This window comes from Zingiber officinale, chromosome 5B, assembly GCF_018446385.1.
Source record: "Zingiber officinale cultivar Zhangliang chromosome 5B, Zo_v1.1, whole genome shotgun sequence".
NCBI classification, from domain to species: Eukaryota; Viridiplantae; Streptophyta; class Magnoliopsida; order Zingiberales; family Zingiberaceae; genus Zingiber; species Zingiber officinale.
This window is the reverse complement of record NC_055995.1, coordinates 21,460,046-21,532,134: the sequence shown is the minus strand read 5'-3', so window position 1 is coordinate 21,532,134 and position 72,089 is coordinate 21,460,046. Positions and strand designations below refer to the sequence as shown.

The 72,089-nt window shown below is 40.9% G+C and overlaps 1 protein-coding gene and 1 pseudogene across 1 annotated transcript; both read left to right on the top strand.

The window, feature by feature from the left end:
• Positions 1–12,031: 12,031 nt before the first annotated feature.
• Positions 12,032–48,602, top strand: LOC121984229 (annotated as a pseudogene).
• A 4,926-nt stretch (positions 48,603–53,528) lies between these two features.
• Positions 53,529–55,988, top strand: LOC121987284 (dehydration-responsive element-binding protein 3-like). The gene has a single exon (XM_042541158.1). The coding sequence runs from the start codon at positions 54,106–54,108 to the stop codon at positions 54,688–54,690; it is 585 nt and encodes a 194-aa protein (XP_042397092.1). The 5' UTR covers positions 53,529–54,105; the 3' UTR covers positions 54,691–55,988.
• Positions 55,989–72,089: the final 16,101 nt, after the last annotated feature.

The following is a 72,089-nucleotide window of genomic DNA, read 5'->3' as shown; positions in this document are numbered from 1 at the left end:
ATTATCCAAGACTAATAATATTTGTTTTCATGTCGGGCACTAACAAACATTGGTGATGTATGTGTGAGCTTCATCTTTAAGTTTGATGAGAATATTACAAATGCCTCTTACTTGGATTTTGGATGCATCTCCAAACGAGACTTGCCCATTCACCGTTTCATCCAACTATTCAAACATATCTTTACGCCCGCACATATGATTGCTTGCCCCAGAGTCTAAGTACCACAAATTCTTGTTTGTGAAATCTCCATCCTTTCTTGCTAGCAAAACTACATCATTGTCATTGCCTTCTTTTGATGTGTAATTAGCATTTCCTTGCACATTGTTAGAGCGGCATTCCGTTGTATAATGTCCAAATTTGTTGCAAGTTTAACATCTTACATTTCTTTTGTCATACCTTTGGTCTCTACCTTGATTGTTGTCTTTACTTCTTCCTTGGCCTCGAACAAAGACCCTGCCACAACCTCTACCTTGGCCACATCCACGAAAGTCACCACAACCACCGCCATTTTCTTGCGAACCTTCGGTCTTTGACTCTTCTTTCTGGTCAATAATCGTGAGCTTGGTTTGTAGAGCCTGCTCCATAGGCTCTCTTTGTCTTCTTTGCATTCTTGCTTCATGAGCTTGTAGAGAGCTTAATAGTTCTTACACCTTCATTTCTTTCATATCTTTTGATTCTTCTATGACCGCAACTACATAGTCATACCTTGGCTCCAACAAGCGTAGAATTTTCTCTACGACGCAACTATCTTCAATGTCATCGCCATTTCTTTTCAATTGGTTGACAATAACCAATACCCTTGTAAAGTAATCTGATACACTTTCAGAATCTTTCATCTCCAACGATTCAAATTCCCCTCTCAGGATTTGAAGGCAAATACTTTTTGCTCTTTCATGACCTTTGTATGCTACTTGTAGGATCTCCCATGTCTTATTGGAAGTTGTAGCTTCGGCTACTTTCTCAAAAGTAGCTTCATCAAGAGCTTTATAGATAAATAAAAGAGCTTTCTTATCTTTTCTCTTTTGTTCCGCCATTGCCGTCCTCTGTGCCTCCGTTTGGTCAACTCCTTCTTGAGGCCCTTTATAGCCTCTTTCAACAATATCCCACAAGCCTTCGCTCGCTAGTAAGACACTCATTTGGATACTCCAATTACCATACTTCAAATCTGCAAGATGAGGGATAGGAAGTATCGACATGGCTCTGATACCACTTTATTGGAAAACAAATTATTGGAGAAGAAATAAAGGAAATTATGGAAGAAAAATATGGAAGAGGAGGAGAATCTCTACGTAGAAGAACAGGAGAATAAAACAAAATTTCAACTTACTTCATTCATTGAAAAAGGTACATATTTATAGGTTTATTGGATAAGCACTAATAATCTAGATTTTTTTTAATTCTATCACCACGAGACTCTTTTCCTTATCATGACACCTCATCAAATTATATCCTATCACAAACTCTCATCAATAATTGCCACCTCATCATTTCTATCTTCATAAACTTGTATTTGTTGGATCGTGAATTCAATAGAGGGGAGTGAATATCGATCGGAAAGTTGTAGAGTAAGCAGTGGAAAAATCAAGAACAAAAAAGTACAATGCTAACACGAACCTTTTTACTTGGTTCGGAGTCTTGGTCGACTCCTACTCCAAGGCTCGCACTCGTTGAGTGCTTTCGTTGGGTAATCCACTAGCAATTCGAATAATTATTTTACAATTGAAAGTACAGTTGCTTTTAAAAAAAATTACCGACAACCAGAAAGAAATAAGAACGAGGCGCGTTGTCGGAGGAGCTTTCACAGCGTCACAGGAGCGTAGCCCGGCAGAGCAAACGTTCGAAGATCTTGATGTTCGTTGTTCTTTGCTTCAGGCCTCATCCTCCTTATATAGGAGGCTCGGGGTGCCCTAATCCCTTCCGGGTGCCTGGAGTGTGATGTAGCCTATCCACACATGAAGCTTCACATGACGACGCGACTGGGGATAATTTTTGCATCCCGGGCGCCCGGACCTTTGTTTTTTCAGCAACCTGCAAAAAATATTAGTCCGAGGTAAAATGTAAAACTACTCTGCAAAACAAAGTGTTAGCACAGTTAAGTTATAAGAGTAATAAAAGTAGTAGTTAGATTTCGTCTTCTCGAGACCGGAATCTAGTCATGATCTCAACTTAGATTTCCGAAATGGTTCTAAGTTAGATCGACGCCTAATGCTCCCTTTCCGGGAACGCGCCCTCACAGTCACTCCCCTCCAGTGACTTATCTCAACTTACCTGCCAGACGTTCGGTCAGCCCTTCGACCCATCTGGACTTCGTGTCAGTTATCCGGTCGGCCCTTTGACCTAGCTGTACTTCGTGCCAAACGTTTGATCAGTCCGTCGACTCGTCTGGACTTCGTGCCAGCTATTTGGTCGGCCCGTCGACCTAGATGGACTTCGTGCCAGACGTTAGGTTAGCCCATCGACCCGTCTGGGCTTCTCCTGTACACTTCGTAGAAGTGTTAGATCAATATGAAACTAACTTAACCTACTTTATCATTCATCAAAACTGAGTTAGACCGTTAGTGTTAACCGCACCAACAGTATCAACAACTTTTATCTCTAAAAATAAAGTTTAATTCCCAACACAATTCATGTAAATAAAAACACATCAGAAACTTCTTAAACGAGTCATGTAATACATGAATTTGCCATGAATGAAAGCCATCATTATTCTTGCTCATCGGAGATATAGGGAACATGATCAGACATCTATGATCTTATCCCTTTATAGTTTTCCAAACGCAAAGATAAGTAAAAGCCTTGAGAAGTCATAATCCAATGACTCACATTACAAACACTACGATAATGGTTCATTTAGCAACTCAAAGGAATTGAAGAAAATAAAATGTATAAACAGAAACAGACACCAGGGTAGTTCAAACTAGAGGAAATTTCTTGTTCAGTCCCAAATGTTTGGACACTTTTTCGGTTCAATTCTAATTATTTTAACATTTTTAGTTACATCCCAAATGTTTTTTTTTAATTTCTGGTTCAATTATTCCATCTATTTCATTGTTAAAAGTAACGGAATATGCTTAGGTGCAACTCACATAATAAAAGACCGAAAATCCCAAATGTGAAAACCTAATTTTTTTTTCTTCCCATCTTCCCATCATTCTTTCTTTCTTCCCATTATTCTTTCCCAAACGCATACATCGTTCTTCCCATCGCTTTTTCTCCAAGTTATGATAATTTATCAATTAATTTATTATGCCAAAATCATACTAATTAATGTATGTTGGCGTTACTAAATATCATCTAAAACAAATATTATGAAATATGAATGTGGTAGTGTCGTAAATTTACTGCTCAAATATTGAGGTCTCACCATTTTATTGGAATCGAAAATTCTAAATTCTACTTGAAAAATAAACCAAGCTAAACTTAAATAATCATTTCAAAAATTTGATTCACTTTAAGTTCCGCTCGACTTCGCTCACCCCAAAACTGGACTGCCCTAGATCGAGCAACGCAAGCCAATCAGCGAGGATGAGTTACCCAACAGAGTATGAAGCTCTCACCCAGACTGGAGAAGGAAGGGAAGGAACACAAAATATCCTATCCCAAATGAGAAGAGTATGTTCTGCAGAAGATCCTACTCAAGGATCCACCATTATCCAAGATACCACATACAGAGATCTTGAGAAACTTTAATGCGATAATGTGAAAAATATTATTCAATATATCAAGGACTACATGAGACTAGCTACCAAAATAGGAAGACTCTATGCAGGACCAGAACTCTCGTAGAAATTCTGGTTCAAAATGCCAAGAGATCTAGGCAATCGAATTAAAAAGGCATTTGATGAAAAATATCCCGGCTTGACAGTGGGAGTATTCCCCAGAATTTTTTTCGCGCATAAATTCCTGGAGCAGGAGTGCAAAGATGTAACCTTTAAAAGGTCACTCAAAAATCTTTCTTTTTATAGTCAAATTCCTATACCCGGCTATTATAAAAATCAGGGAAAGAAAAGGTTGGGGCTAAGACAATCAAAAACATACAAAGGAAAGCCACATGACACACATGTAAGGATCGAGAAGAGAAAACACTTAATCATAAACAAAAAATGTAAGTGCTACCTGTTAGCAATTCGAGCCGCAAAAATCGCTTTTTGCGTTGTGGAAACCCCGAAGCTAGCCACGGATCCGTGCGAAGATAAATAAAATTGTACATGTACTTGTTTGTCTACACTAGATCTACCTTAGATCTACATGAAAAAGAAGTATACCCTTGTAGCGATGCCCTTCACTTATCCCGCTAGTCCAAACGGTTGTCGGATCTCGTAGAGTGTCAAGTGTACACTTCTCTACACGTATCCACACGGACAAAAGGTGGAGAAAACCACTTAGAGTGTGCTGGCACCCTTGAGTGGTTTCGGCAATGGAGGAGAGAGAGAGCAAGAGAAGAGAGGAAGAGGAAGAGGAAGAGGAAGAAGAAGCCATGAATGAGAATTCACTCACCACTAATGTGGCCGACCACTAAATGAGAGGTTTTAAACCTCCATGTAATACCAAGAGTCATGGCTCTTGTTCTCCCTCATGAGGTGACACTCATTGATGTAACCTTGATGATGTGGAACACCATCATTGGCCGACCCATACCAAGTCACCATGACGTGGCATTTGGTCAAGTCAAACTTGACCCTTCATCTTCCCTCTCAAGTCAAGTCAAACTTGACCTCTTATCTCCCATGGTTGATCAAATCTAACCTTTGATTCAAGTCAATTTAATTTAATGAATCTCTATTCATTGAATTAAATTGATTCAATGAATCATAGTTTAAATTAGACTCATTCAACACATGAATCAAATTGAGTCCAACTCAATTAGTCTAATTTGGATTACTCTTAATCCAATTTGGTTTATCATATGAACCTAATCCTCTTGGTCCATCATATGAATCTAATTTCCATCTAATTGCCCTTTGTGTGTGACCCTATAGGTTCTTGTAATGTTGACAATGCTTCTAAACTCATTTAGAAACATAAGTAATGAGCGGTATCTAGCAACACATCATTACTACCCAAGTTACAAGAATGTTGAGATCCAACATCACCATTGTGACTACTAATTGTGACTCTCACAATATGTGACAATGTCCTTCTATACATGACATCTAGATTGATCAATTGAGGCATAGACCGTGTCATCCTTTGATCAATCTATATCTTGAACTCCAAGTAGACTCACTCTAATCAAATGAGCTCAATATCTCATATTGACTTATTTGGACATGACCATGCACTTAGTGGTCTCTCTCTATCAAGAATCATGATGTCACTCCCTTCATATAGGAGGGATAGATCTCATCTACATCACTCACATCCCTCCGCATAATTTGTTACATATCCAGTAATCGCCTTTATAGTCCACCCATTTACGGGTGACGTTTGACGAAGCCAAAGTATGCAACTCCTTATGTAGGGAACCATGGTGACTTCAGGTCCAAGGAATGATAGTCATACTAATAGTCACATGAGAAAGTATATGACACTCATATAACGATCCATAATACTTTCTCATGACGGGTCATTCAGTATACATTCTCCAATGCATATCTATGTGTCAACTTGACATCTAATATCCATGACTTGTGAGATCAAGTAATCGAGTTGACCTACATGATAGTCTCATCGCATTAACATTGTCCCTGAATGTTAATACTTGACTAAGAATGATTAAGAGTAGTGTTCTCTATATCATCTCACTATCAATTCAACCAATTGATTGATATAGATAAGAACCTTCTACTCAAGGACGCTATTATACTCAGTTATTTGGCACCAATATAAGTAAGTATAATAACCATAAAGAAATATCTTATATATATATAGGAATATGAAACAATGAGTCCATACAACAATCATCACATGATCGGCTCTAGGGCTCTCACTAACACTACCTATGTGGGCAGGAAGGACATTTTGTTCGAGAATGCCCCAACGAGAAAAAAAATATCAAAAGAGTGGCAATATTTGAACAACTGGATATACCAGAAGATTGTGATATTCTATTTGTCCAAGAAGGAGAAAACCAAAGTGACACTATCTATAACATATCTGAAGGAGAGGATGATATGAACGACTTAAACAGGTCTATTTAAACCCTTCACCTTAATTCCATTTATATGTTGGGACAGATAGATGGTGGTTATAGGTCACAGGTAAAGGTCTCTGATCAACAATCAAGCTGCCTACATAATTGGAGGTTGAATGAAAGGATACTACCCCCACAATCTACAACATGTACCTGTTGTAAAAGGAGTACTCTTCAAAGAGTGAGAATACATTGCCTTGAGTGTTCTATCACAGCGTGCAACTTATGTGAACCATACTATTTCAACAAGGAGGTACCAGTAGCACCATCCCCTCCAACCCCCTTCTTTCCACAAAACTTGATACAAGAACAAAGGTATTACATCACCTGGTGTGAAGGAGAGATAGAACGCTTACAAAAGGAAATGACCTATTACAAAAAGCAGCTCGAAGAATTATTATTAGAAGAAAAGGACCTAAGGGAAGAATTCCATGCCTTAGAAGAAGAAGAAGAAGAAGAAGAGGAAGTTGCGAATATGCTCCTCGAAACAACAACCAGCAAGACTATAGTAGCCGCTCCAAGCCCAAGGTTAGTAAAAAATATGCTATATAACCTCATAGTGGAAATCGATATTCCAGGAATTCCAAAATTTTCTTTAAAGGTGATATTAGACACTGGAGCTACAACCTGTTGCGTTGACCAAAAGTCAGTACCAAAGGAAGCACTAGAATGGAATACCTTTAAAGTCAGCTTTAGCAGGATTAATTCTCAACAAAAGGCTAATATGAAGCTGAAGCAAGGGAGGATGACTATAGGAGACAATTTCTTCAGAATACCATACACTTATAGCTTTCCCATGGTACTGGGCGACAATATTCAGCTCATAATTGGCTGCAACTTTATACGAGCTATGCATGGAGGACTCCGAATTAAAGGAAATACGGTAACATTCTACAAAAATTTGACAACTATAAATACCTTACCCTCCATTAATGCAGCAGCAATAGAAGAACTGGAACTGGAAGAAGAAGAATACATACAAATCAAAGAAATAGTCAATTTTTCAATTGGGAAGACCAGCTTTGACTTTCAGCAAAAATTTAGCTCATTATTAAAGGAGCTAACTGATCAAGGATATATTGAAGAAAATCCCTTACAATATTAGGAGAAGAATAAAATACTTTGCCAACTGGATATAAAAAATTCAGACTTTATTATTGAAGACAAACCTCTTAAACATCTGATGCCCCAACAAAAGGAGACTTTCAATAAGCATATAAAGGCATTACTAAAACTTGGCGTAATTCGGCCAAGTAAAAGCAAGTATCGAACTACAGCGATCATTGTCAACTCCGGAACAACAATTGACCCAAAGACAGACAAAGAGGTAAAAGGCAAAGAAATGATGGTGTTCAACTATAAACACCTAAATGACATCATACACAAAGACCAATATAGCCTCTCAGGCATAAACACTATCCTAAAGAAGGTCACTAATAGTTGTATTTCTCTAAATTTGATTTGAAGAATATATGGCTTCCATCAGGTAGCCATGCACCCCGACTCAATTGAATGGACAACATTCTAGGTTCCAGACGACCTTTATGAATGGCTAGTGATGTCATTAGGACTTAAAAATGCCCCTGCTATTTTTCAAAGAAAAATGGATAATTGCTTCAGAGGTATAGAAGAATATATTGCTATATATATTGATGATATATTGGTATTTTCTCCTGATAAGCAAAGTCATGCACAACACCTCAGAAGTATGCTAAGTACATGCAAAGAGCATGGACTGGTGCTAAGCCCAACTAAGATGAAAATCGTCGTATTTGAAATTGAATTTTTGGGAGCAGTAATAGGCAATTACAGAATTAAGCTACAACCGCATATTATTACAAAGGTTGCTGATTTTAAAAATGAGGATTTAAAGACCACAAAAGGTATGAGATCTTGGCTTGGGCTATTAAACTACGCCCGAATTTATATCCCAAACCTAGGAAAGTTACTAAGCCCCCTCTACGCCAAGACAAGCCCCAATGGAGATAAAAGGCTTAACAAGTAAAATTGGGATTTAATCAGGCAAATTAAGGAGAAAATCTAAAAGTTACCAGAGCTAGAAATTCCACCCGAAAACTGCTTCATCATTCTCGAGGTTGATGGATGCATGGATGGTTGGGGAAGGATATGTAAATGGAAAAAGGCCAAATACGACTCAAAGAATACTAAAAAGATATGCGCGTATGCAAGCGAAAAATTCAACCCTCCTAAGTCTATAATTGATGCAGAAATCCATGCAGTCATAAATTTCCTAGAAGCTCTAAAGATTTATTTCTTAGACAAGCCCGAGTTGCTTATTAGAACAGACTGCCAAGCAATAATAAGCTTCTTCGAAAAAACTTCAGTAACAAGCCCTCGTGTGTTCACTGGATGACCTTTGTTGATTATATAACTGGAACAGGCATTCAAGTTCAGTTCGAGCATATCAAGGGCAAAGACAATCGAGTAGCTGATGCCCTCTCACGACTAATCAATTTACTTATTTTGGCAGAATAACCGATCCAGGAAATGGGCTGACTAGGACTGGTAGCACCAATCCTACAGGAGCTAGAAGAACGACCCAACCCAGAGGCCCAAGCACACCTGATGATGACCCTCCAAGCCCTATCCACTTCGCTGAGCAATATCAACAACTCAACAAGCTACGTGTCTATCCAGTCATATTTGAAAGAGATCAACAGATACGACAAAACTTGCACAACCTACAACAAAGAGTGGCTATCCAAGCCACTAACGCGCTCCAACAACTCCGTTTACTCCGCTCCCTGAAGAAACAAGAATGCCAACGACTATGTTCCAAAAATAATTGGTGGCATGACTGGTAACTTGTCACCAAACAAATCGATGAACAAATTGTAAAATACCGAAAATAGGCGAATATTAATAAGGGAATTTTCCGGAATTTTTGGAAATTTTTCGGGAATTTTTCGGAGCTCGTACGAACAAGTTAATGGGGATAAAAACGGGATCCGGAAAAGCCTGTTTAGGCTACCCCATTTAAGTGAGGAAATGTTTATAATTACATTTCCTTTTTCTTTTATTTTCCTTTATTTTTTCATTTTTATTCTCCTCGTCGAAGCCTTGCGCCCGAGCCCTCTTCTCCCCGTGCGCTGTTCCTTCCCTCGCACACCCGAGCCGCCGGCGTGCCCTAACCGCCTGCCCGGCGGTTTCTTCCTCGCCGAAGCCTTAAACCCCTCGGCCACTTCTTCATCTTTTCCTTCTCTTCTCTTCCGAGCCGAACCCCTCTCCTCCTCTGCCCTAGCCATATTGCTCCACCATTTCCGCCGAGTGACAGCGCCGCTACAGCCGACGACCGAGGCCTAGCGCCGGCCACCCCGAGCCCTAGCCTCCAGCCGTGTGCTCTAGTATTGGGTTCACAGCCGTCGACGCCGATCGCCACCTTGTTGCCGGATTTCACCTTCGTTCTCCACCCGACGGTGCCGCCCGATTTCCCCTCTTTTCCTCGGTCACCTCCGCACAGACGCATCTCGGCAGAGCATTTCCTCACCGGTTTCTCTTGGTCTGCCAAGGTGCAGTCGACAGGGACACTGTGCAGACCATCCATGCCATTTTCCTCTGTGCTCTAGTGTCAGTGGCCGATCCTTATTTGTCTTACTCTCTGATCTCCGGCGATCTTGTAGGTAAGGGAGTGCTGGATTGAATTTGGGATCTGATACTATATTTAGTTAGATTCTTGATCCCCTCATGTTCTGTTCAGTGAAGATTTCAGCCGGAAAGAGTTATTCCGTGGATTTTTCTTGACTTCCAGCAGTAACCTTATCCAGTAGCCTTGTTCCAGCAGCAACAGCAACGGTGAAACTTGAGGTAAGGTACTGGTTTTTGGTCTTAGTTGTAGATCATAGTGTAATTTGATTATTTTAGATCGTGATACATGCGGAAGAGAATTTGGATTTACATGGTTAGGTATTAGTTCATGTATTTATTTGATACAGTTTGATTGTAGATAATTGGGGATACCTAATCCATTGTAATTGTGAAATGGGTTAGATTAAACCTAGTTGGCTTTGGATTAATGGTTGGTCAGCTAAATAAATATACAAGGGAATTAGCTAAATCCATATATGTGTGATATTACAGGATTTAGACGCGAGACGAGTATCTCGGAGTCAGATTTGGACCATTTTATCGGAGGCGGGTACTTTTGACTTATTGTTTTTTATATGCATAGTAATGAAATTAACAAGTTGCATTAATTATGTTCCTCATTTGTTTCGGTTAATCACTACCCGATTACCTGTTACCTGCTTGATGATTGTTTGTTTTGCATTTCGTGTTGTTATGTACCTGATTACACATGCTTGTAGGGGTAGTGATATAACCATGTTTCACCATGTTCAGGACCTAGGTTTGATACCTTATTTGATCAGTGTACTTTGATATAATTTGTTTACTATGGTGCACATCATTATATGTCCATAGATTGGTTTAGTATATTACCATGCTTAGTAACATGCACCATCCACATGATTGCATGCTGTGTGATAGATTGCTCTATTATTGTCGAGCACATTGCCAGTTTTCATTACTGTTCGGTGCTCCGTTGTGACGCTCATGGGTAGCGTGATGCAGCGTGGTAGCACGTCAGTTTGCTCTTCCGGTGCTCCGTTAGAGATCCCTCCCGTACCGGGAGGGAGGCGTTCAAGCTCCCCATTTATGATTTGGGGTAGGAGTATGTGTGTACTCCGACCGCATCCCGTCCACTCGGTCACTGAGTGCACGGTTGTCACAGCCCTACCCACTCGGTCCCACTTTTGTTGTGAGTCGTCGGGGGTGACCATGACATTGGCATCATATGCATGATGCATTTATTGTTTGTGTATATGCTGCATATTGTTTGGATACCTATGTTTGACATCGTGATTTCTATACCACTTGGTGTTTGTCCTTATACGTGTTCGTTAGTACAATTTCTCTCCTGCTTACTTGGTTTGCATTTACCTTTATTTTATCGTGCATGATTAGTGCTAGGTGTTATTTCCTTACTTTGAATTTGCTGAGTGTTGGACTCACCCGCCTCCATTGTTGTTATATTTCGGGATGATGTTGTCAGGAGAGGTTGTTGGTCCCCTGAAGACCCCGAAGACTTATGGATCTTTTGGTTTTGTTTTGCTTCTTATTTGACCATGTTTACACTTGGTTTTGTTTGATACCTGGATATTGTATGGATTGTCCTTGTTGATGGATTTTTATTCGATATGTTTTACTACATGCCTGCCTGGATGGCAGAAGAGGTGCGTTTGTTGGATTTGTGTTTTATGAGTGCAGTGGAGTAGGAAAAATCGGATTTGAACTTTACGAGTGTAGTTGAGTATGGTTGATTTCGAGTCAGAGTATTATTGTTCTGTTTACTTGTTATATAAACTGCGTGGAATGTCTGTGATTGTATTTTTTTTCTGTTATTATTCCAGCCGCATGTGGCTGAGGTATGTGGATATGTAGAAAGTTTCAGATTGTCCGCCGTACAGGGGAGATGCTGCCGAAATTTCTTCGGACAGAGACTCCTCCGGGGCGTGACACAAATAGCACAAACTTCCTATATGCTTCAAGACGTTGTTAACAGAATGAATTTCTTCCAAGTGTAACATTCGAGGAAGTGGTGGACCCTACTACCTATTAGATAAGATGCCCGTGATCTGTAAAGAGACATTTGTGTGTTGTAAAGCAAGATGTCTGTGATCTATAAAGAGGCATCCTTGTGTTGTAAAATAAGATGCCCGTAATCTGTAAAGAGGCATATGTGTGTTGTAAAGTATCTAAAGTAAGATGCCCTTAACTGTAAAGAGACATCTGATGCGTTCTTATTTAGATAAGATATGACGATGAGACCCCTTGTGCACTCGACATCTTCTCTATAAATAAAGATGCTCACTACCCGCTCAAAGCATTCAAACACACCTTAAACTTTACTTGGAAAAATTGCAAGAGCATATCCTATTTGAAATAATATTATTTGTGAGTTCTCACATCCTTATTTCTATTATTTCGCTTGTTTTTATTTATTCTCACCCGCAATCCTGCGCATAAATTCCTCCTTGGGCGTAGGAACTCCTTCCATTCTTTAAACAACGGATCATCCTGTGTTCGCAATCAATGAAAGGATACTGTCTTCAACCTTCTAACACTTCCCATCTACAGGCTGCAATGGCTCTCGTCAATTTCTGCAGCCTTCTCAGCCACTTCCGCCCACTTGGGATGAGACAAATTCAATCCATATATCTTGAATTTGATCTCGCCTTTCCTCTCCGGCAAAGAGGTCACCTTTGATGCTGCACCATTTTCCGTTGCGAGAGAGGTATGCTGTTCATCACTCCCAGATGTCAAAAGTGCTCTTTTCTCTAGCTCTTCTTGTTCTTGAGCTTGTTCGTATCCAGGCTCTGGTAGAACTTGACCTCCTCCAGCTTTTCCCTCGCCCACTTGAAACGGAGCTCGCGGAGCATTGGTCCGCGGATGCCAATGTCCGCTGCAAACCGGCGCATCTCCTTGACCTCCTCGGAGTGGATATACCTTTTGAGGCCCTCCGTCATCCGGTCCCTCTACATGGCCTGTTGCACCAAGTTACTCACCTCCATGACGGTCTTCCAGAGGTCCTTGCTGAGCTTGATGGGGGAGCCCTCAACGGCTGCAGAAGAATCCATCAAGGCAACAACTTTCTGGCAGATAACAAGTAGCATGGAGTTGACAGTCGCCTTGGGGAGGTCCGGGTAGGCGTCTTTGATCTCAGGGCGGATGCCCCAGACAAAGCGGGAAAGGAACTCGTTCAAGGTACTGTCTTCCTCGTCCTCTGCCTGGGAGGGCTGGCCAATTGGATGATGCGAGATTGATCCGGTTCGACCGGTTGGGAGCTTCCGGCGAATAAAGAGTGGCCATGGAGGGAACGAGTCGGGGTCCGTGGAAGAAGAGGAGGACGGGTTGATTGTCTAAAGGAGACGAAAGCAATCCGAGAGAGCAGGAGCCGCGCGTTAGGACGGAGGCGGCAGAAGACGAGGGATCGCATCGTGGAATGTGGATTGCGAGAACCTCAGGAGCAAAACCTGCTCTCGAACCCTAATCTGAGCGAAGACAAGAGAATGGCAGCCCGCATCCGTAATTCTTTTTGTTTTTTTATGGGCCGCGTCGGATAAGGAGTTTTTTCTTTTTGCAAAGCCCAATGCGGCGGCCGCTCTGCGATCTCCTCTCTTTTGGCGTTGCCGATCGCAGCTAGAGGTGGTCTGCTTGTCCCAGCCAGCCATGGCGATGGTATCGGCCCGTGAGGATGTGGAAGATCAGAAGACTCAACCTCAGATCCCCAACAGCAAAGTGTTGGTAATCGGGCCAACCGGGAGGCTAGGACAACAGCTGGTGAAGGCCAGCCCACCTTCGTCCTCGTGCTAGAGATCGCCTCTCCCCGCGTCGAACGATCTCTCCTCCTCCGATCCTTCGCCAAAAGCGGCGTCACTGCTCTGAAGGTTGCTCCTGACCATCTTCCCCCCTCTCTGTCGCTTTGATTCGATTCTGTGCAAGCTTAAAGTTGTGTTTTTTCTTTTGCGATGATCGTTCACTTCTAGATATCTGGGACAGTCATGATGGTAACCAAATTGCAGTGAAACATTGATTCCTGTGTGAAGAACAAACAAAGCAACCTTCAATTGTGCTGATTACCTCAACTTCTTGAGGTCGAAATGGCCAAATCATGCAATTTCTCTCTTCATACATCCAAAATATCCCTAGTTCGATAAGCTAAACTTCGTCTTTCCTAATTATTTAGATGGCCCAAACTTGTTCATTTTGGAGAATAATCATACTAGTGAATGGTGGATTGAGAGGCACATCCACTGTTTTTTTATTTTGTTTAAATGTGCCATCAACGAGTTTTAGTCAAACCGCTCAAAGAATGTCTTTTTTGGCTAGATTGTCTTAGTGAAGACTTCCTAGGAGTCTCAGATGGAATATTCATGTGCTTTGGAGTTGAGATAGGCCATCAAGAAGTTTCAGCTTGCCAAAAAATACCTGGCAGTCGAAAAACATATCATCTTGACTAGAAAAATATACCACACCCTCTTGCAAATCTCGGATGAAGTTGTTGTGTTTTTGAGTTGGGTCTTTTAGTTGAAATGATGCTCTTTTCAACTAAAAATTCTTGAACACTCCATTCAAAACTCTTAACATGCCTTTGGCCTCCCTTTTTAGTCAAAAATTGTATGTTTTGTGCCATCAAGTGATTTATTGGCAAACCAAAACTCCTTGATGGTGCATTTCAACTCAAAAATACTTGAACATCACTTGGGACTCCTAGGAAACCTTTAGGATGATATTCTAGCCAAAATGGCATAGTTCGGGTCACCAAAAGTTTTGACCAACAATTCCTTTATGACTCGTTTCATCTCAAAATAAATTTTGGTATACTTCTCACTCTCATAAATCCATTGGTTTTTTTTTTTTCCAAATTAACTAGTTTAGGGCTTCAAAATAATATAGGGTGCAAAAGTTGGAAGACGTGTATACTTTAGGGAATTTTCCATGCTAATTTGATAATAGATCAAATCATGACAGTTTCTAATGAACTTAAATTTGATATATTAAACACTGACCTATTGTCTTCAATCACATTTTCATAATAACTTTGTTTGCAATTTTAGATATATTTCAGTTTCCCTGAATTCCACTGCTCGTCTTAGGGTTCTTTACAAGACTACACAAGTCTTCTTGAAGCTGTCAAGCAAGTTGATGTGATTTATGTGCAGTACCATCAAGTGAAGTTCTTCAACAAAGGCTTCTAATCCAGGTTATAAATGAAGCAATATACATCAAGGTAATTATTAGATTTAAATGGATTGTTTTTTTGGTTAAGTGTCACCTTGAATATTTTTCTTGTATGAAATGATGTATACTAATTTCTTGGTTACATATTGATTATTATTGTTGGCATATGCATACAGAAAATATTTATGATTGCTAAGTTTAGATAAATGAGCAAACAGTATTTAAATGTCATTTTTCATTTTGTTTTGGAAGTGTTATTCCTTATTAGGGGTGGAAAAAATACCGAAAATTTTGGTATACTGCATATACCATACCAGAGGTGAAACGTAAGAGGGGGCTAGCCTGGGCTTTAGCCCAAGCTACCCCTTATACGTGTCAAGAATCCATTAAGTTTTTTTTTGAAATTTAAAAGGATGACATTGGAAGAAAACTTAAAAATAATCACCATTAATAATCTTTATAATTTTAAAATATCAATTTTTTTAAGTTAAAAGAAATAAAAAATGAAATGGATTTGTGAAAGAAAATTTATTTTCTTACTGCAAAGTTCGGTTGACTTAGAGGCGAAACAAAAGAGGCTAGTCCCCTCCTTATAGAGGTATATTATCTAATTCAAATACTAAATCCTATTATAAATTTTTTAACTAGCTCCATATATCCTCATCTCTATACCAAGACTTCAAATTTAACCCAAATTTTAAAAGTCCAAATATTTTCTAACTAGCCCAGATGTTGAATCCATAATAGATGAGTTTTATGAGAAGTCTCATAGAATAAAACATAGTATCAATAAACTTAATTTATTATATTTTTAGTGTCTTGTAGGGTTATTCTCTTTATACTCTTTTAATCTATTTTTATTTTTTGAATTATTTATTTATATTTTGTTGAAATATTATCATTATGATATGAAAGACTTATTATATAATACGATACATTAATTTTTGTATGAATAAAATTTTTTCATATAAAAAATGATAATTTATTTTAAATTTAGCCCATTCCAGAATAAAATCTTATTTCGCCCCTGTACCATACCGATATATATCGTTCATACCGAAAGTTTCAGTATCAATATCGGTATAAATTTATTATTTTTTGGTATTTTGGTATATACCGAAATATTGAATAAATTATTTTATAAATATTTATTTTTTAAATTAGGGTTTGGGCTTTAATAGGTCTTAGTTTGTTTAAATTTTCTTTTTTCCCAACCCCATTCTCCACTGACCCACATGCCACAACCCACTTCATCGCTAATCCAAACCTTTCCTTCTCCCCACCTTGTCAATACGTATATACGCTTCTGTCGACTTGTATAGTCATATTTCTCCTTTCCTCTTCTAAAAAACGCATAGTTATTTTCTCTTTAAACCCTAACCCAAAAGTGAAAATCATCCTCTCATCGCTCTTCATTCTGATTTCTCTTCGTGAAGTCTTTGTCCTAATCTGAATTTAGATACACTTCTTGATTTACTTGAAGTATTTGTTGAAGGCTTCATCGCCTCCTTTCCTCTTCTAAAAAACGCATAGTTATTTTCTCTTTAAACCCTAACCCAAAAGTGAAAATCATCCTCTCATCGCTCTTCATTCTGATTTCTCTTCGTGAAGTCTTTGTCCTAATCTGAATTTAGATACACTTCTTGATTTACTTGAAGTATTTGTTGAAGGCTTCATCGCCTCCACTCTCCACTAGGGCTATAAATGAACCAAGCGTTCATGAACAAGTTTGGTGTTCGACTTGGTAAGAGCTTGTTTATGTTCATTCAATATACACAAGATTAATTAAATAAACAAGCTTGAACAACTCGTTAAACTAAATAAAAAAGTTTGAACACATATGTGTTCAGCTCGTTAACGTTCGTGAACAATGTTCATAAACAAAGTTCGTGAACAATGTTCATGAACCATATTCATTAATAAAACTCTTTTCAATATGCTAAATAAATAATAAAATAAAATAAAATAAACAAATAAGTTTAAATTATCAAGCTCAACAACCAATCAAACAACTAAAGTTTTCAAACAATCAAACAAGCTTGAATTGGGAGCTCGATAACATCTAAACAAACAAAGCTTGAACCAAGCTCAAGCCAAGCTTGAATTGAGAGCTCGATAACATCTAAAAAAGTCAAGCTCAAGTCAAGCTTCAAACAAGCTCAAGCTTATAAAAAATAAACCAAGCCAAGCTTGAACAATCATTTCAAAAACTTGGTTCATTTTAAGCTCGGCTCGGCTCGGTTACCTTATCAAACAAGTTTGAACACTCCAAAGCTCGGCTCGGCTCGGCTCGGCTTGTTTACAACCCTACTCTCCACCAAGTTTATTCTTGAATTTCGGCAAGAAAGCCAAAGATTTGATTCCTCTTATATAACTTTAATTTTTCAACTTTTTCCTCTTTTTTTTTAGATTTGGCATTGTATTTACAAATTATATTTCAGATTGTATAGAAAATCATATGAATTATTATCCTTTTTAAGGATGGAGTCTAACACGCTACCATGTTCATCCCAAACATCAAATGCAATAGAATCTGAAATACAGGAGTCTACGGGTTGGAATTGATTAAGAAAATCTTCAAAATCAAAGCCTCCTATAGCTCCTAAACGGTCCAGAAGTAAGTTTTGGGAGCATTGTGAAAAGGGAAAAAGGAAGTTGCATGATGGAAACAAACAACGAATAGGGATATGCAAATATTGTAAAGCTGAAATCCCAACAGTTTACGGAAGTACCAGTGGATTAAAAAATCACCTAGGAAAGACGTGTAAGTTAAGTCCACTCTACGAAGCAAGTGGAATGATAAAAATCAACCTACATTGACGAATGAGATTATGGGACAACGAAGTACCTTAGTTCCTGATACTTTTAATCGGAAAAGTTGTGAATTGAAATTAGCAAGGTATGTGATTCTCGATGAAGTGTCTTTTAGAGCTGCTGAAGGGAAGGGATTTGTAGAATTATGGCATGAATTACAACCGAGATTCAAAATTCCTGATTGAAAGAAAGTTGCAAGTATGATTGATGAGATATTCTTAGTTGAGAAAGTTAAGATACAAAGTGTGATCAGCGATCAAAGGGTAAGTATCACAGCTAATACTTGGACATCCATTCAAAACATAAATTACATGGTAATGACAACTCACTTTCTGGATAGTGATTGAAAGTTACATAAAAGAATAATTAACTTCACAAAAATCACTAGTCATATAGGGGAAGAAATTGGTAAGATGGTTGAGGTTTGTCTCAGAGAGTGGGGGATAGAAAAAGTTTTTTCAATTGTAGTTGACAATGCTTCCTTTAATAACATTGTAATTGATTATTTGTAAAGAAAATTAAAAAGTAAAAATTCATTGTTGTTTGAAGGGAAATACTTGCACTTAAGGTGTGCGTATCATATACTTAACTTAGTTGTTAAGGATGACTTGAAGGAGTTTAATGTTTTAATTAAAGCTATAAGGAATGCAGTTGTTTTTATTCATTTTTCCCCATCAAGGTTGAATAAATTTAGGGAGTTTGCCATGCTAGCCAAGTTTTCTAGTATGTCAACAATACCTATGGATGTCAAAAGAAGGTGGAATGCAACTTATAAAATGTTTGAAGTTACATACTTATAGAAGGGTGTTCGAAAGGATGGCCGAAGAATGAGTGCCTTTTATTAATTACTTTCGTGAAAAAGATGAAAAGGGCAAAGTAAGGATGGGGCCTCCAATTGCTGATGATCCTGTCCGAGTGTTGAGTCGATGAACGCTGGATACTTGGCGCTCCCGGTGATGACGTATAGCCCTTCGACTGCTGTGAACCTCCGGCGAGAACCTGCAAGCACAAAATCGAGCTGGGAAGGGGTTCCCGGCAACGACCCTCCGACGCTCAAGTCAACTCCGGCCGAAAGAGAGAAAGACGAGAATGAATACTGTAGCTACAGTAACGTAGAATGCGTACCTCCGTCGAAGCCCGGGGGTCCTTATATAGGGCTCCCGGGGGGATGCGTGCACACATCCCAAAGCGTGCAAGCTCCTCAAAGCATACTTGGAATGACCGTATCAGAAAAGCGTGTCTAGCGCCATGCCGCAATCATCCGGGCATATCTCTGACGTGACAGTGGAAACTTCCACCGTATGATTCTCTGTCCGGTCCAACCGCCAACCATTCTGTCTGTCGGCGACACACGTCTCGAGAAGGATATTCTAAGCTGCTCCCTTTGTCCCCTTCCGCACCTTGTCCGTTTCGGGCCGAGCGGAAGAGCCACTCGTCCCCGTAGGGCTCGGACTTGAAGGCGTGGCGGACCGAGCGAGAATGCTTCCTTGGTTGAGATGCAGTTCAGCCGAGTGGACATGTCGCTCGGTTCAGCAATTTCTCTGTACTTGGTAGCTTGTGAGCGTCGGAAACCCGACTCGTGGTCGAGCTGTCTTCGCACTACCCTTGGCGCGATCCTGGCCGAGCGGCCATAAGACTTCTCTAGGCCGGGCGGCCATAAGGTCTCTCTGATCAGCCGAACTCGTAGGTTGACCCCTCTGACCTTAACCTCCACGTGTCGTTGATCCTTGCCCACGCGGGTCCCCCTGTGCTTACCGCCAGATCATGTGCCTCCCCCTCAAGTCTAGTCGAAGGAGGCCTCAAGTTCGACTGACTGGACCATTAGCCTGGTGATCTGACAGCCGCTCTGCCGAAAATGCTTAACCGCTCGGGGACCCTAGAAGGGAATCCTGCCGCTCGGCAGCACATTCTCTGGAACTTAGGCGAGTTTTGGTTTTCCACCATTTTCCTCGCCGATCAAACGACGATCAATGCTGACGTCTTTAAGATTTCCTCGGGATTCACATAAATCCTCACCATTGAGGGCGAGCATGCGACCACGCCTTAGTAATGGAGCCCATTAAATGTGCCCCTATGAGCGAGCGACGCGTGGCGATGCCGGCGACACCACGCGATCGGGTTGTCAGGTCTGATGCGACCCTTGCCCTTTTGAATTCCAAGGCCGAATTCGGTCCTCAGGCCCTGTGCCCTGAATCCAACGGCTCGGAGCACTCGAGCCCAACCTTTATAATGCTCTTATCGCCTTCTCTCGCCGCTGCTTGCGTTTTCTGACGACCCCTCGTTTCCTTCTTCGATCACCTTCTTCTATGTAAGGCTTCTTTGCCCCTCGCCTTTCCGTTCTTTTGCGTTTTTCTTCGCACTCTCGCAGTTTTTGCCACTTTTGGCACTGTTCCAGTCATCTTTCCCGTCGACCCTGCTATTTCTCCTTTGCTTCGCCCCTTGTCTCGGTAATGGCCAGTTCCTCTCGCCAGTCTGACCCCACCCCCGGCGTCTGGTATGCTACCATGGAGAGCCGGTTTGATGAAAGGGACGCGCTGAGCCTTGTCCGAACCTTCGAACTCCCTTCTGACCACGAACTAATATTAGCTACCCCCTTCGATCGGCCACATGACCCGCCAACCGGCACCATTTGTTTCTTCTGCGACCAGTTTGTAGCCGGTCTGCGCTTTCCCCTACATCCGTTCGTCCATGAAGTGTGCAATTACTTCCGCCTCCCGCTCGACCAGCTCGTCCCAAATTCCTTCAGGCTGTTGTGCGGAGTGATTGTCCTATTTAGGCTGCACGGCATCCCCTTAGTCCCCAAGATCTTCCATTATTTCTACTACCCCAAACAGTCCGAGTGGGGCACCTTCCTCTTCCAGTCGCGGATCGGCCTTGTTTTCTTTGATAAAATGCCGACCTCGAACAAACACTGGAAAGAGTACTTCTTTTACTTGCGTCTCCCCGAGCTGCCATCTTTCCGAACCAAATGGCAGACCGCCGTACCGCTTCCACCAGATCTCGGAAAATATAGGAGCCAGCCGGACTACCTTCATGCAGCCAACATGCTGCCCGGCCAAAAGTTCAACATCAACAAGCTGCTTTGCGAAGGCGTGTTGTACGTGTTCGGGTTGAGTCCGATCCGCTCAAAGCTTCTGAGCAGCATGGGTAAGAGCATTCTTGATCCTTCTTCCCTTTTAATCTAACTGATTTGTTTTCATTTTCTGTAGCTGACATCATGATGCGTGCTCGCGCTACCGAGCGTATGAGGTTGAGAGCGGCTGAGATTGAAGCGGCGGCAGCTAAGGAGATGGCCGACCTGGGCATTGCGTCGGTCGGCTCACACGAGGGTGAGAGCGAAGAAGCTACACCCGTCGTAGGAGAGTCGGTCGATCGGGTCCCTGTAACCGAAGCGGTCGGCGATGCTACCTCGTCTGCTGGACATCCTACGCCGGAGGACCTGGGGTACTCGGCCGATGACGCTCCGCTGGTGACACGCAAGCGGCGCAGAACAGATCCTCCTGCCCATTTGGCTACATCTGTGGAACTAGTGTCAGAGGCGGTCGGCGCTCCTTCTACAACAGTCGACCCAGCCCCCGTTTTGGTCGAGGCAATTCCCTCGGATCGGACTCCCTCACAACTCGATTTGCTAGCGGCTTCCCTCGAGGCGCAGCCCGTCATTTCTCCGCCATGAGTCCATCGTCGGCTTAGGCGCTCGGGCGTAATCTCCGCTCCGCTTGGCGAGTCGTCCGGTCGCTCACCTTCAGCCCAGTCTGATCCGAGCGGCCGTCGAGTGATTAAGGCTGTCCTGCATCTCCCAACTGAAGAATTCCTTCTGACGGTTGATCGACCAACTGCCCCTGAACATCAGATCACCATCCGCGGACCACTTGCCAAAATATGGGAGGATGCGAGGGCTCGTGTTGCCCTAATGACTCCCGGTCAGTTCGGCGACAGCCACTTGCAGCAGGCTACTGGGGTATGCCTCTCAGACTCTTATATGATTATTTTTCTTGGTTCTTGATATTATTTCATCTGAGCGCAGAACTGGGTGGAGAACATCACGGTCAGCAATCGCCTAGCGGCGCTAGAGGAAGAGTTGAAGAAACTTCAGATTTCTGGAGGGGCGCTAGCTCAGGGGCCTTCGTACTCCATGCTTCGGGCCGAGCTGAACAAAACTGAAAAACTGCTGGCGGCCGAGCGGCATAAATCTTCTGGATTGGAAACCAGGGTAGCTGGGCTCAAAGCCCAGGTTAAGTCTCACGACCAGGAGATCAAGCTGGCGACTAACAAGAAGAATAGGGTCGTTTCTTATCTAGAGGCAAAGAATGTGCAGGCCCGAGCACAGGAGCAACGCGTCCAAGAATTGACTGGCTTGCTATCCACCGAGCGGGAAAACCGATCGGTAGACCAAGCTAAATTTCAAGGAGATAAGAAGGATCTCCAGGACGCCCTCGAAGCCGCCCGAGCCGCTCTCAAGGAGTACCAAGATGGCGAATCAGGTCGCTTCGCGGTGATGAGGCAAAACTATGTCCGTTCAGAAGAATTTGGCAATAAGCTCAGCGATCGGCTTGTCCTGGCCTTTGAGGAAGCCATCCATGCTACGACTGCCTATCTGAAAGCCAAGGGCCATCTTCCGGAGACGACGTCCGTCCCCCCCAGAGACCTGGCCGGACTACTGGAAACCATCTCCGAGCCAATCTTCGATGTTCTGGAGTGAGGAGTGCCTTTACATTTTGAAGTTTCATCTGAATACTCGCTGTTCGGCGAGTTAGTATTATCTGAATTTATCCGAATCTTATCCGACTTTTGTCTATGTATTGGTCATGCGACGAATCAACATAACCTTTCAATTTTATTCTTGTTTACTTCTCAAACCACATTCTTTCCGAGCGACACTCGGCGGTGTTCGAGCCGTGGGGTTTATAGTTGCCGGTTCGACTCTGGGTTTTAACGTCGCCGCTCGACCGTCTTCATGCCGGGGTGTTTATAGTCGCCGGTTCCGACTCCAGAGTTTAACGTCGCCCTCGACGGTCTTCAAGCCGGGGGTTTTATAGTCGCCGGTTCGACTCTAGAGTTTAACGTCGCCGCTCGACGGTCTTCGGCCTGGAGGGTTTATAGTCGCCGGTTCGACTCTAGAGTTTAACGTCGTCGCTCGACGGTCTTTAAGCCGGGGGGGGGGGGGGTTTATAATCGCCGGTTTAACTCTAGAGTTTAACGTCGCTGCAGGGTTTATAGTCGCCGGTTCAACTCTAGAGTTTAACGTCGCCGCTCGACGGTGTTCGGGCCGGGGGGTTTATAGTCGCCGGTTCGACTCTAGAGTTTAACGTCGCCGCTCGACGGTCTTCGGGCCGGGGGGTTTATAGTCGCCGGTTTGACTCTAGAGTTTAACGTCGCCGCTCGACGGTGATTTTGCAAAAACCCTTTTGTTTTTACTTCCTGCGGTTGAAGGGGACAAAGGGTGACAAATATATGTCGTGTATTACATTGACGCACCTTTTTTCCAGCTCGGTACGGCTGGAGGTGGCTCGCACTCCAAGGTCGCTCTAGCTTTCGCCCGTCTTCATCCTCGAGGTAATAGGCGCCCGAACGGAGCTTTTCTACAATCTTGAACGGTCCAACCCAAGGAGCTCCCAGCTTGGCCACATCGCCGACCGGCTTGACTTTCTTCCAGACGAGGTCGTCGACCTGAAAAGATCTGGGAATTACCCGTTTGTTGTAATTTTGCTTCATCCTCTGTCGGTACGCCATCAACCGGACGGCGGCCTTGGCTCGCATCTCGTCCACCAGGTCCAGCTCCAAATGCCTCCGCTCAGCATTGTTCTCGTCGTAGACTCGGATCCGATCGGATTCTACCCCGACTTCTACTGGGACGATGACCTCTCCCCCATACACCAGGTGGAAGGGGGTCGCTCTTGTTCCCTCCTTGGACGTTGTTCGGAGTGCCCATAATACCCCGGGCAGCATGTCTACCCAACTTCCACCTTCATGGTCGAGCCGAGCCTGCAGAACTCGCAAGATCTCTCGATTGGCGACTTCAGCTTTGCCCATTGCTTTAGGGATAGCAACGAAGGTAAAAGCCTGCTGGATGCCGTACCCCTCACACCACTCCTTGAGTTGTTGGCCCGAGAATTGTCTTCCGTTGTCTGATATGAGTCGCCGCGGGATGCCGAATCGACAAATGATGTGCTGCCAGATGAATTTTTTGACCATCTGCTCGGTTATTTTAGCCATTGGTTCGGTCTCGATCCACTTAGAGAAATAGTCGACCGCCACTAGTAAGAACTTCCGCTGTCCGGTCGCCATTGGAAATTGTCCCACAATGTCCATGTCCCATTGATCGAACGGCCAGGACACTGTGGATGTCTTTAATTCTTCCGCGGGACGATGTGAGAAATTGTGGTACCTTTGGCAGGATAGGCACGTGGCGACTGCATGTCAAGGTTATGAAAGCATTTCTAGTAGCAGGGGGCTTATGGAGACATGAGCCTCGTGGTATGGCTATGCAGAATATAGTCCACATCCTCCACCGGGCACAGTTCCAACTTTGAGGCACGAGAATCAGTTATACACATCCCAACATCACCTTCCAAGCCAGATGTTTCCAACCGACCGCTGCCTACAAAGCTCCATACACCAGCCAAAATCCTAGTTCCAAAGTGAATAGGTCTACATCTACTGCGACGATGTCGCTCCGATCGGCGATATCGAGCTGGCTAGCTTAGCCAGCTCATCTGCAGCCTGATTCTCCGCTCGGGGGATCTTCTGTATCAGCACCTCTCGGAAACCGGCTTTCAGTTTTGCAAAGACTTCCGCATAAAGCTTGAATCGGACGTTGCTGATCTTAAATGCTCCCGAAAGTTGCTGAGCAGCCAACTGTGAATTTGAATGAATCAAAACATTGCTAGCTCCCACATGTCGAGCGGCCTGCAAACTCGCTATAAGCGCCTCATACTCTACTTCATTGTTGGTTGCTCTATAGTCCAGCCATGCGGACAAGTGCATCCGTTCTCCGTGGGGGAAACCAGCAGCACGCCAACCCCACTTCCCTGCCGAGTGGACGATCCATCTACGTACACCTTCCAGGTGGCTTCGGGCTTGGGATTTTGTACCTCAGTGACGAATTCTGCTTGTCACGCCCCAGAGGAGTCCCTGTCCGAAGAAATTTGGTTGGGTCACTACCTAAAGCATATATATCACATAAACAATATGCAGTGCAAAATAACAATAAATAAAACAATCACCACGCGGTTTATATAGATATTCACCATTGTCACAACCACGCAGCTTAATAATAGTAATCATAAACAATAGTACTCAGACTGAAATCCACCTACTCAACTACACTCGTAAAGCTCAAATCAAGCGAACTCACCTCTTTCCAGGCGTATAGTAGAATAAAATCAAATCATACCAAAAGTCCATCAAACGGAAGGATTCCATACAATATCCATATGTAAAATCCAAAACAAGACTAAAACAAAGTCCGAGAGAAAAGTTAAAATAAAATAACAACTCAAAACTAGAGAACTAGACTACGTCGTGGGAACCAATGACTGGAACGCTTCAACCGAAAATATATCAACAATGGGCGGGGTGAGTCCAACACTCCAGGCTAGTGATATGCATAATAAAATAAATAATGATAACACTAATCACGGTCTCACGAATACGAGAAGGATAAATGCAATCAAACAAAATCGAGATAAACTGCAGGAATCAAAGTACTAATGGTCGCCGATCGGAAGTCATAATCCCGTATGCACGCCAATCATATCGCATCCATAAACGCAAAAGTAAATGCGCAAGATCAACAAAAATCTGATAAATCGTATGGTGAGTGCGCTCGACATCACCTCACGATGGCGACGAGTGGACGGGATGCCGTTGGAGTACTGTCCTCGACCCCAAATCATAAATGGGGAGCTCAACGCTCTCATCTCCGATACGATGACGGAGGATATCTCTGCGCTACCACGTTGAGTCATCGACCAACGGAGCCAAACAGTCCACCATCTGCCACCACGCGCTACACTAAATGCCAACGGACCCAAACAGAGCGGAACTGACTGCCGGCTACCACGCTGAGTCACAGGACAGAACCGCCACACACGATATACCACTAATCCATGTGGTGGTGTGCGATCATGGCGGCGATGGGCTCAACCATAGTGGCCGACAATCGCACGCAATCATAATGCATGACACTAAGCATAAATCTCATGAATAACATAGTAATGACGAATAAATAATACAAAGTGTGTACCACTGGAAGATGTATCGGATAGAAGGTACACCAAATCGGATAGGCATCAAATAAACCCTAGATCGAAGATAACATAGCGTGTGGTTGTGTCACTACCTAAAGCATATATGATCGTGTAAATAATATGCGGTCAGGAATAAATAAACAAGCAACCATGTAACTATCGTAGTGACAAACCGAACAAAATGATTACACAATCAACGTTATATGTTAAACATATTATTATGCATATCAAAGACATAAGTCAAAGTACGCCTCAATAGGAAAATAAGATCGATCCGGTCCAACTCGGACTTGAGATGCTAAATCTCGAATCAAAGTCCTATAATAAACCGTATAGTTTAGCTAAATTTAAGTATAAGCAAATAGCCAAACTAATTTCTAATCCACTGACCAGTTAGGGTTAGTTTCATTAACCCCAATTACACCGTTATATACCTTCTAAACCTAAATCAATAATTATTGCTAACACACTAGCAATAATCTACCACAAAGATCAAAACCCTAAATCTTACCTCAATTCACAGTCAAAGCTGATTGCTACAGGATGAGGTAGCTGTTGGAAACCCTCCACTGAGGTGATCAAAAACCTAACAAAATGTATAAAATCAGATCCCAATTTCACACTAGCAGCTTACCCTTGACCGGAAATGGAAGAAACCCACCGTATAGGGGTGAACCAGGGTATCAACAACGACTTTGGGTCGAATCTGATGGCCAACTACAGTGCCAGGGCTCGGCTGTACTGGCTTCGTGCGGAAAGTAGGAACTCGGCCGGCGGCAGATTAGGGTAAAGAGGAACAGCCGGCGCTAGACTCGGTTGCCGGCACAAAGTAGGCGACCGTCGGCACTACTCCGACAGCGTTGGCTAGGGCTGAGGAGGGTCGCTGGCAGCACAGAGGGGAGAAAGCTCGGCACTGTACTGCAAGGTGACACCGTGGAGATGGGTGTCGCTGGAGTCGGGGCAGAGGCTAGGGCACCGGCGATTAGGGTCGGCGTCGACTTCTGTGGTGAAGAAAAGGAAGAAAGCTTGGGAGAGAAGAGGAAGAAGGGATCGGGAAGAAAGAGATCAGTAGAGGGAGAGGAGAGGCTCTAATCGCGGCGGAGAGGGCGGCAGTTAGGGCACAGGTTGCGGCGGGGAGAGAAGAAAAATGAAAAGAAATAAAGAAAATAAAAGGAAAAGGATATATAAATATAATCTTTTCCTCGCTTAAATGGGGTAGCCTAAACAGGCTTTTTCCCGGCCCCGTTCTTGTCCCCGTTAACTCGTCCATACGAGCTCCGAAAAATTCCCAAAAAATTTTCAAAAATTCTGGAAAATTCCCTTATTAATATTCGTATATTTTCGGTATTTTACATTTTCCCCCACTAAAAAAAAAATTTGGTCCCCAAATTTCCTTATCTACCATCAGCAAATACTAACAACAGGTAAAGCGTATAAATGCTGAACGGTAAACTAAATCACATACCTCAAGTGAAAAGATGAGGATATCGAGCTTGGATTGTATCCTCAAGCTTAAGTAACTGCTATCGAATGATCTTTCCGACTTTAACTAGCGGATGGTCTTGTTCATATCGACGCTCTTCCGAGAATTCGTCTGGAACCTCCTCTTATAAGTAATGTCGGGCTGAAATATCTGCCGGCGGGTGAATCTCCGTAGATCGTGGAATACATCGTGAGCGCTCCAGGCGGTGGTAGTGCTGGCTACCGCCCGATCCTCTCAAGATCTCGAAGGGCGATATCTGCCAGGCTTACCTCACGGGCAATCTCTTCACTTCGAACTCGTGAAATCATGACGAGAAAACTCCGGTGGTTTGCGTCTCAATCAGCATAACTCTTACGGCGGTCCTGCGCCTCGACATCCTCCGTCTGAGGGCCAACTCTGCGTTCTGCTGAACTCTATGAGGTCCCAACAACTGGGCCTCTCAACCTCATCCTGGAGGGCGGGTGTCAAGCAAGGTCTACAGCTGGCCATGCCATCCGAATAGCCGAACGAACATTGTAGCCAAACTCTACTAACGGATGGTCCTCCCATGCCTCCAAAATCCATAAACATGACCTCAGCGGGTCCTCTAGAGTGAATGGTCCGCCTGTCCCCATGCATGGATGGAAGATCTTGAAAGCAGGCTGTGTGCCCAAGGCTGCTGCAGACTCTGCCAGAGGCAAGACGTGAACCGTGGATCTCTATCCAAATGATACTCAACGGAACACCATGTAGTCCGATAATCTCTCGACAATACAGATCGCAATCGATCCAGAGGATCCCTCCCGGATCACTAAGAAAGCGCGGTTTGGTTAATCGATCCACGATTACCCAAATCGCGTCGTGGCCTCGTCGCCTCGGCAACCCTACCACAAAGTCCATGGTAATGTGATCCCACTTCCACTCGTGAATAGGAATCCAGCAGGTCCCTGGTGCTCAGCCTTCACCGCTGACAAACAAGACATCTAGCTACGAAATCCATGATGTCTTTCTTCATACCGTTCCACTAAGAATGCCTCAAGTCTCGATACATACGGGTCCCGCTGGATGGATCGCCAATCAGGCGGTGTGCCTCTGAAGTAGCTCTGTAAGACCGGATGAGGCGAGTACACATAATCCGCCTCGGAGTATATAATACCCTCCTCGTCTCGTATAAACTCGATCGCTTGCCGGGCTCGACTATCTGCAAATCTTGATCACCACTGTGCCTCTCGGATCCTCGTCCCGATCGACGGTGAGCAACCATGGTAACGAATACTGTCCGGTTCCTTCTCCTCAAGATCTAACTCGGAGAAAACTACAATCAAGTCCGTGTTGAAGTCAAAGTCCCTCTGGACTTCTGTGAGTCGGGTAACCACATTAGCTTTCCCGGTGGTAGCTAATGGTACAATCATAGTCCTTCAGAACTCCATCCTCTGTCGGAGATTAAGCTCCTTCGGTAAAGATGTATTTGAGACTCTTATGATCGGTGAGAATCTCAAATGTAATATCGTATAAATGATGCCAAATCTTCAAAGCATAAATGATGACGACTAACTCTAGGTCATGAACTGGTAGTTCTTCTCATGCTCCGTGAGAAGCATAAGAGACTACTCTGCCGTGTTGCATCGAACAACACCCAGACGAGAAGCGTCGATGTACATCCGTCCTCTCCGTTGTAGAACCAAACTGAGCCGACACTAATCTCCGCTTCTCCACGAAGGGTCTGTGATCCTCGGTCACGTAAACTTCACGCCTTTCCCGGTAGCGGCATAGCAATACGCGAGAAACCCTCGACAAAACGTCGGTAATATCAAGCCTGATCGAGCTGCGGATCTCTGTCTTACGACTTGTTGCTCCCCGGATGACCTCGATCTTCGAGGGTCTCATGAAATACCGCTAGAAACCATGTGTCCCGAAAACCGATGAGGATAACCAATGCACTTCTTGAACTTAGCGTCATGTACCTAAGAATCTCCAAGACTATACGAAGATGCTGTGCATGCTCCTCCTCGGAATGTGAGTAGACCTATATCATCGATGAAAATGATAACAAACTGATCCAGATACTCCAGAAAGATGCGGTTCATCAAGTCCATAAACACCGCTGGAACATTGGTAAGCCCAAATGACATTACCAAAAACTCATAATGTATCTAGATGCGGAAGGCATCTCGGATATCTGAGTCTCTAACCCTCAACTGATGATATCCAGATCGCAGATCAATCTTAGAATACACAGATGTACCTCTGAGTTGATCAAACAAATCCTCGATCCGCGGTAAAGGATATTTATTTCTGACGGTAACTGCATTCAGCTGTCTATAGTCAATACATAGCCTCATAGTGCCGTCCTTTTTTTTGACAAACAATACTGGAGAACCCATGGAGAAACACTAGGGCGAATAAATCCCCTGTCTAGAAGCTCCTGGAGTTGAACCTTCAGCTCGTTCAACTCTTTTGGTGCTATACGATACGGAGCTTTCGATGTCGACGCGGTTCCCGGAATCAGCTCAATAGTGAACTCCACTGCCTTCTGGGAGGCAAACCAGGTAGCTCCTCAGGAAACACATCCGGGTACTCACGGACCACAGGAACGTCGGAGAGCTTCGAATTACTGCTGTCTTCAGTACTAATCAGAGATAATAGGAAACCGTGACAGCCGTGAGACAGCAGCTTCTACGCCTGGATCACTGAAATAATCGAGATGCCGTCGTCTCTGATGCCAGTGAAACTCCACGAGGGTTGGTTCGGAGGCTAGAAGGTGACCACCCTCGTCTGGCAATCAACGGTAGCATGATATACTGACAGCCAATCCATGCCAAGTATGATATCAAACTCGACCATTTCCAATACTAAAAGATCCATCGTAAGTACTAGGTTGCCAAAATCTAACGGCAACCTCTGACCTCTTGGGTGACTTCCATGGTGTCACCGGAGGGTAGAGAGACGGTCAGTCGCTGCGATCTGAATGTGGGTAATCTACCAATCTCCCGTATAAAAGTACGAGATATAAAAGAATGCGAACTACCAGTATCTATCAGCATATCAGCAGATAATGCATAATAGAAGGTGAACACATATTAGTTTTAATTTATGCATTAGTTACTCTTTAAAATGATAAATGTATCGCCACTGTGCACCCTATGCATTCTTAAAGATTTGGCTTATTTTGTCATGCCCTCATTGTCTGAGAAGATTTCCGGGTTCTTTTGAAGATCCGCCTTGAAAACAAAACATGAAGTGGAGAGAATTAGTCTTTTATCATGAGGGACATATATGTATCTCTTGTGAATGAACATTTGGTAAAAATTAAAATTTATAATGTTAGACTACTGAGACATCTCATTCGTTATTGGCAAATATTGATAAGTTATTCATGATAGAGAAGAAAATGTAAGGAGATGGTCAATTCGCTAAGGAGAAAATGTAAGGGACTACCAATCTTTTCCTCGTTAAATCCTATTATAACTTGCATCCTTTGCATCCTCGGAGGAATCTAATCTGATTGTTCAATTCGATTCTGCTAGTGATAAATGTAGGTCAACAGAGTCAGAATATGTTGGGTTTTGTAAAGCAAAGTACATTCAGTAGCAATCCAAAGATAGAAATTGCAAGTACATCAGGTTTCAGAATGTAAAAAAAAATGCTAGATATGGAATCTATCATTCAATAAGAGTTTCTTTTGATGAAGATGCTATTTATGGAGTAAATCTGGATAACTATTAATTTGCATGTTTATTATTGTGTGGTTGTAGAGTAGTACTCAACGACCAACGTCATGAATTATGTTAGACTTTCATTCATAACCACTTATGGAGTTTCTTGAAATCCTTTTCATTATACAGTGATCCTTTATCATTCTTTGTTGTAGAAAGGAATTTAATAATGGGAGATTAGATGCTAGCTACTCTTTGGGTGTATTTGATGCTAATTGAAATTCCACTCACCATAGAATTTTAATTGCATGTCCAGCTAGGAATTGCCACTAAGAATCTGCTAGTGTGGTTTCTGTTAAATGTCCAACACAACTGATGTCGTGTTTCATTGAATACAATTGGTGGTCTGTATAAAAGAAAATTGCAAATTTCCAGGTCAACTTGGAAAGAAAATGAAACACTAAAAAGAGCCCGGATAGGAAATGCAAACGCATCAATTAGAACAGAAGAGCTCCTAGAGTTGGTGAAGCCCAGATATATACACCTTACGTCTATGCCTAAAAATCAATTTTAGTTTCACTTGAATTTATGTAAAGTGTGTCGAGTGCGGCATGCCACGATATTGAATTTGTAGTATTCTGACTCGAGAGTGATACTCTAACATAGAATTAGGAGGGAATTATGAGTATGCAACGCACAATGCTCATCTTTAAAGTAGGCGGCTATACCATTGACCATTGTATTGCTCATTCATATCGAACAATAACCCTAGATTACCCAGCATATTACTACCTATATGCTGTCCGGATATGTTCCGTCGCTGTCCAGTCCCCAAATTGACCTCGAAATTCCGTACGAGAAAAACCACCGAAATCCATATAAATCCGAAACGAAAGTCCAAAACATACACATAATGGAAAAATCCGTTCAATCCAAATAGATATCCGAAACATAACCATAACGAAAATCCAGAAATGCCCAGTTTGACTCGCAAACCTGGGCTAGCACAATATATCCAGAATACTAAAAGCAGGTATCACACCCTGCTCTGATACCAATAAATTGGTATCAGATAAATCTCAAAAATCCAACACACGGAACCCAACAAGTATCGCCAAACTTTGGCGCTCTGATACCATATAAATTGGTATCAGGTTATCCCAAATATCCAAAATACGAAAACAAAGATCGCAAAACTTAAGCTCTGATACCAAATAAATTGTCACGCCCCAGAGGAGTCCCTGTCCGAAGAAATTTCAGCAGCATCTCCCCTGTACGACGGACAATCTGAAACTCAACCACAGGCGGCTGGAATTATAACAATAAATAAAAATAATCACCACGCAGTTTATATAGATATTCAGCCTCTGGCTGTCACAACCACGCAGTTAATAATAGTAATCACAAACAATAGTACTCCGACTCGAAATCCACCCTACTCAACTGCACTCGTAAAGCTCAAATCCGACGAACTCACCTCTTCTGCCGTCCAGGCAGGCATGTAGTAGAATAAAATCCAAATCATACCAAAAGTCCATCAAACGGAAGGATTCCATACAATATCCATATGTAAAATCCAAAACAAGACTAAAACAAAGTCTGATAGAGAAAAGCTAAAATAAAATAACAACTCAAAACTAGCAGAGAACTAGCACTACGTGCTGTGGGAACCAATGAGCCTCAACCTGAAAATATATCAACAATGGAGCGGGGTGAGTCCAACACTAACTGATATGCATAATAAAACAAATAACAGACAACAATAATCATGCGGTCTCACGAATACGAGAAGGATAAATCTGTTGAAACAAAATCGGGAGATAAGCATACTAGGAATCAGTCAAAGGTAGCAGGTGGTGAATGGGAAGTCATAATCCGATGCATGTCAATCATATGCATCCATATAAATCGTGATAAATCGCAAGAATTACAAACAATAAATCTGATAAATCGTATGGTGACCACGCTCGACATCATTGCTCCCGATGAGCGGCAAGTGGACGGGATCTTTGTCGGAGTACTCGTCCTCGACCCCAAATCATAAATGGGGAGCTCAATGCTCTCATCTCGACACGATGACGGGAGGATATCTCTGCTACCACCGGAGTCATCGACCAGCGAGCCAAACAGAGTCCACCATCTGCCGGCTACGCTACACTAAATGCCAACGGACCAAACAGAAGCGATCACGGCTACCACTACCGAGTCACGACTAACTGAGCACCGCCACACACCGCCTCGATATACCACTAATCCATGGTTGGTGGTGTATGCGATCGATATGGCGATGAGCTCAACCATAGTGGGAGCCGATTAATCGCACAACACGCAATCGTAATGCATGACACTAAGCATGATCTCATGAATAACATAGTAATGACGAATAAATAATCAAAGTGTGTACTTGGAAGATGTATCGATAGAAGGTAATCGGATAGCATCAAATAAACCCTAGATCCAGAAGATAACATAGCATGTGGTTGTGTCACTACCTAAAGCATATATGATCAGGTAAATAATATGCAGTGCAGAATAAATAAACAAGCAACCATGTAACTATCATGTAGTGACCAACCGAACAAAATGATTACACAATCACTGTTATATGTTAAACATATTATTATGCATATCAAAGACATAAGTCAAAGTACCCGCCTCCAATAGGAAAATAAGATCAGTCCGGTCCAACTCGGACGTCGAGATGCTCGTTTCGAATCAAAGTCCTATAATAAACCGTATAGTTTAGCTAAATTTAAGTATAAGCAAATAGCCAAACTAATTTCTAATCCACTGACCAGTTAGGGTTAGTTTCATTAACCCCAATTACACCGTTATATACCTTCTAAACCTAAATCAATAATTATTGCTAACACACTAGCAATAATCTACCACAAAGATCAAAACCCTAAATCTTACCTCAATTCACAGTCAAAGCTGATTGCTACAAGATGAGGTAGCTGTTGGAAACCCTCCACTGAGGTGATCAAAAACCTAACAAAATGTATAAAATCAGATCCCAATTTCACACTAGCAGCTTACCCTTGACCGGAAATGGAAGAAACCCACCGTATAGGGGTGAACCAGGGTATCAACAACGACTTTGGGTCGAATCTGATGGCCAACTACATTGCCAGGGCTCGGCTGTACTGGCTTCGTGCGGAAAGTAGGAACTCGGCCGGCGACAGATTAGGGTAAAGAGGAACAGCCGGCGCTAGACTCGGTTGCCGGCACAAAGTAGGCGACCGTCGGCACTACTCCGGCAGCGTTGGCTAGGGCTGAGGAGAAGCGGCAGAAAAGTAGAAGGGCAGCACGAAACTGTCGGCTGTGAGGGTCGCTGGCAGCACAGAGGGGAGAAAGCTCGGCACTGTACTGCAAGGTGACACCGTGGAGATGGGTGTCGCTGGAGTCGGGGCAGAGGCTAGGGCACCGGCGATTAGGGTCGGCGTCGACTTCTGTGGTGAAGAAAAGGAAGAAAGCTTGGGAGAGAAGAGGAAGAAGGGATCGGGAAGAAAGAGATCAGTAGAGGGAGAGGAGAGGCTTTAATCGCGGCAGTTAGGGCACAGGTTGCGACGGGGAGAGAAGAGGGGCGCGCGGGGTGGCTCGGCAAGGAAGAAACGGCGACAAAAGAAAATGAAAAGAAATAAAGAAAATAAAAGGAAAAGGATATATAAATATAATCTTTTCCTCGCTTAAATGGGGTAGCCTAAACAGGCTTTTTCCCGGCCCCGTTCTTGTCCCCGTTAACTCGTCCATACGAGCTCCGAAAAATACTATATGTCGAACTCGCTAAGCTCCATGGTCCATTTGATCAGTCGCTCGGACGCCTCGGGATTCAGTAGAACTCGGCCTAAAGGGCTGTTTGTCATGACGATGATCGTATGCCCCAGGAAATAGGGCCGGAGCCTCCGAGCGGCGAGAACTAGGGCGAAGGCAAGCTTCTCAAGACCAGTGTAGCGAGACTCAACATCCTTTAGAATGTGGCTAAGGAAATACACAGGCTGCTCTTCGCCGTTCTGCCGGACTAGCGCCGAACCGACAGCGTGCTCGGTCGAAGACAAATAAATGCGGAGAGGCTCGCCGACAGATAGCTAAGCTAATACAGGTAAAGAGTTTAGGTAGACCTTCAATTCTTCGAACGCTCGGTCACATTCCTCATTCCACTGGAATTTGGTTGCTCGGCGTAGAATCCTGAAGAAGGGCATGCTCCGATCGGCTGTCCTGAAGATGAACCGGGATAGTGCTGTTATGCGATCCTTAAGGCGTTGGACTTCCTTCAAGTTTCTGGGCGGCGGAATATCTTGTAGCGCTTTGACCTTGCCAGGGTTGGCTTATGCCTCGCTCGGTGACTATGTAGCCTAGGAAACGACCACTTTTTGCTCTTAACAGACACTTCTGTGGGTTCAGCTTGACCCCGTATGTCCGCAGTGTCCGGAAGGTTTCTTCTATATCTGCACAAAGGTCGGCCGCTCGGAGTGATTTAATGAGTATATCATCAACATATACCTCTAGGTTTCGCCCGATCTGCTTCCGGAACACCTTGTTCATGAGTCGCTGGTACGTAGCCCCTTCGTTCTTCAGTCCGAACGACATTACGTTGTAGCAGTAGGTGTCGTCCGCCGTAATGAAACTCACCTTCTCCTGGTCTTCCCGAGCGAGCGGCACTTGGTGGTAACCCTGATAAGCATCCAACATGCATATCAACTCACATCCAGCGGTCGAGTCCACCATCTGGTCAATTCGGGGCAGAGGGTAGAAGTCCTTTGGGCACGCCTTGTTTAGATCACGGAAATCGATGCAAACCCGCCATTTGTTGCCAGGCTTGGAGACCAGTACCACGTTTGCTAACCAGCTAGGGAACTGTACCTCACGTATGTGGCCGGCCTCTAGGAGCTTCTCTTCCTCCGCCCGTATTATGGCGTTCTGCTCGGCACTGAAATCCAGCTTCCTTTGCTTGACGGGTCGAGCGTCTGGCCGGACGTGAAGCTCGTGCTGCGCGGCGTTTGGCGAAATCCCTTGCAACTCGTGCGTTGACCACGCGAAGACGTCGTGATTCTACTGAAGGCATCTGACCAACTTTTCCTTCCGTTCTTCTTCCAGATCGGACGCAATGAAGTTGGTGGCATTCGGTCGGCCTTTCCGAATCTGTACTTCCTCATTTTCTTCATAAACTAAGGTGGGAGGCTTTTCAGTTATAGCATGTACCTCGATACGGGGGGCCTTCCGAGCGGACCTCGACTCGGCTCGCACCATCTCCACATAGCAACGCCGTGCCGCCAACTGATCGCCTCTAACTTCTCCCACTTGGTTTTCCACGGGGAACTTGATCTTTTGATGGAAAGTAGAGACGACAACCCGGAATTCGTTGAGGGGCGAAATGGCCAACTTCATCTGACCGACTGGTTGAACCTCGTTACCAGTGAATCCGAACAAGGGCGTGGTCATTGGTAGCAGCTCCGCCCTGTCGATCTGAAGCTGGTCGAACGCCTTTTTGAAGATGATGTTGACCGAACTTCCTGTGTCAATAAAGATGCGATGAATAGTGTAGTTTGCTATAACCGCTCGGATGATGAGGACGTCGTCGTGCGGCACTTCGACTCCCTCGAGGTCGCCAGGACCAAAGCTGATCGCCGGCTCGTTCGCCTTCTCTTGGCTGCATCCCACAGCATGTATTTCTAGTCGTCGGGCGTACGACTTGCGGGCTCGGTTGGAGTCACCACTTGTTGGTCTACCAGCGATGATATTGATTTCCCCCTGAGCGGCGTTACTTCTATTTTCTTCCTCCCGAGCAGACGGTCTGGCTCGCTCATGGGAGACCCGAGGGCTGCTTCTTGGTTGATGCTGGTGTCGTTGCTTGGGCGACTGTCTGGTTGTTCGTCGTCCGACATTTTGATGATTATGCCGCTGGTCGGGCGAAGGCGATCGGCGGCAATAGCTCCTTGGTTGAGTGACCGGGGCGAGACTTCGGCAGTCCCGGGTGTTGTGAGTCGCCGACTGATGAAGCGAGCAAAACATGGGAGTCCATATCTTTCCCTTCGGCTTAGGCCGTTCGGCCGCCACATGCTGGACAACGTGCTGCCTTGACTCCTGGTGAGGCCTCATCCCCTCAGCTCGGGGTCCTCGCGGTGGTTGATGGCTGATGGGAAACCTCCGCTCGGCCGCTGTCGCTGACTTTGATGGCGCTTCCTTCTTCCGGGCCGCTTGTGCTTCCTCCACGTTGATGTATTCGCTGACCTTCTTCAGCATATGATCGTAGTCACGCGGTGGCTTCCTGATGAGCGAGCGGAAGAAGTCTCCATCCACCAGCCCTTGTGTGAAGGCATGCATCATCGTCTCGGATGAGACAGCGGTGATATCCAGGGTGGCCTGGTTGAATCGCTGGATGTAGGCTTGGAGAGTTTCCCTGGCCCCTGCTTCATGGAGAATAAACTGACACTGGTCTTTTGGTAGCGTCTACTGCTTGCGAAGTGGTGGAGGAAAACCGTTCGGAAATCCTTGAAGCTTCGGATGGATCCGTCCGGCAGCCTCCGGAACCAACGTTGTGCGGAGCCGGACAGGGTCGTGAGGAAGACCCTGCATTTGACTCCGTCGGTGTATTGATAGAGAGTAGCGGCATTATCGAACATACCGAGGTGGTCATCCGGGTCGGTTGTGCCGTTGTACTCTCCAATTGCCAAGGGGGCGTAATGCTTCGGGAGCGGATCCTGAAGAATGGCCTCGAAAAACTGTCGGTTGATCCGCTCGGGTGACGACTCAGCCCGAGGCGCCTTCCCCTTCTTAGCATCCCGTACGGGCGCTTCATCTGATGACCCCTGATTGGCTTGGGCCAGCTCGGACGGAGTTTGGAACAAGGCCCGATGGAAGGGAATGGGGGCGGGCGGCGCTTCTCCCGGTGTGCCGGTCTGTCCTCTATTCTGCGCCCATGTAGAAAATTGCTTCGGCCGATCTTCTAGCACCGCTCGGCCACCCGACACCGAGGTGGCCTGCTGTGCCAGCCGCTCGGCGTTAGCCTTTTGTTGTTGTTCCACTATTTTCGCGGCTCGCACCTGGATGAGCGCGTCAAGTTCTTCCTGGGAGAGCGTCACGGTGTGTTGATGTAACGACCTGGCCCCTCGGCCCCATTGGACGCCCCAAGGCGGCCCCTCGGCCATGCCATTACTCACTAGGACTTCCCACCCCTGGCCAGTGAATTTTTACCTTCTACCAGGATTCATAAACTCTAGTAAATAAATTGTCACGCCCCGAGAGTAAGGTTGTCCGATGAAAATCGGACAACACCTCCCCTGCAACAGTGACATATAAACCAATATACATAGCCAGCAGATATACACATGCAAAATATAGCCAACACGACAAGAACTAAACACAACCACGCAGATAATAAGCAACCCACTCGGTTGGTAACTCAAACACAGCGGAAAACGAAATAACAAGTACCAAAATACCAAAAGAACTCACCGCGGGCCGGCCCGGCTTGACTCCTCGACAAAGCAAAACCAATCACAGAATAACATCAAGTCCCCAAAAGGGTTATTACAACACCAAGTTCAAAAGTTCAACTCACAACCAGAAAGATAAACACGTGGGACTGGCAGTCGGGATCCCCCAAGTGTACTGGCATCACTATCGGCCACCGTGAAATTACCAATGTACGAGGTGGTGAGTATAAAACTCAACGAGTAAAGAATGAAGAAATATGAAATAACATGTCAGGATAACAAGAACCGTTATCGGAGATAAATATAACTGAGAACTGCTAAAGGTAACAAAACATATAGCGTTTACCAAACCTTGATTCCAGAAAATAAATGAGTAACACCAGTCTGGGACCAATCCATACCAACTAAAGGCATAAACTGTCCAAGAACATCTGATCTGAAAAGTACATAAAGAATAATAGAGAAATTAACTCATTATAAAGCACACATCAAAAGATCAAAAATCAATTCAATCTGTATAAACAGAATAAGAATTTCCTTTAAAGGACAGTTGCATAGTAGCTGAATAGCCACGTCTGCGATGAGGTCCTGCGCCCTCGACTCGCTATCACTACCCAATAAGTGTGTGAGTGGGGGCAGACAATGACGCGCTACCCATGAGTGGCCGAGCGTGCGGCTCAGGCCAATGACCGTCTCAACCACAAGGGAGCCAAGGTCATCGGTGATGCATGCAATGACATGATGCGAACAATGCAACAGTCATCATATATACAAAATCAGGTATGCTACATGAAGCCGCATGCTTAATACAAAGCATAAATAAACAGTAGTCCAGACAGGTAGCATGGTATCTAGTATCTGCTAATTATCAGGAATAATAACGGGAGACTGTATAGATACGAATGTGAGCATCTCGAAGATTGAGTGGATAAAGTATCAAGCACAAGACATAATACGAGTGGAGTCAAGGTAAAACTCTACTTTATCCGAACTACTCATGCACCAAGAGCAATAACTAAAGAATCAAGTCAAGAAATACTCGCCTCTATATGTAGGCTGAATCCAACATCAATCTCGTCACGACGCTCGTCCTGATCAAAGTCCTGTATCAACGTATCAATTTTAACTATATACATATGCAACTGATTAACTATACTACTGTACAAGACAAGCGACTTTAATTCGAGTTCCATTCATTAACCAAATAAAGCCACACGGATCTACCCAAAACCAGTCCACATATCCAATTTACATACTCCATTCCCACAATTCTAGCACCCACTATGACAATTACAATCCCAAATCATGCATTTGTTCCCCAACCAATGCATAAATACGTATTCAATTAAACTAAGTATCCAAAATCTATAGCTTACCTTACAGTAGTCTCCCCCACTGATAACTCACTGTCGGAAGGTGAGATCCTCGGCACAATCTCACTGGTGCTGCCTGCTATCGCAGCTCCACAGATCAGAGCTCCTATAGAGCTACAAGCCATTGAAGTCACACCATTCATCACACAATACCACTTGAATCCTACACCTAGGTCAACCGGTTAAACATCTGGAACAATAGAGACCTTACCTACTGCTTCCCAGGTGAAGAACAGCTGCTGGAGGTTGTGGTCGTGCCCCTCCCAGTGTGACACTGCCAGGAACGAAACCACAATCATCTCAATCTCGCATACCAGAATCAATCCCAGACCTCCACAGCCAAAGAACCCTAAATCAATCAGCATACCTCAACCTACCTCAAGGACAGGAACCCTCCACGATCGGAGAAGAGAAACCCGACAAGATCGGCTCGACTCTAGGTGCGGTGATACGAGGCAGCTGCCGGGAGTACAAGTCCTCGCCACTATCAAGCTCGGGAACAGGCGATGCCACCCTCGGTGTCACCGGAGCTCGGATCCGCTCCTCCCGACCGGAGATTCCTCGCGCGAAGCAGCAATCCGAGGAGAAGGGCCTCCGGAAACGCTGTAGACAAGGGGTAGAGGCTAAGAAGCTTTGGAGATCGGCGGACCAACCATTGCCGTGATCTCGCGTGCGGAGATGCCGTCGCGGCGCTGGTCGGCGATTTCGGGAGAAGAAGACACGAAGAAAGGAAGGGTCGGCGCTTTAGGGCTTTGGTGGGGATACTGTAGCTTCTTATAGAGGTAGGATTTAAGTTCTCCCCAGCCCTTAATTAGCCGTCCTCTAATGATGATTTCCAATACCATCTTAAGCCCAATAATTTATCCACTTAAATATTGTCATACGCCCTCCAAATAAATCCAGAAAAATGTCTAAATATTCCCGTAAATTATTATAGGTTATTCACTTTGTCGTATCTCACAATTGACGTCCAACCTCTTCCATCGTCTCGGCTACGGATTTAGGTGCGTTCCCACAGACGACGCCAATTTGATCCTGTCTGAGTGCTGAGTCGATGAACGCTGGGTACGTGGCGCTCCCGGTGATGACGTATAGCCCTTCGACTGCTGTGAACCTCCGGCGAGAACCTGCAAGCACAAAATCGAGCCAGGAAGGGGTTCCTGGCAACGGTCCTCCGACGCTCAAGTCAACTCCGGCGGAAAGAGAGAAAGACGAGAATGAATACTGTAGCTACAGTAACGTAGAATGCGTACCTCCGTCGAAGCCTGGGGGTCCTTATATAGGGCTCCTGGGGGGATGTGTGCACGTATCCCAAAGTGTGCACGCTCCTCAAAGCATACCTGGAATGGCCGTGTCAGAAAAACGTTCCTGGCGCCATGCCGCAATTGTCCGGGCATATCTCTGACGTGACAGTGGAAACTTCCATCGTATGATTCTCTGTCCGGTCCAACCGTCAACCATGCTGTCTGTCGGCGACACACGTCTCGAGAAGGATATCCTAAGCTGCTCCCTTTGTCCCCTTCCGCTCCTTGTCCGTTTCGGGCCGAGCGGAAGAGCCACTCAGCCCCGTAGGGCTCGGACCTGAAGGCGTGGCGGACCGAGCGAGAATGCTTCCTTGGTTGAGCTGCAGTTCAGCTGAGCGGACATGCCGCTCGGTTCGGCAATTTCTCTGTACTTGGCAGCTTGTGAACGTGGTCGAGCTGTCTTCGCACCACCCTTGGCACGATCCTGGTCGAGCGGCCATAAGACTTCTCCAGGTCGGGCGTCCATAAGGCCTCTCTGATCGTCCGAACCCGTAGGTTGACCCCTCTGACCTTAACCTCCACGTGTCGTTGATCCTTGCCCACGCGGGTCCCCCTGTGCTTACCACCAGATCAGCTGATGATTGGGAGAATGCAAGGGCTTTTGTACACTTTCTGAAAAAGTTTTATGATGCGACTTTGGAGCTAAGTGCATCAAAAACTTCTACATCCCAATTGATTTATCAATCAATGATTGCACTACAAATTGAGATTGAGAGAAAGAGAATTGATGATTCCGATCCCACTCTTCAAAAGGTAGCATGTGCAATGAAGGCAAAGTTTGACAAGTATTGGGGGAATTGGGATAATATTAACCCTTTGATATTTATTTGAAATATTTTGGACCCAAGGAACAAACTTCAGATGATCAAAGTGAGTGTCAAAAAATTTAGAGGTACTCCTACAAGAATCCAAGAGTTCATTGATAAGATCAAACAAAACTTGGTAACTTTATAAATGGAGTACAAAAGAATAAGTGATATAATGAATGTTGACAGTCAGACTATGCAAATAGAGTGTGATGGTGGAGATGGCGGTACTAGTGGTGGTGGTGGTCTTTGTGATGAATTGTTTAATGATGTGGAAGCATAAAATGAAGAAGAGCAATATCCAATGAAGTGGAAAAGTACCTAGCTGATGAAATTGAAAAACGATCTAATCAATCTTTTAATCTTTTGGAGTGGTGGAAAGGAAGTGAAACTAGGTACCCAATCCTTTCGGTTATTGCCAAGGATATTTTTGCAATTTCATCCTCAACTGTTGCTAGTGAGTCCTCTTTTAGCTTGGGCAAAAGGGTTGTGGATCCTTTTAGGAGCAGTTTGAGTCCAAAAATGATAGAGGTATTAGTGTGTACTAGTGATTGGCTAAGAGCAGAGGAGTTTAGTTTTTGGAAAGATCCAACGGATGATGACCTTGAATTATATAAGGAAATTGAAGAAATTGAAAAGAGTAAGAGTTTTTATATAATTAAGTTTAAATTTAAATAATATTTATCATCATTAATCTAACATGAGTATAATACTTCTTTTTACAGCTGCAAATGCCACACTCAAGCCCAAGTTATTTGTTCTACTTCCACCTCCATTTTGATTTAACTTGAAATGTAAGATTATATTTATATTGCCAGCTGTATGTATTATTCTTTTAGAAGTTGACTCAATCTGATCTAATGCAAATTACTTAAGTGATGGATTTATATTGCTATCACTTTCTTTTATAATTAATACCTATGTTGCATGGATACGGATAAGGGTATCATATCGGACACGACATAGATACGACGATATGGAACATTTTGAAAATATAAGACACGATACGACTAGGATATAATGATTATTAAAAAATATAAAAATATTATATTTTGCGTCTTATGATATATTGTGCATCTTATGATTCAATTCGGTAGGGCTGTAAACGAGCCGAGCTGAGCCAAGCTTTAGGGTGTTCAAGCTTGTTTGATAAGGTAACGGAGCCAAGCCGAGCCGAGCTTAAAATGAACAAAGCTTTTGAAATAATTGTTCAAGCTCGACTTGGTTTATTTTTTATGAGCTTGAGCTTGTTTGAAGCTTGACTTAAGCTTGGTTTGTTTAAATGCTATCAAACTCTCAATTTAAGCTTGGCTTGAACTTAGTTTGAGCTTAGTTCGTTTAGATGTTATCGAGCTCTCAATTCAAGCTTGTTTGATTGTTTGAAACTTTTAGTTGTTTGATTTATTATTGAGCTTGATAATTTAAACTTATTTATTTATTTTATTTTATTATTTATTTAGCATATTGATAAGAGTTTTATTAATGAATATGGTTCATAAACATTGTTCATGAACGTTGTTCACGAACGTTGTTTACGAACGTTAATGAGATGAACACATATGTGTTCAAGTTTATTTGTTTAGTTTAATGAACTGTTCAAGCTTGTTTGTTTAATTGATTTTGTGTATATTGAACGAATATAAACAAACTCTTACCAAGCCGAACACCAAGCTTGTTCACAAATGCTTGGTTTATTTACAACCCTAAATCCAAGTCAAAAGTTATGACATTTCAAAATTCACTCGGCAAACACGTTGTAGCAGCTATTGGTTAGTAGCTGCTACAACACAATTTTCTCTGTTATAGCGGCTACTAGTTTGTAGATGCTATAACAACACAGGAAAAACTATGTTGTAGCAACTACTTGTTAGTAGCTATTATAACAGAGAAAATTATGTTGTAGCAGCTACTGTTAGTAGCTGCTACAATGTACTTATTGAGTAAATTTTGAGAGGTCATAATTTTTTATTCTTGGTTCAACGATAAAGTTGCTTTGCGATCTAAAGGCCACGGGTTCGTGGAAACAATCTCTTGTAAAAAGCAGGGTAAGCCTATGTAAAATGAATTATTCCTCGGACCTCGCATAGCGGGAACTTCATACATCGGGCTGCCCTTTTTTCATGACTTTTGATTCTGGATGAACCATATAATGCACAATATATCAAATCGAAGATCTTTGAACGAGTTTCGATTTGCTATGTTGTGCATCTCATGGTTTAATTTGAGTCAAAAGTTATGACCTCTCAAAGTTCACTTAGCAAATACATTGTAGCAGCTACTAACCAATAGCTGCTACAACACAATTTTCTCTGTTGTAGCTACAATGTGTTTGTCGAGTAAACTTTGAGAGGTCATAATTTTTATTTCTGGATGAACCATATAATGCACAATATATCAATCGAAGATTTCTGAACGAGGTTCGATTTGATATATTGTGCGTCTCATGGTTAAATTTGAGTCAAAAGTTATGACCTCTTAAAGTTCACTTAACAAATACATTATGGCAGCTACTAACCAATAGCTGCTACAACATAATTTTCTTCATTGTAGCAGCTACTAACTAATAATTGCTACAACATAGTTTCTTGCTATAACATACTGTACCAAATTTTGGTATACCAAAATTTTTGGTATGAAACTTATACTATACCGAAAATTCAATATACCGAAACTTCAATATATTGAATTTTCGGTACGGTATCAGTATAAATTTTTTTATACTGAATTTTTTGGTACAGTATATGATATGGGAATTTGGTATCGATATACCGTACCAACCTAGCCCTATTCCTTATAAAACCTTCTGAAGTTTCACGGTGTAACTCAAGGCTTGCATACTATCATCCACACAATGAAACTTTGAAGAATTATCATTAATGAGCGGTTAAATTAGTGGATTATATTTTCTGAAGATTTAGGGTTTAGGGAAACTTGATCTAATTCGGCAATGATTATCTGGATTAGGGATGAAATCCAATAGTGGTCCTTTAAGGTTATACTTGTTTGTGATTGATGCAAAAAATGGAAATACCGAATACTTCATTAGTTGTCACGTCTACAAAGAAGCTGATCATATTTCCTACATTTTGTAAAAACATTTGTATATTCAAGGAGTGTACAAATTTGGAGAAAAATTATTAGCGGTTGTTGGAGAAACATTTGTATATTAATACAGCTTGGTGAAACTCGTAATCATAATACTATATATGTTTTTGCGTAAATTGTTAGCTTTCTGTTCTTATGTATTTCTTGAGTACGACAAGGAAAGAAGAAAGAGATCATTTATTTCTATGAAACATCAAATATAGTCATATATATTTGTTGTGCCGGTCGAGTCATTTTCAAGATATCCTCGATACAAGTTGTGCTATTCTCCATGCTCCAGTACTTCTCTCCTTTGACCTTTTTATGAGCTAGCTAGCACACCCTTTGTCTCAATATTATGGCATTAAGAATTATGTTTAGCATGTGAATAAAATAGTTAAGGTAATTTTATCGTTGACCTTAGCTAGCTTCAATTTTCTGCACAGAGGTTTATCCCATGTGAATTTGGTGCTGACCCTGACAAGATTTAGATTCTTGGGATGGATTATGATTTTTACGAGAAGAAAGTTGAAATTCGACAGTTGTATAGAGAAAGAAGATCTTCCTTACACCTATGTTTGTTGTAACTTCTTCCAGAGGTATTTACTTCCATCGCTTGTACAGCCAGCTCTAAAGGCTCCTCCAAGAGACAAAGTACACATTTTTGAAGGAAACATTAAAGGTCAGTTGCCATACATCAAAGTCAAGTAGTATCGAGAAATTTCAGAATATTATTTCTTCATGCCATTTACTTCAGCTCAAGCTTAGTGTTGATATGTTAGTTTCTCTGATTATGTCATTTCCTCTTTGCAGCTATGTTGATGAGAAAGATGTTGCTACATGAGAAAGATGTTGCTAGTTGCTACATTCACAATTTGTGCGATAGATGACACAAGAACTTATAAATAAGGTAGTATATCTATGACCGCCAAGCAATGTCTATTCAACTGGTCGAGATTTGGGAGGTTAAAATTGGAAAGAAGCTTGAAAAAAAGTTATATAACTGAGGAGCAACTTCTTGGAAGTAGGTATAAATATTCATTTGTACTTCGCTTTGGTTCCTCTTATCGATTAATTTCCTAGTGTAAAATGCTTCCAATTTCAGAGACCCCATGCCCGAGCATCATGGATATGATCTTCATATATTCCACTTTTGTAAAAGGCGATCATACTTCGGCATCAACTCATCCGGCTTGGATGGGAGCAAGCTATATCCACATGTGAGATGCAAAACCGCCAACAAATATCTGGGTATTCTCTTGGATAATATTGCAAATCCTGCGATCCAGTTAAGTGATTCATTTCTGTTTCTCATGCTCTATAGTTCGAAATCATCATTCTTTCTGATTACTGCTAGACCTATTGACTATGCTTGTATCAAATTTCTGTATCTTGTTTAGAGCAATCTTTCCATCTTTTAATCAAGTGTTTGAGTTGTGAAAAACGCATAGCGAGCGTAAGACTGAGTTCGAATGGCGAATATAAACAATATACTGTTAGTATCAGAGTAAGCGGCATTCTGTCACGATAGTAATCTGTTATTCATGCTCCATGCATCGTAAATCTATGGTAACTACATTTTTCTCCTATTGGATTATTGTCTATAATAAGTAAAAATTCCTCTGCAGACTTAAATTCTTTCTTTCTCAGAGACTCTGGTGTATGACATGAGTATGGATCTAAGTATGCGACATGACCATTTCTAAAATTTTGTGGGTGACTAAAAAAGTTAGTGTCTACTAGGAGTAGTGTCGGTGTCTAACTATCAATATCCATGTAGCAATGCCAAATTCTCTTCTTGGATGTTCTATTAATGCAAGTTTTGATTCTTCCTATGGTTGTATCATAGTCTTTTATCAGTTCATGTGTTTGGTTAGTCCATTTGACTACAAAGTACTACCAATGTTGGATTATTTATCATCGAATCCTGTATATGTTAATGAAGGAAAGTGCTTTGGATGTTCGGGGATTACTTGAGGCGAGGTGTTTCTTGTATATTATACACAATTGAGGAGTCTAGTGAGTGAGGGTTTATGATACAAGAGTGTTTAGGTAGGGCATGAGAAAGAGCTAAACTGGGACAAGCTTCTCTAGCCCCATTTAATACATACTCATCCTATGATGATTGAAGATTGATTTCATAGGATGCTTTAAGAAATTTTTTGATATTACAACTCTCGAATATTCATTACAAGAAATCATTCAAAAGATTCCGACAAATAAAACTTAACAGTTGTAATGTCAAACAAGTAAGCGAACATTATAACATCCTTGTCCTACAATATGGGTTGCATAATGAGGTTAAGGTATAAAAAGTAGTCTTAGTCTCAATAAGAATCATACGTGATGGATATCAAATGAAGACTATAATGTGGGAGGGAAAATGAAGAGTCAAACTAAAATAATCGAAAAATTTAGTGAAATATGAAATTAGAGAAATCATAAAGCCATAATAAAATAAATTAACAAATGCCTAACTCTTATTTTCTGCAACTTCACTAAATTTCTTCACTTGCTCAATCTTTTTATTATGTTGTCTAATGATGATTAAAATAAATTATGTGAAAAAAGAACATAATCCCTGCAAGTCTATTGGCAAATCCTTAAAAATGGACCATTTTTAGCACTAATCTATCTTAAGGTCTAAATCATTCGAACACTCTTACTTTGAAGCTTGAACTATTGGGTACATATATCCCGAGCAAGACCAACTAAACTGGCAATCAAGACAAGTAGATAAAGAAATGCAGATAATTCTAAGAAATAAACAAAAGGAACACACTGTCAAATGATAATGTCAGTTAAGAATCTCACATAACTAAAATGGCATATTTAGTGCATTTTGTATAGATAGATCTATATCTATGCTAAAAATAATTGATTTGGGAAAAAAATATTTTTAGATCATATATGTTTTCTGTGTGCTTTAAATTCCTCCTTGATTCAAGATACCTACCATGAGTTTTTTTTGTGCATTTTTTCGATTTGAACTTACACCCTTAGTCCTCTAAACTTCTTAATTTGAGTTAATTGCCTTTGAGTCATCCGAACATCTCCTTGATTTGAGTTAGTTGTCCTTAAGCTCCAAATCTATTTGATTCCAACAACCTACCCTCTAGTTCAATCCACTCAATCTAGGCTATTTGTCCTAGAATATTCAAATTGACACTACTAAATTACACACTTTAAGATCCGTGCATGAATAAATACCTCCCTTATGTGCTAGTCACTATTCCAAATGCTAGTAGCCGTCCGTGATTTATCTCTTCCGTGTTGACCTTGGGACAGATTGACGGGGGCGCTGGGGACGAGCGTATTCATCTTTTTACCACAATGAATAAAAAGGCACTCCTTCACATGAAAAGGACCTTTCACTCCAGTGCTATTCTATCAAAAGGTTCTTTAATTTAAAAAGAAATAAAGGTGAGCATATCTACTGGTATTCAAGATTACTTATATTGCGTAAACTTATTCTTGCATGGATTGGGTTTGGAATTTTAAATAGTTTGCTGCCCTGAATGAAATAGAGTAAACTTATGCATTTTGAAAGAATCTAGTTTGCTAATTTATAAGGAGATCACCTTTTACCCATTTTGATCCTTCTCCTCCCTGATTATATCAGTTTAAATTGGAGGAAGAGGAAGGAAATGTCATTTTAATCTATTTTTGAATTCTTCTAATAATCTGTCTTCTCAAATATCAATCTAAATAAGAAGTAACCAAAGATTCTTCCGCTTATGGCCTTCTTTACTTCAGAAAGAGAAAACGGGCAGGATAAACAGGAAGACAGGAGGAGAAAAAGTTAGGGAGGTAGATTTTTTTTTTTTTTAGAATTTTTAAACAGATGTTATTTCAGACTGTTATGTCATTAATGATTGAGAGACGACAAAGGTGACACTGTGTTTGGATTTTAAATCCTTACTCTACACTGTGACCATGGCCGTCCTGTCCTCTTCCATGGTGCGGAGTCAAGAAAGACAGATAAGAACAATAGACATCCAAAAAGATATAATTTAGATTGAAGGGACAAGAAATCATACTTTTACTCATGAACAGTATATATGCAGAACAAAATCCTTTATCATCTAAATTATATAATGCAAAAATAAATTATTTATATTTAATTTGAGGCCCCAGGTGAATTGGACTTTGGTTCTTGGAGGGTAGGAAACGTAGTCCAAGATGGCCCGAATTAGACTAGTCTACGAAGTTCTTGCCTTAATATTACTTGCATGGAAGTATGGGACTGCTGCTGCCTTTGCTGCTTTGTTTACCCCTTTTTATTGTTAGTAAACAATAAACGCTACAGACATAAAAGTGCAAGTAGCTTAGTTTTCGAGGCAAGTACTGAGTGAATGTTAATTAAAGTATGTGAGGACAATGGCATGCAGATGTAGCTACGTCAGAACTAACTTTTGGGATATTTAAACTTATTAATAAGATAATCGAACTGAATCGGGCAAAGTCTTTGAATTCAAAATGAATTAAAATTTTAAAATAATTATTTAAATTTAGTTTGATTTTTTTTTAATGAATTTAAAATTTAATTTGAGTTTGGCTCATTTAAATATTATCAAATTTTTAATTCAATTATAGTAAAAGATATAATTCATCATCCTAACACTTCTTACGGTTGGTCTACAACTATCTATGAGAAGGTAAATCAGGAATATGTAGTTAGCCACTATTGGAAGGGTCTTTTTTTTTTTTTTTTTTTTTTTCAGTTTTGTCAAGATTTGATTTTTTTATTCATTGTAGCAATATTTATCCCACAATAGTCAACTCAAGAATGCCCCTGAGGCTCAATCTTTCAATTCAAGCTTGGTTCGTTTAAATATTATTGAGCTCTCAATTCAAACTTATTTGATTGATTATGAAACTTGATAATTTAAACCTGTTTATTTATTTTAAAAGTTTTTTTGTTTATTCAACATGTTGATAAAAGTGTTATTAATAAACATGATTTATGAATATTGTTCATGAACTTTATTCATAAACATTATTCACGAACGTTATTTATGAATATTAACAAACTAAACACATATGTGTTAAAGTTTGTTTGTTTAGTTTAATGAGTTGTTCAAGCTTGTTTATTTAATCTATCTTGTGTGTATTGAATGAACATAAACAATCTCGTACCAAATTGAACACCAAATTTGTTTATAAACATTTGGTTTATTTACAGTCCTAATTGTATGGATAATAAATATCACTTAGGACATCTCTAATGATTAAAACTTTAAATGTGTTTTTTATAATCTCAATATGTCACAGCAATAATATAAAAATTTATTGAAACATCTCCAATTATTAGAACTCCAAATGAGTTTTTTTTTATGATCTCAATGTGTCACATTAACAATATAAAAATTTATTGAAACATCTCCAATGGTTAGAGTTCTAAATGATTTTTTTTATTGTGATCTAATTTATAATATTAATTACATGATTCCATATATACTACATCAATTTCCGCATCCGAGACTATGGTGTAGTGGAATGACGGTCAATTGTCACTCAAACATCCATGGTTTAATTCCCAACTACATCGCAGTTGCAAGAATTTTTCTCCAAATGAGACGCGCAACCAAGGGATGCTGGGCTTCTGAGCCGCCTGCTATGAGTGCTTCCCGATTTATCCTAACGGTCGGTAGAAAATTTTTATAGGATCAGATCGGTCGTCCTAGTTTCGATAATACTTAACTTGATTAATTATTTTTTTATATTAATGTTTAGATAAAAGAGTATGTTTGATTTTCATTACTATTTTTAAACTACAAATCTCAAATCTAATCTATAGATTCCAAGCTTTTTATTCCCTTTTTTTAATTTTCACTATTTGTGGCAATTGTGGCCACAAATAGTTGCTCTTATACTATAAATCTTAAATGACACTTCTTTCATAATTCAAGACTTTTTATTTAATTATTTTTTAAATGTTACAAATCTCTCATTTGGCATTCGAAATGCAGCTCATTCATTGCCTTGTACGGGCTGGAGTTAGCAGAAAATTGAAACCTGAATCATCACTGAGAAGGTATAGAAACAAACAAACTCCGGTTTAACATAACGTCTGCGGCTCGAAACTATACACCCTACATAACTCCAAGAATGGTACACACTCTACGCCTCTTGTTTCACCAACATAAAAAACGACATCTTCTGAACTTTCCGAAATGAAAAGGCTGCTTTCTCATGGGCCCTGAGCCACTGGTACGGATTCAATGTAAATACGGGATCTTCTCATTTTAAACCAAGTGAGCTGTCAATAATTAACTAACGAAGGTTTAGGTCCTAAAAGACACGACGCATTGCATTTTGAGGGAAAATAAGTCAATAAGCTGATTTCACCTTTCTTGGTCTTTTCTTAAAGAAAACTCCTTCAGGTCTGTTCGAGTGTTGCAGAAAGCTGGGCACACAGTGCCATGCCTGTGCATCTCGACGTGACCACCACACCAGCAACAATCTCCTGTGCTTCCTGGTAAATCCCTCCAATTTACATTAATTCAAGAGGCTTTCGATTCCATGGGTCAAAGGATAATTACAATATATTCGTCCTATATATAATATATTCACATCAGAAGGACACTGAGATGAGAGAAGGGCCACCGCCCACTTGACGCTGCACTGCTTGCTTTAATTTATACAAGTCGATCGTTCTGGAGATATCAAACAGGCAGACATGAGATTTAACTGTTCGATCGATGCACTGATCCATCGTCAACAGCGACCCATGCAGATAGATACCTTTCGGTCATTCATTATTAATTATATTATTATAACACAAATAAGCTAGCGACCCCTGAGTCACCGAGTGCTAAACTAGCTTCTTTGATCAAGGGGATCGATGGATTTAGGTTGAGTAATAGAAGTTACGCCCGTACGTTACTCCATCAAAACAAACCTCTAGCCAACTGTGCTGGAGGGGATAAGAATGTTGCAGGCGATAAAGTGCATGGAAAATGCAAGGAGGAAACCGTAATATATAGGATCTTTATTTTGGCGTCATATAATTAGATATATCTAATCTTGTGTGGTGATTAATTGATGGTTAAATTTTATTGTGAATAAGATTTTAGTTTTACATTGATATTTTTAAGGTATATTGATTAATTTATATTAATTCGTTTGATTATATGAACAAATGCATAAGGAGAGACTCTTTCTTACGTGTGAATGCACATGAAGAGGTACAAATCTAGGTCCGGATTGTACTGAACAAAGTTGAGTCGTGTGCGAGCATGACCTGCGCGCACCGAATGTCAGATCGATTTAAGCAAAATTTGTCCAATTGGAACAATTAATATTTTACCACATAGATTCTTTTTGGGGCCCACACAGAAAAGATAAAGCTCTCCACCTACGCTCTTCTTCCTCTGTTGTGCATCTCTTTCTCGGTGAAATGTCCGTGATAACAATCGGGTACCTCTGAGTTCGCCACGACCATCAATACTTGGCGTGCATCATGATTAACCGTTGTATCCTAAGAAACAGATTGTCTGAGAAAACCTCGAAGCACAACCGAAGGTAGGATGAATTTGTTTCAAGAAAACTGCGTCCAGTACAGGCCTCGGTTCGCTTTGCCTTCTCGGGCTGTTCTGCCTTTAGGCCGCTCGACCTTCTACTGTTAGGCACCTTTGCCCTCTTGGGTTGATCTACTAATTTGCCTGCTCGACCACACTATTTAATCAATCAATTTACCTGGTCGGTCACTCAGTCTAATTTGTGACTCAGCTGCCTTGCTTAGTCGGTTGCTTTGCGCCATTCGGCTTGATCAACCATTTTGTTGTACTGCTCGCTCAGAAACTGTACCCGATCGATAATTCTGCTCTACTCATCCACAAAGACTCGGCATTCGGCAGTCTCCATTGCTCGACCTCTCAGTTGATCGGACGTTGGACCCACTCGCCTATCTGTCTGCTCGGTTGATCTGTCAGCTATATCACTTAGCTACTCTGTCTCACGATCCACTCTACCCATTCGATTACTATGCAGTTTACACTCAATATTTAAGAGTATCCACATCAGCTACCCTATCTAAAGATTTTGTCTTAAATTTTGAATATGGTAGTTAAAAACCCTTTGTATCAGTTACCCTATTCATTCCCTAAATTTAGATTTGATGAATAGTGATTCTTTAAATTTAGGGAATGAAACCTCTATTCTAAAAATAAAATAATATTTTTTTGGATCTCTCTCCTTTCACTCAATCTTTTCAATCTCTCTCCTTCCACTCATTCTTAAATATAATAATAAAAATAAAAAAAAAAGAGAAGAAAATAATAAAAAATTAAGGATGATAGAAATTTTAGGGTATTTGATGTAGCGTGTAATGAAAAATGATTATCTAAATTTAATAAAGTAAATTATTTATCTTAAATTTTAGATATAGTAATAAAAAATTTGACAGGAATGTTCTAACAAAAACTAGTCCCATTAATAATTTGAAATTATCAATTCAAGTCAGATAAATTAAATTAAATTAAATTTTATATAATTTACATTCGACTACTTCCTCATCATCTCCCAACATTTACATGGGTAAGAAGTAGGCAGGTGAGGACAGGGAGTCGGCTCTGTTCAGCTCAGCAGCAAGTGGCCGCAAGGGTGACTCGTCGTATATATGATGGAGAAATTAAGCGAGGGGGGAGTTGGAAAATCGCTTTAAGAAAACACGCTTTGACGCTTATAATTACTTAGCTTCTTCCTTCTGCTTCTCTACTAAAACCCCTCACACCCTCCTCCACTTTCTCAATCCCCACACTCCCTATCTAACTAGCTAGCTTCATTTTCTACAAATCTGATCCAAAGGAGGAAAAAGAGTAACCCCGGCCCCTTCGGCTTCTAAAGGCGCCAGCTTCCGCCATTATTGTTGTTGATCTGTTGCCTGCGTCACGGGAACAACGAGAAAACTTCATCAAGAAGCTTGCTTTTTGACACCAAAAGTGCCCCGGGGGGATCGCCCACGCATTGCGCGCTCAAAGATTCGATTTTTATTATTATTATTATTATTTTTGATCTTTGACGATGACAATGGCGACGAAGATCGGCGAAGGCGGAGGAGCGAGGCGAGGGCGGGACGGGAACAAGGTGCGGCCGGCGTACCTCGGCGTCCGGATGCGGGCGTGGGGGAAGTGGGTGTCGGAGATCCGGGAGCCGCGCAAGAAGTCGCGCATCTGGCTGGGGACGTTCTCGACGCCGGAGATGGCCGCGCGGGCGCACGACGTCGCCTCCCTCAGCATCAAGGGCGCCTCCGCGGTGCTCAACTTCCCCGAACTCGCCGCCTCGCTCCCCCGCCCGGCCACCCTCGCTCCCCGCGACGTCCAGGCCGCCGCTGCCAAGGCCGCCGCGATGGTTCCCCCGCCACCCTCGCCGAAATCCCCTGAGGACCCGTACACCTCCGACGAGCTCGGCGAGATTGTGGAGCTGCCGCGGCTCGGCGTCCTCGACTCGGCCGATGCTGGGGGCGAGTTCGTCTACCACGACCCTTGGTCACCGTGGGCAGAAACCGGTTTCGGATGCGGGTTCGGGTTCGAATTCGAATTCGAGCCGAGTGAGAGTTGGACTCAGTCAGACGGCTGGGACTTGACCGGATTCGGAACTCTCATATGAACCCATCAAAACTCATTTCTCAAACTCCGATAAAACTTGCAAAGGCTTTATAATTTTGATAATATATATGCCTAATTAATCAGGTATATTTATCTACCCCTCTCTCTCTCTCTCTCTCTCTCTCTCTCTCTCTCTCTCTCTCTCTATATATATATATATATATATATATAATTTAAATTTATCTTATCTTTTTGTGCTTTTTCAAGTTAAAAATGAACATGTATAGTCCTTTCGAAAATGATTAAAACAATAAAATGTGGTATGTGATTGTGTGGAATAAAAAAAAATAATAAGGGCTAGTTTGAGTTGCCCAACTTGAGTTTTCTACTACATTATTTTAAGTTCCTCTTGGCAAAATTTTATATTTTTTCCCCATCAAAAAGCAAAGTTTTGTTAGGAAAAAATGGATAATTAAAGAAAAATAATTAATTTGGTCTTCGCAATGAATTTGATAGAAAAATAATAAAAAATTGAAGAAAACTATGGACTGAAATGTGCCAACAATGCTAGCTAAATTTAATAAAAACAGTCTCCTATTTCATCTCTCACATTCTTTTTTGTTTTCTCTTTGAATAAAATTGGTTTTTCCTTGTAAAACAATTAGCACCACCTACACCTAAATATAAAATATTATATTTCTCTTTGAAAGATCACTGTATTATATATTCCTTTTAGACTAAACCCCATTTGGAGCCTTGTGTTCTGTTGCAAGTCTATAAACAAAATATAATTCACACAGAAAAATAATATATAGTTTGCTTGACTTTTTGTTTTTTATTTAAAAAAATAGATTTTCTTCTCATTCTTTATTAAACATGACTTTGCTTAATTCTTGATTTAGTGTCCAATCCATTTTAAAAACATCAATTATATCATTGAGATGGCATGGCTCTTTTAAATATTTTATGAAAATTATTTCAAAGTCAAACACACTACTATGGGAACAGTGGGAATGTTTGTCTATTTATATGTGACCTTGATATAATTTGGAGAATAAATTAATGTGGCAATTTGCAAGGGTTATGAGTGTTGGGTTGTGTTTTTTTGGCCCCTTTCCAGCTAGTTGTTTGACAAATAGCATCATCAATGAATGGATTTAGATTTGAATATTAATGTTTTACAATATAGAAAGTAAACAAAATGAGCCACATTTGTGTAGAAATAAAATTAAAATGTCGATATCTTTGACAAAGGAAAAAGAATATCTATTGACGACAAAATGATCTATATTTATTGATATTTTAGAGATATAGGTTTGTTATTTATCAATTGTTTAATTAGGATCTACTTTTTGTTAATGGGCAAGTAGTCTTGTTTTTTTGAATATTGTGGTCATTTTACTTTATTTTTTTTTATGTTAATTGTAAGATAATAAATGTAATTATATTTAGAAAAACTTGTATATTGTTTATTATTATCGCATTGTATCATTCATTTTTACATTTTTTTTTATTCCAAGATAAACATATATATGTCATCTTTGTTCATAGCCATCAATAATCATAGATATGAACCATCTTCTAATTGAGTTCTTTTAATGTATATTCTTCATATACTTGTTTTTATCAATGATAAATTTTAATAGTCAAAATCTAACCAACTAAAAAATAAATATAAAATATTTTATTTTAACTGATCAAATTTTAATCATTTAGTATTATCCTTTTATCAATTATTAACTTTGTTAATAATATAGAATTACTTACAAATTTATCCAATGTGATTTTTAGCTATTGTACTAATTTAACTTGAAATTAATTATTCATAAAGTGGAGAAAATAATGATTGTATCACAATCAATATAATAACTCAAGATACATATTCAACATCTCTAGCTAGCAAAAGAGGTGGTCACACATTCTTTAAATGAGCCACACATTCTAGACCAAATCAAAGATAAAATTCAATGAGCCACTCCTACAGAAACAGGTTGCCATGCATTTAAATTTTTTTCTTCAATATTTTATTAATTAAACAAACAAGGAATATAATAAAATAAGATCGAAATTAATGTTGATCAAATATTTAAAAATTTCAACACTCAGATCTTTGTTTTCCTTTTTCCTGACACAATAATGATGAACACAGCCGACGGGCCGCCAGTACTTATCCACGTATCAATTTATCCTGTCAAGAGCAGTCAATCATATTATTGGACAGCAAGATTATCAAAGATTCTTAATTCATGTTAGTCGTTGCATCCAGTCACATCCACGAAATTGGTTGGCAATATTTCGTCCTTTTCTTATATCTTGAGAAAATTTACATGTAGTCTTTAATTATAATTTAAATTTTATTTATAGTTTTTATTGCTAAAAAGTTTTTTATTTTCATTTCTTAAGCATTTTATTAGATATCAATTTATTTAATTATCTTTTATATTTTTTTAATATAAAAAATTTAAAAATGAGTATATATTTTTTTAAATTCAACATATTAAATTAAAATTTGTATATTTTCTATCAAATTTAGTACGTCTCTTTTAAATAATGCACAATTAGATGAAAAATATATTAGATTCTCTTTAAATTATGCTTAATTTAGGAGGAATTATATTAAGTTGGAAAAAAATTATGCTCAATTGTTCACTTTCTAACCAAACATAATGGATACCAATTTATCTAATTGTCCTCGTATTTTTTATGTATAAAAAGTCTAAAAATAAATATAATTCCTCTTAAATTCAGCATATTAAACTAAAATAATCAACCTAATTTAATTGAATTAAATTTGTCATATTGTATATTTTCTAGTCTTTTTTTCACCTCAATTGGATGTAGTGGCGAATCCAGACAAAAAAGGAAGAGGGTGCTTAAAGAAGGGAGCTGGAGCTTGTCTTCCTTCTTGTCATCCCTCGGATTACAATATACTGGTAGAATTTTCTGAGAGCAAGGAGGTGCTCAAGCACACCCCCGCTCTCCCTAGATCCGCCACTGATTAGATGAAAAATATACTAGATTTTCTTTAAATAATGCTCAATTGGATGAAAAATATACTAAATTCTTTTTAAATAGTTATAAATTTAGGAGAAATTATATTAAGCGGGAAAAAATTGTGCTAATTTTGATAAAAAAATATATTTAATTTTAATTTAAAGTGTCGAATTTAAGATAAATTATACTTATTTTTAAATTTTTTATTTTAAAAAAATTATAAGATGCAATTAATTATGTAACGATATTTGCATGAAAAATTGAAGTAAATAAAATTTTACCTATAAAAAGTAGGAATAAAGATTTTTTTTGGAGATAAGGATTGTATATAAAGTTGAAGTTGTATTTAAAGATTTTACTTCAATTTACTTTTTATATATATATATATATATCCACTGTACAGTCGTTTTCTTTTACTAGGATCGTTTTCAGGTCCCATAAATAGTTATCATCGAATTAAATCAACGTTACTGATCGTGTGTGTTTTCATGAGGATAAACTGGGACGTAGTTAGAAAAATGAATCCAGTTCATTTTCTGAAAGGGTGATGAGATGACAGCGTGAAATGAAAGCACCAGTGCTGTCGGTAAAGCCTACGTGACTGTCCCTCCCTGCATTGCAAATTGAACGCACACAACAACTCTGCCACGCTCTTTGCGCACATTTTTTAATAATGCCGACACGAAACGAAACAGGGAATATTGGAATTCCGCACGTTGATTCTCTATCTCTTTCCAAATGATTCGGCGAGATTTTTCTTTGTCGTATAATTTCTGTATCTCGGAAAAAATCCACGATCGTATTTCTACGGATATGAGTAGTGGCCATTTTTTACAGCACGAGGGCCCGGGAGGATTGCTGCGGCGGCGGCGTTCCGGTTGACCGCGGCGGATCCGCGGGATTACTGTCGGACGCGAATCGGGCGTTCGGAACGGCTAGCTGCGGCGGATTTTCCTGTTGACCGAGGCGGATCCGGTGGGATTGATGTCGGACGCGAATGGAACTGTCGGCGTTGCCGCTGCGTGCCACGTACGTCGCCGCATTCTGCAGTCAAACTGACATGTGACGAGACTGGATATCCTGCGTGCGGATTTGAAGGTCTGATCCCGGCTGCATGCATTGGGGCCTAAATCTGAATTAAAGTTTGTGATGATGACCCAAGTTTATTCGTGACAGCTGACCAACTTGCACCACATTCGTAACACCAATTGCACAACATTAGTTGCAAAAACAAACAAGAAGCTAAGTAAACTTGAAAGAAAGATAAGATGAAATCAACTATTATATGCAAGTTGGATAACAATTGTTGATACCAATTCATACTCTATATAATATTCAATTCACTACCACCAATCTACACTGGGTATGAGCATGACTTCAATCATGGATGGCTTTATAATTGAATAAACACCAAATAATGCATCAGGTGGTAAAAAAGGTGAAATCGTTCGTCCCCAGTGCCCCCGCCGCACCCGACTCAAGGCCATCACGAGAGAGGTAAATCACAGCATCCTGAGCGAGCATGACCTCATGTGACAAACATCCCACCACATACCAACTCGGATGACCTGTGGAGTCCCAAACAATTGCATCAAGCTACTACCAGACTGTTGTGCAATTTTAGGGATCATGATTGCATCGAGCACCAATCATGACAAATTGCATCAAATATTGATGGAATCAATCTTTGATCAAGATTGATCCAGTTAATCAAATTTGAATTAACTCAAGTTGAGTTTTGATATTTGATCAATATGTTAGTTGGACATCAAGTCAAAATTGACTGAATACTTAACAGTCGATCAATATGTTAGTTAGTTGAGTGAAGAGTCTAAATGGGTCATAATTGATCGAACATTTGGCAGTCGAAAGTCCATTTATAGAGTTGACATGAGTTGAGAAGTCTAAGTGGATCACGATTGATCGGACACTTGAAGGTCGAAAGTCCAACAAGAAATTGTAAGAGGAAAGTGTTAGTGCAATTGATACTTGTCGAGTGTGTATGAATTGATGGGTTTAGAGTACCTGACACCAAGCTGAAACTCAATTAGGTCTGAAGATTGATAATTGGCACGAAATCTAAGTAGGTCAAGATGTGACTTGATATTTGGCAAGAAGCCCAGCTATGTGTGCATGACCTAATAGCTGGTCGAAGTCCAGTTGGGTATGCGGATCTGACAATTGACAGGAAAATCTGGTGGATCAAGAATCAAGTCAAATAACTACAAATGTTAAGTGAAGGTAAGTCACTGGAGGAAAGTAATCTAGTGAGGATAAGTACTAGTGGAACTATAGGCGTTGGTCTTGCTTAGAGTCATTTTGGAAGTTTAAGCTAAGATCATGACTAGATTATGGTCTTGGTAAGACATGATCTAATTGATAATGACATTTTATATTGTGCTAACTTTGTATTGTAGGTTATACTTTATTTTTGGACTAACACATTTTACAGAGGTAAAATGCATAAACAAGCATTGGATGAACAGTGTCCAAGGCGCTTCGGAGGTGCGAGGAAGCACCTTGGATCCAACGGAGGCGCCCTTGTGCTAATAAACTTTAGGGATAGAAGTTTGTTACGCAAAGACACCCTAAAGCACGTTGGAGGAACTGTAGGTTATCGGTGGTCAGCTAGAAGGGGGGTTGGATAGCTAGGTCACCCTAATTGATCGCTTCTTCTCTACACGGTTAGTTTACGCAAGTAGAAATACAAAAACTAAAGCAATGAAGGCAAACAAGAATACAAGCGCTAACACGAATCCTTTACGTGATTCAGAGATTACTTGCTCATACTCCACGACATTGTGGCTTTGGCGTCGCGGAAGGGAAAGAGGGTAAGTTCGGCGCAGAGGAAGGCTAGGGCACGGGATCGGGAGAAGAAAGGAACTAAGAAGAAGAAGAGTATCAGCGCCGAAAGGAATTAGGCATGGTATCGGAGGAAACCGCTCGTGTGGTTAGGGCAAATGGGCGTCGGGCGCGTGGGAGAGAAAGAAACGGCGAGGAAGAGGAAAATAAAGAAAAAGGAATCTATAAAAATAAACATTTCCTCGCTTAAATGGGTAGCCTAAACAGGCTTTCCCGGACCCCATTTTTATCCCCATAAACTCGTCCATACGAGCTCCGAAAAATTCCCCTTATTATTATCTGCCTTTTTTTCTGTATTTTACACTACATGCTCTTCTCTTTGCTTCTTGCTCCATCTTACTTTCTCAATTAACTCATTATTTTGATCCCTAGACATCTAAAAATCATTTTCTATGATTAGCATAATGTCAAAGTTGGTTTTAAAAATACCTCCATTCTCTTCTTCCACCAAGAGAAGTCTCATTCGAATTTGGGTGGATGAATACTTGAATCGGCCATTTTGATAGTGCTCTTCTCAGCGATTAGTCCGTTGAAGGTGTCCTCACTCTGATACCACTTATAGATTATTGGTGGCCAGCTAGAAGGGGGGTTGGATAGCTAGGTCACCCCCAATTGATCGCTTCTTCTCTACATGGTTAGTTTACACAAGTGGAAATACAAAACTAAAGCAATAAAGGCAAATAAGAATACAAACGCTAACACGAATCCTTTACGTGGTTCGGAGATTGCTTGCTCCTACTCCACAGCGTGTCCTTGAGATGGACGAACCCTTGATCCTTCGGTGGATCAATCCCCAGCTAGATCATACTCCTTCTCGGTGGAGTACAAGCTCTCACAAATATCTCTTCCTCTTACAAGATGAAGACTTAGATTAGGAGGAAGAGAATGACTTGTAAGCTTTGGACAATGGCAAAGGAGTGATTCAACAATAATCAGTTACTCTTTCATGCCCCAAAGCTTCCCTTAAATAAGAGGAGAGAGTTGATCAACATATCAACTCATCTCGGCACCAGTCGACCGGTACTTCCACCAGTCGACTTGTGCTACCGTTGGAGGTAGCCAACGACTACTTCGTAACTCCAATAGTTTGCTAACGGTCACTTACCAGTCGACTGGTCGCTGCTGGCTGAGTGAACAGAATGCTTCTGTTAGCTCCGAGTTGACTGTCACTTCCACCAGTCAATTGGTCCTGGTTACACACTCACACTCATCCTCTTCGGAGTCACCCTTGAAGCCTTCTTCCTCGGTCTTCGTCCCTCAGATCCACCCGAGTCCGCGACTCCTCTCCGTGCCATCCTTCACGTTACCTTGAAGTCTGCTTCCTTCGTCTTCACTCCGTTGCTCCTCGTTCACGGTCCCTCGAATGCACCATCCTTCACCGATCTCATGGACCCGAGCCATAGGATGAGCTTCCCAAGCTTAGTCGCACCAAACTCCTTATGTGTGTTTTACCCAGTCCTTCTTGACTCAACCACATATCAAAATAATATGAAAGCCTAACTTAAACTCTTTGATACACACATCAAAACCATGATTGTACCAATCAAACTTGGGTCGATTGCACCAACAGGAACCTCAGAGTGCATTAGAGGTTCCTCAAAGTGCTTAGAGGCACCCTCACGCGAATAGAAATCGAAGGTCTCGGAGCTGATAGAGTCTGAAGTCTATGCAATTATTTTTGAGGTTGGAGGTGCCAAAGATGAGGTTGGAGGCGCCCTCAACAATCCTTATAAATAGTGTTTGGCTAGCACTTGGGATAGAACTTCCACATGAGCTCTGACAATTGTTCTGCAACTTTGTTTTCATGCTACGACTATACTGCTGCTCTACTGCGCTCGACTATTCTCGGAAGACTGACACCAACACATGAACACATCCAGATCTCCATCTTTTGTATTAGTAATAAATTTAAAATTGTGCTTATTTATTATACTTGCAAAAGGAAATCATACTTTGTATTCAATTTTTAAAGTTAGTAAATTACCCATCGATAGATCTAAGGGGCTTAGGTCTTGGAGTAGGAGTCGCCGAAGGTTTTGAACCAAGTAACCAATTGTGTTTTGTTTTACTCGTGCTTTCTTTTATTTTATTCCATTGTGCACTTACTTTTTCTTTAAGTTTTCTTTTAAAAAATAAAGTTTTTAAATTCACGTGATTCACACCCCTCTCATATGCTCATCGATCCTACAGAAAGTATAAGTGGATTATGGTTGATCAGATACTTGAGGAGATGGAGAAAGTCCAAATGAGTCATGGTTAACTAGACACTTGATGATCAAAGATGACAATGTAGGATCGAGACGTGTTAGAGGGGGAGGGGGGTGAATAACACTCATGACTTTTTCCCATTTTTCACAAAGTACAGAATGAAACGTAGCGGAAAATAGAAAACACAATCGCAAACACAAGTAGGATTTACTTGGTTTGGAGCCTATGACTACTCCTACTACAAAGCCTGCGATTGTTGATCGCTTTTATTGGGCAACCACTATAGATTTAGAAAGTTACAAGAATGATTACACTTTGAATATAAGGAACTTAATAAAAAAGACAATACCAACGTCTTAGAAAGATAGATCTTTTGCGTAGTCATCGTTAGAGTAGAGTTATGGCGTTGTAGAGATCTTTTTGGAGCAATGCGCAGATGCTGAAGATCTTGAAATTTATTGTTTGAAGTGCTGGTTTGAGACCTCCTTTTATAGCTAAGTTGAGTCTGATCCAGATCTACTAATCTCTGGATCACGTATGACTCAACTTTGATCGGTCGACCGATCCTGCTTGGATCGGTCCATCGATCCTGCCTGAATCAGTCCATCTTCCCATCTAGATTCTGTCGTTTCGGATGAGTCTTCGTTCAGTCGATCGATCCTATCGTTCAGTGGACCAATCCGCCGTTTCTCTTCAGCTTATCTGATCCGATCAGCATGGCTTGTTCAGCTTGCTTCTTATCCACTGATCGGTCAACTGAACCCGTCATTCGGTCGACCGATCCTTGGTCGAAACTTAGTCGCAAGCTGATATGATCTCTAGGATTTGGTCGACCGATCCGGACGTTCGGTCGACCGAACAAGGAAAAATCTGAACCTGCAAAATTGTTACTTTTCTACAAAACAGAGTTAGAATAATAAGCAAATAACATGTAAAGATAAGTTTTGACAACCTTCGGAATGTCCGGTCCTGACTTTGAGTTTCGCTGAAACTCTAGGTCTGACCGATGCCTACTGTTCCCTCTTTGGGGAATGCGTCCTCACCTACTACTCTCAGGAGAGTTTACCTTTTGCCCGACTGGTCCTCCAGACTTTTGCTTAGCGTCTGAGACTCCAGGATTTCATGTTGAATGTCCGCTCCACGACCCGTCTAAACTTCTACCTGGTGTCTGTGACTCCCAGGATTTTCACTTAGAGTCCTCGACTCTAGGATTTCGCCTAGAGTACTCGACCCGCTAAGACTTCGCCCAGCTTCCCCGACCAGAATTTCGTTGCCTAACCGTAGCTAGAACTTTATAGAACCTAGGGTTACCACCCCCTAAGACCTAAGGTTACCTCCCCATAGGATTTTTCACCTGCTTAGAATCCACTAGGACTTTTGCCTAAAAACACTTAGGACTTTCCTGCAAGCTCAGTCACACTTGTTAGATCACAAAACATCTTAACTTTTGAATCCTTTGCCATAATCAAAACTCAGATTTGATCGTCTTGTGCTCCTTGCACTAATAATCTCCTCCTTTTTAATTCTGGCAACTTGATTCAAAAGTTAAGTAAAACATATAACAACATATAGTAAAAAATGCAATATATAGCAAAAGTTACATAACAAAAGTTAAGAGATAGAAAAAAATTAACTTGTTAGCTCCCCCTTAATCCCTTAACTTTCTCTCCCCTTAACTTTTGAATATTTTCTCCCCCTTTAACATATAACAAAAACAATTTAAGGAAAAAAAAATACTTTGTCTTTGATAAATACTTTGGAACAAAACTCTTCTTTTTGAGATAGTAGAAAAACTTTGAAAAATTTTCAAGTAGGGAGTTTAACATAGTTAAAAATTGTGAAAAAGATTTTGAACAATACTTAAGTTTTTCGGAGGAACGGAACTTAGCTAAAAATATAGATTTTGAAACTCAGCTTTTACTTTTAAAAAAAGACTTAGCCTTTTTTTGTAAATCCTTGAAAGAAAACTTTTAAAGGATACTTAATAGTAAAAGAAATTTATCTTTTTCCTTAATAAAAAAACTTAGCTAAATTCTTACAAAAAAAAACTTTGTCAAGTACTTAGCTTTTGAAAAATTTAAAACAAACCTATTTAGATACTTAAAGATTTCATAAAAACTTAGTTAAAAATACTTTTTCAAAAACTTATTTTTCCAGATCTAAGATTTCATAAAAACTTAGTTAAAAATATTTTTTAAAATATTATTTTTCTAGATATAAGATTTTATAAAAACTTAGTTAAAAACACTTTTTAAAAAATTTATTTTTCTAGAATTAAAATAATATTTAACCTTACTTTTTCAAAATATTTAAGGTTGCTTTTCAAAAATTGTTAAACTTTATTTTGGAAAATAGTTAAACAAAAAAAACTTAAAATACTTTGACTTTTGAGAATCATTTAACTTAACTCCCTTTTCTCTCCCTTGATTAATGCCTTAATAAAGTTTGAGTAAATTATTTAAGTTTTGGTATCCTAGAGTTCAAGCATAGAAAAAAAATGATTAAGAAAATAATCATTTATTTTCCTAATTTTTCATCTCACCATTTCTAAGTTATCAAACATGTTAAGCTTATGAGTTTGTGTGAGATGGAATTAGATTAATTTTGAAGTTGATTTTAAATTTTAAAAATTATTAAGTCTGAGTCACACTACAGAGCCCCTCCGGCGAGGTGGGCTTGATCGGAGTCGTCGTCGCTGCTTGCCGCTGCCTAGAAGAATGCTTGCTGTCACTCACCGCCTGGAATCAAGAAGAAGAAGAGTGGAAAGGGAATGATCGACCGACGCCAGTGAAGATAAGGGAAGAAGTCACCGGCTGGAGATGAGGAGAAAGAAAGAAGGGGGTAGCGCTAGAAAGAGTCGCGTGCCCTAGTAAAATTATGAGGAAGAGATGAACGAAGAGGAAATGTATGTTTTTTTTTGATGTGGATGATCTTTTAGAAGCATTGTGCATTTCTTAATGGGGTTCAGGTTTAGGTTAAGGAAAGGGTTGAGAAGTTTGAGTGAGGTCCGAATCCAATAACCAATAAGGATTGAAATCAGACTCTTGAATTGGGTTTTAAAAATGAGCTTTTGGATCAAATTGGGCTCTTCTCCTCTTTAGATCCAAATTGAATTGAAGGTTTTAATGAACTATTGGATGCCTTGAGCTCTCAATCAATGCCCTAGATGCTCCAAATGTGATATGTTCCTTTTCCCTTTAAATCAAGCTGAACTTGATCTAACTCGACTCGGATTCATGGCTCTTTAGATTTTCTACAAAACTAAATTAAAAAAAATATAAGAAATCATGTCATAATTGTAAGAAAATTATAATTAAGTCCAAAATAGATCCTACTTACAAAACATAATATAAACACAAAATCAAGCATGCGAGAAGGTAAAAATACCTGGAATAAGAGCCACAATAATAGATAAAAATACTAGTTATCATGTTGCTTGTAAACAATAGGTGTTGTAATAGACTTTTACTCCTTCAGAAGGTATCTGAGACAAAGGATAGTGGTGATAAATTTCTAGGACTAGACCTTAGAGTAGTCGCATTCGGGGGCGACGAACCAAGTAAAATCTTGATGTTGTTCATGTGTCATCGAATTTGATTAATGTTTTTACTACACATTCAAACAACGCAAATCAAAGTTATTCACCCCTCTAGATCGCACAGATCCTAACAAATAATATTAGAGTGAGACCGCTTTTCATTGAACTAACCATTGAAAGAAACACAAAATTAAAGGAAGAAGGAGCTACATTTTTTGGAGCCCTCCAAAACCAACAAGTCATCGAATTGATCATTGAAGGAGCTCGATTTTGTTATGGATCCCGAAGATGGGTTTGGTACTGTAGGACCGTTGCGGCCGGCTAGGAGGAGGTTGTTGGATAGCCCTGTAAACACAAAAACAGACAACCCTTCCTCGAACTCTTTAAGCTAATACTTGCATAAATAAAGCAAAGCAGTAAATTAAAAACATAAAGAACGAGGCACAAAATATTTACTTGGTTACAACCGATGTGGTTGTTAATCCAAGGAAGTTGAAAGTACTAGAATACTCCTTCAGGCGGAGAAGCCTCTTACAACGTTGACGCGCAGAAACAGAAGCTCAACTACAACTCTAGAGTACACAAGCATTGAAATTAATTACTTGGAGTTCGTTGAAAAGCTTTTGGACCAAGGCTATATTTATAGCCATGGTCTGGGCACCCCGAAGGGTTCCGGGCGCCCTGGGGGGATAAAACTTTATCCCCAACGTTCAGATTGCGTTTGACGTGATCTGGTCAAGATTCAAGGTCCGGGCGCCCCCGGCTGTTCCGGGCGCCTGGAATGGTTCCGGGCGCCTGGAGCACTATAGTCAACAGGAGTTGACTTTTCTCCGTCGGGCCCCCCTTATAGCCGACCGCAACGGTCCTACAAGTGGTATCAGAGCCGAAGAGCTTCAGGAGGACTAACCGCCGAACGAAGCAACGAGATGGCTGGACCAAGCATCCACCTGCCGAAATACGAAGGGGACTTCGCCACCTGGAAAAAATTGATGCAGGTATTTTTTACAACAGATTTCGAATTAGTTTTAACAATGGAATTTGGCTTTGTAGCTCCAGAAGGTAAGGAAAAATGTCAGTGGACAAAAAAGGAGCAGGCTGAATATGTGGCGAACGACAAAGCAGAATATCATCTGCTAAGCGTTCTTCCACCTCAAGATGTCAACAGGATCGAACATTGCGAGTCGGCAAAGGAACTTTGGGAGAAGTTCCTCAAGCTGCACGAAGGGACATCCGAAGCCAAACTCGCCAGAAGAGATCTGCTTCGGAATCAGCTCACCAGCCTACGACTTGGGGAAAACGAGACAGTCGCGCATCTACACTCGAAACTAAAAGAAATTATTACCAGACTTTCGAATCTCGGAGAAAAGGTAAGTAACTGAGATTCGCTAAGGTACGCTTTAAATTCCTTTCCTAGAAATACCAAATGGGCATCATTAGTAGATGCATTTTACATTTCTAAAGATTTAGAAAAGATTTCATTAGAAGAATTCTTTTCAACATCTGAAGTGCATGAGTCAAGATGTGCAAGAATGAAGGAGCCCAAGAACAATGTCGCCCTCAAAGCTTTGAGAGACGAACCAGAGTCGGAATCCTCTCTCGACGACGAGGAAATGGTAATGATGGTAAGAAGATTCAAGAAACTTTGTAAATCCAGATCTACTAACCATCTGCAGGGAAAGAAGAAAAGAACGATCTGCTGCTACCACTGCAACGAAGAAAGGCACGTCAAGGACAACTGCCCCAAGCTGAAGAACAAGGATAAGGAGAAGGGTAAGAAGCCTATCCAAAAGTGAAAGACCCTAAAGGCGACTTGGGACGATATGTCGTCCGAATCGGAAGTCGAAGTATTCTCCGGGCTCGCACTGATGGCGAGTTATCAAGACGACGACTGTGATTCAAGCTCTTCCGAGATGAGCATTGAGAGCATCGATGAAGGGGGAGCTTCGTCAGAAGAAAGCAGCAGGTTAGGGGGAGACACGGACAATGAACTCGATAAAGTAAGTCAGGTACGTTCTTTTCCTCCCGATAAACTTTTTAAGTTTGTTAAGTTATTAACTAAAGACTGCAGTAAATTAGAAAAAGAAATAAAGAATTTAAAAATATTTTTAGCTAAATCCTACCCTTTAGAAGAATTAGATAAATCAAAATTGAAAAATGAAAAATTACAATTAGAAAATCAAAATTTGAAAATTCAAATAGACAACTTGAAAAACTATGCATATTCACCTAAAACCAATTTTAGAAGATTTAATAATTTAAATTGGTACTTTAAATATCACCAGGGACAAATTAGGAATATCTCTAGAAAATATGTCCCTAAGAAATTTTTAATCAATCCAGTAGGCTGGAACCTTTATTGAGTTCCTAAATCTTGCTTAGTCTAAATATTAATAAAAATTAGCGCTTTGAGTGAGAAAATTAATCAATGAATTTCTCTATGAGGCTTTGACTAAGGAAGTGGTTGTTGCTCCAATAACCAAGAAGGCCTAGTGCCTCGCCACAACCTAGAAGACAAAATATTGAAATAAATGTTTAATTAACTTTCTGTCAAAGCATTAAAATTAGAATTAATTAATGCTTTTAAAGTTTTTTCAAATTTTTTTTTCAAAATTTTTTTTTCTCTTAGAAAAATTCTCTTCTATACTTAGAAAATTTTTTCAGAAGATATTTTTTTTGCCTAAGTTAAAAGCTGTTCTGAAATTGAAAATTTCTGCTTAAGTTTTTTTGAATTTTTTTTCACTTAGAAAATTTTCTTAAAATTTTTCAGAGACTATTTATTATTGCAAATTTTTTTAAAAAGATCTCAAATTTTTTTAGTTTTTACCCTTAGATTTTTTTTCTTAGAACCCAATTTTTTATGGATCAAAGGGGAAGAAGAAAAAGTATAAGTCTAGGGGGAGGTAGACCAAAATCTAACTTGTTTTATTTTTGTACTTAAATTGTAAATTAAGTTAGTTTTATTTTATGTCTATTTTTACCCTAGCTTAACTTGGGTTGCTCACACCAAAAAGGGGGAGATTGTTGGAATCCCAAGGTTGTTTTGGTGTGATCAACAAGTTAAGTTAGGTCCTGTGTGTTTCTAACCTTGTGTCTAAGTGTGCAGAAGCTTAGGAGTACAGGTACTCGAGCAGAAGACGCAGCTAACGAGAAGGACGACACGCGGTGCGTCCGAAGGATGAGGCGCTGTGGAAGAGTACACCGGCGGACGAGAAGAAAGTGTGCGGTGGTTCTGAGGGACGAAAGATGGAGCGGAAGACTGCTCAACGAGCAAGAGACGTAGCTAGCGAGAAGGACGGCACGCGGTGCGTCCGAGGGACGAAGACTGCGGATGAGTACGCTGGCGGACGAGAAGGAATCACGCGGCGATTCCGAGGGATGAGAAGTCGGAGGGAAGCCCGCTCGAGAAGACCGGAAGTTGGGTTCGGGTGAGCCCTATTCCGGATGACAGAGATCACCCAAACGAGCGGATTTGGAGTAGAAGACCCGTACCAAAGACGATCTGAACCGGAGCCGAGAGCCCGGGCGCCCGGAGTCTGGTTTTTGACCAGATCGAGGTTTGACTCGATCTGAATGTTGGGGATAAAGTTTTATCCCCCCAGGGCGCCCGGAACCCTCCAGACGCCCCGACCAAGGCTATAAATATAGCCTTGGTCTAGAAGCTTTTAAAAATTAGTTTAAAAATTGTAACAACGCTTGTGTGCTTCCACTGTTTAAAATAGCTTCTTTCTTTCTGTGCCTACATTGCTGTAAGAGAGGCTTCTCCGCCTAAAGGAGACAATAGTGCGATCATATTCCTTGGATTAACAACCTCCCCGGTTGTAACCAAGTAAACATCTGGTGCCTCGTCTTTTTCTGTTTTGATTTATTGTTTTTCTATTTTATATGCAAGTGTCAGTTTAAAAAGTCGGGAAGGATTGTGTTTTATATTTACAGGGCTATTCAACCCCCCTTCTAGCCGGCCGCAACAGTCCTATAGGTACAACATCCAAGTACCTCTACTATTTGGATTAAGAGGTTTTGATTAATGAAAGGCTATGATTGAGAATTTTCTTCATGATAGACATCAATAATTGATTCATCTTAATGGAGGGATTTGAATCCGCAATGGATAACAAAGGAAAACTCCTTAAGAAAAAGAAATATACCGAGAAGTAACTCTAAAATTTAGAGACAAATGATAAGGTAATCAATATTTTAGTTAATTTGGTTCCTAATGTCATTTTGTATAGAATAGGTATATATCAAGCTGCCAAGAATCTATGGAGTAAGCTTGCTAAGCTTCATGAAGGTTCATCCTCTACATAAGATGATCATGAGTCCAAAAAAAAGAAACTCATTGTCTCAAGAACATGAGAATTCAGAGGTTGAGAGATGTTTAGTGTTTAACATCTAGGATGAAATTGAAGAAGCATCAACTTCAAGAAATGAGGGGGAAGAGGTCATTGACACTGGAACGAGAGGAACTCTCAACTTCTGGAAGTGATAAGGAGGAAGATTGTGTCACCTCCATAAGTCAAGAGAGCCCAAATTATGAAGGTATATCAATTTCAATCATAAAAAAAAAATATTATAAAATATACTTTGAGTGTAGAAATAAAGGACACTATAAGAGCAAGTATCCACAATTAATCAAGAAGAAGACTCAAATGACACCTAAGGCAAAGGAAAAACCAAAGGAAGCCGAACCCTTAGTGCGAAAGGCAAAGAACACATTATGTGTTTTTCATACAACCAATGTGGGCATTACTAGAACCAATGCCAAGAGGGAGTCATCCAAGTAAAGACAAGGAAAAAAGCTCAAACTTAGGGGGAGCTTTTAAGGTATTATTTCATAATGCAATTTCCTTATATAATGAAAATAAGCATGCTCGAAATAAGCCTTATGATTTTAATGCTTATTATCATGATAATAGAAAATATTATAATTTTAATAATAAATTTAGATCATATCATGCTAGAAATATTCCATCTAAGGATAGAAAAGTTGAAAGAATTTAGGGGAGAACCCCAAGAAGACTAGACATATGCTTAGGAAGGGAAATGTCTAAGGTAATCAAGAAAAATAAAAAAAATTAGAAATTGGAGGTCGAAAATCAAGTCTTGAGATCAAGACTTAATCAATTGGAGAAGACCCTAAGAAAAATGACAAATGAGATCAAGACTTAATAAATTAGGAAGGCATGACAAATCCAAGAACAAGAAAGACTTGGGTCATAAGTCTAAGGTGAAGGAATGTGCTATGGTACTATAGAGTTCCATGTAATTATGAAACCAACCCTAGGAGTGAAGTCAACATTACAAGGGAGGTCATCCCTATAGTTGACCTTGATGAGACTACAATGACTAAGACTTCTAAAAAATCTTAAAGAGTCATTAGGAAGGTATCTAGGGAGGTCATCGCTAGTAAATACCTAATACACCAAAGGAGCTCCAATATGTATTAGGTTCCTAAGAGTGTAATTTCCTCACACTAGATGAGTATAGGGAGTGCCAACCTTAATTGTAAGGATAGTTAACCCAACCATAGTAAAGGTGACATTTTAGGATAATTTTCAAGGTATTGTGATATCTTGAGAATGAAGTTTCAAATTTTGTCTTGGAAGATTTATATAGCGTGACAATGAAAATTGAGTTTTTAAGTTCATCACAAGTGATATGATAGGATAGAATTCAAAAGTGCGCCAAGTTGTGATTTTTGGCACATTCGAGGGAGTTAGGTTGCTTATGTCAAATCATGTATTTGATATAATGATTAGTTGATAACACTTAGATTGGAAATCTAGGTAAATTTATCATTGTGCTATTTGTACCATATTTTGTGTCATATCACATGTCATAATGTCATATCATACATCGAT

Coding starts and splice junctions, on each gene's coding strand:
- LOC121987284 (XM_042541158.1), top strand. CDS start 54,106: ATGACAATGGCGACGAAGATCGGCGAAGGCGGAGGAGCGAGGCGAGGG.